This window comes from Hylobates moloch, unplaced genomic scaffold, assembly GCF_009828535.3.
Source record: "Hylobates moloch isolate HMO894 unplaced genomic scaffold, HMol_V3 SCAFFOLD_7, whole genome shotgun sequence".
NCBI classification, from domain to species: domain Eukaryota; kingdom Metazoa; phylum Chordata; class Mammalia; order Primates; family Hylobatidae; genus Hylobates; species Hylobates moloch.
Window position 1 is genome coordinate 127,230,393 of NW_026652282.1, and position 72,089 is coordinate 127,302,481.

Here is a 72,089-nt window from a genome sequence, read left to right on the forward strand (position 1 = left end):
ACCTTGAAGGCATTTCAGAAATCTTCTAGGCAGCCTCTCCCATCACAGGCCCAGTGGACTAGGGGGAATGAACGGATTGGGGAGGCCAAGCCTGGGGCCCTGCTGCCCTATATAGTCTTTGGGCACTGCTCCCCACATCCCTCCTGCGTCAGCTCCAGTCATGGCTTAAAGGGCCTGAGGCACAGCTCAGGCTACTGCCTTAGAGGGCACAAGCTGTAAGCCTTGGTGGCTTCCCCATGGTGTAAAGTCTGCAGGAGCACAGAATGTAAGCGCAAAAGAGGCTTGGCAGCTTCCACTAGATTTCAGAGGATATGTTGGAAGGCCTGAGTGCCCAGGTAGAAGCCTGCTGCAGGGGCAGATCCCCTGCAGACAGACTTTTCTAGGATAGTGACCCAGGGAAATACGAGGTTGGAGCCCCTACATGGAGTCCCAACTGGGGCACTGCTGAGTAAAACTTTGGGAAGGGGGCTGATACTGGAAGAACCACCAGCATCTTGTTCCCTGAGACTGAAAAAGCCATGGGCACTCAACTCTAGCTCAGAGCAGCCATGGGGGCTGCCCCCAGCAAAGCCAAGGGGCAGAGATGACCAAGGCCTTGGCAGCCCACCCCTTGCACCAGTGTGCCCTGGATGCAGGACATGGAGTCAAAGGACATTATTTTGGAACTTTAATGATGGCCTTGCTGGGATTCAGACTTACCTGGGGCCTGTTGTCCCTTTATTTTGGCTGATTTCTCCCTTTTGGAATGAGAATATTTACCCAATGCCTGTATCACCATTGTATCCTGGAATTAAATAACTTGTTTTTGATCTTACAAGCTCATAGGCAGAAGGAAAATGCTTCGAGTCTCAGAAGAGATTTTGGAAGTTTGAGTAGATACTGAAATGAGATGAGACTTTTGAGGGACTATTGGGAAGGGATGATTGTGTTTTGCAGTGTGAGAAGAACATGAGATTTGGAGGGCTAGGGGCAAAATAATACAGTTTTGATGTTGTGTCCCCTCCAAATCTTATGTTAAAATGTGACCTCCAATGTTGGAGGTGGGCCTATTGCGAGGTGTTTGGGTCATGGGGGTGGGTCCCTCATGAATAGCTTGTTGCTGTCCTTACAGTAATGAGTGAGTTCTCACTGTCAGTTCACATGAGATCATGGTTTGGCCCTGTGTCCCCACCCAAATCTCACCTTGAATTGTAATCCTCATAATTCTCATGTGTCGAGGGTGGGACCAGGTGGAGGTAATGGCATCATGGTGGCAGTTTCCCCCATGCTGTTCTCATGATAGTGAGTGAGTCTCACAAGATCTGATGGTTTTATAAGCGTGTGGCATTTTCCCTGCTTGCACTCATTCTCTCTCTTGCTGCCCTGTGAAGAGAAGAGGTGACTTCTACCATGATTGTAGGTTTCATGAGGCCTCCCCAGCCATACAGAACTGTGAGCCAATTAAGCCTCTTTTCTTTATAAATTACACAGTCTCAGGTATTTCTTCAAAGCAGCTTGAGAATAGACTAATACAGTAATTTGATACCGTGGAGAGTGAGGTGCTGCTATAAAGATATCCAAAAATGTGGAAGCGACTTTGGAACTGGATAACAGGCAGAGATTGAAACAGTTTGGAGGGCTCAGAAGAAAATAGGAAGATCTGGGAAACTTTGGAACTTCCTAGACACTTGTTGAATGGCTTTGATCAAAATGCTGATAGTGATATGGACAATGAAGTTCAGGCTGAGGTGGTCTCAGATGGAGATAGGAACTTGTTGGGAACTGGAATAAAGTTGACTCTTGCTATGCTTTTACAAAGAGACTGATGGCATTTTGCCTCTGATCTAGAGATCTGTGTAACTTTGAACTTGGAAGAGATGATTTAGGATATCTGGTAGAAGACATTTCTAAGCATCAAAATGTTCAAGATGTAACTTGGTGCTCTTAAAAGCATTCAGTTTTCTGCATTCGCAAAGATATGGTTTGGAATTGGAATTTATGTTTGTTTATTTATTTTTTTAATTTATTATTATTTTTTTTTGAGACGGAGTCTCACTCTTTCGCCCAGGCTGGACTGCAGTGGCGCTATCTCAGCTCACTACAAGCTCCGCCTTCTGGGTTCACGCCATTCTCCTGCCTCAGCCTCTTGAGTAGCTGGGATTACAGGCACCTGCCATTGCGCCGGCTAATTTTTTGTATTTTTAGTAGAGATGGGGTTTCACCGTGTTAGCCAGGATGGTCTCGATCTCCTGACCTTGTGATATGCCCGCCTCGGCCTCCCAAAGTGTTGGGATTACAGGCATGAGCCACCACACCTGGCCTGGAATTGGGACTTATGTTTAAAAGGGAAGCAGAGCATAAAAGTTTGGAAAATTTGCAGCCTGACGATGCATTAGGAAAGAAAAACCCATTTTATTAGAAGAAATTCAAGTCGGCTGCAGAAATTTGCATAAGTAAAGAGGAGCCAAATGTTAATCACCAGGACAATGGGGAAAATGTCTCCAGGGCATGTCAGAGGTCTTTATGGCAGCCCCTCTCATTAAAGGCCTGGAGGCCTAAAAGGAAAAATGGTTCCATGGGCCAGGCCCAAGGCCTTGCAGTCTTTAGACTTGGTACCCTGCATCCCAGCTGTGGCTAAAAGGGACCAAGGTACAGCTCAGGCCATTGCTTCAGAGGTTGCAAGCCCCAAGGCTTGGCAGATTCCATGTGGTGTTGGTCCTGCAGGTGCACAGATGACAAGAATTGAGGTTTGGGAACCTCCACCTAGATTTCAGAGGATATATGGAAACGTCTGGATGTCCAGGCAGAGATGTGGTGCAGGGGTGGAGCCCTCATGGAATACCTCTGCTAGGTCAGTGAGGAAGAGAAATGTGGGATTGGAGCCCTCACAAAGTCCCCACTGAGGCACTGCCTAGTGGAGCTATGAGGAGAGGGCCACCATCCTCCAGACCCCAGAATGGTAGATCCATTGACAGCTTGCACTGTGCACCTAGAAAAGCTGCAAACACTCAACGCCAGCCTGGGAAAGCAGCTGGGAGGGGTACTGTACTCTTCAAAGCTACAGAGGGAGGAGCTGCCCAAGACTGTGGGAGCCCACCGCTTGCATCAGCATGACCTGGATGTGAGACATAGAGTCAAAGGAGATCATTTCAGAGCTTTAAGATTTAATGACTGCCCTGTTGGATTTTGGAATTGCAGGGTCCTGTAGCCCCTTATTTTGGCCAATTTCTCCCTTTTGGAATGGGAGCATTTACCCAATGCCTGTACGTCCATTGTATTTTGGAAGTAACTAACTTGTGTTTGATTTTACAGCCTCATAGGTGGAAGGGACTTGGCATGTCTCAGATGAGACTTTGGACTTGGACTTTTGAGTTAATGCTGAAATTAGTTAAGACTTTGGGGGATAGTTGGGAAGGCATGATTGGTTTTGAAATGTGAGGACATGAGATTTGGGAGGGGCCAGGGGCAGAATGATGTGGTTAGGCTTTGTGTCCTCACCCAAATCTCATCTTGAATTGTAATCCTCATAATCCCCACATGTCAAGGGAGAGACCCAGTGGAGGTAATTAAATCATGGGGGCAGTTTCCCCCATGCTGTTCTCGTGATACTGAGTTCTCACAAGATATGAGGGTTTTATAAGGGGCTCTTCCCCCTTTACTCAGCACTTCTCCTTCCTGCCACCTTGTGAAGAAGATGCCTTGCTTCCCCTTCACCTTCCACCATGATTGTAAATTTCCATAGGCCTCCCCAGCCATGCTGAACTTTGAATCAATTAAACCTCTTTTCCTTATAAATTACCCAGTCTCAGGCAGTTCTTTATAGCAGTATGAAGACAGACTAATACGTGGTTATTTAAAAGAGCCTGGAAACTCCTCCCTTTCTTTCTTGCTTGCTCTCTCACCATGATACACTGTCTCCCCCTTTGCCTTCTGCCATAATTGGAAGCTTCCTGAGCCCTCACAAGAAGCAGATTGTGACACTATGCTTCCCGTACAGCCTGCAGAACCATAAGCCAAAATAAACTTATTTTAATGACAAATTACCCAGCCTCAGGTATTCTTTTATAGTAACAGGAAACTGATGAACATCATTTCAAAGTTACTTTCCATCTAGGATTAAAGCAGAGAGAACTTCCTTATTATGCTGACTTAGGTTAAATGGAATCTTTTTGAAAATTGGCCTACTTGAAAGTTCAGTATGATTATGTACACTCAGCACAAGTGACCCCATTCTAGTTTGGTGTGGTTGGCTGGGGCTTAGTGAAGGATGCTAGTTCATAGCAATGGCCTCCCTTGAACATTGTTTCACAGAGGCTCTTGGGTTAATGAGCCTTTCTAAAGGAGGCTGTGCTAGCTTTGGTTATCAGCCGTCTTTTCTCCCTTGCTGTAGACAGGGACAACTGGATGCTCATGATTTCTACTGGTTTTCTTTTATTTTTTTATTATTATACTTTAAGTTCTGGGATACATGTGCAGAACGTGCAGGTTTGTTATATAGGTATACACGTGCCATGGTGGTTAGCTGCACCCGTCAACCTGTCATCTACATTAGGTATTTCTCCTAATGCTATCCGTCCCCTAGTCCCCCACCCCCTGAAAGGCCCCAGGTGTGTGATGTTCCCCTCCCTCTGTCCATTCCACTGGTTTTCTTTTCTATAGTATGTTAAAATCCTTTTGTAGGAAAGTTGGTCTATAAGGAATTGTGTTAACATTTTTCTGAATCAATATCTATTTAGTGCTTGTGTGCTTGCCCGCTCATGCTCTCTCTCTCTCTCTCTCTCTGTAGGGTTGTGTGTGTGTGTGTGTGTCTGTGTTAAACTTTTCTGTTTTTTTGAGACAGACTCTCGCTCTGTCACCCAGGCTGGAGTGCAGTGGCTTGATCTCGGCTCACTGTAACCTCTGCCTCCTGGGTTCAAGCAGTTCTCCTTCCTCAGCCTCCCGAGTAGCTGGGAATACAGGCATACGCTACCATGCCTAGCTAATTTTTGTATTTTTAGTAGAGATGGGGTTTCACCATGTTGCCCAGGCTGGTCTTGAACTCCTGACCTCGTGATCCACCTGCCTCGGCCTCCCAAAGTGTTGGGATTACAGGCGTGAGCCACTGCGCCCTGCAAACTTTTCAAGCATGGAAACTAGAAAATGTTTCAGGTGATAATTCTCACCTACTAGATCCCTGGAAAAAAGGAAATCCACATGGAAAAGCGAGGCATTCTCCAGGTGGAGATAACATCTTCAGAGATTTTAAAAGCACTTTTCAGGTGTTCTAAATGGATCAGAGATTACCTGCGTATATAACCCCTAGGCTGGAGGAAAGCCTTGCCTGTTGTTTGTACTTGGTATGTTGCTGTCAAAGGGCTTTGCAGCATGTCAGCTTTCCTGCAGCACTGTTGACGTTTCTCTGTTGCTTTTCTCCACCACACTGAGACCTGTTGGTTCCAAAGCCCACCAACACAAAACTCAGATTTTCACACATCCGACTTGTTTTCAACATAGCTCAGCCAAGCAGATTGTTAGGCATTGAAAGCCATCTTAGCTTCCATACCCTGATAAAACTTACCCCAAATCTACTAACCACAGATAAGGTAGAGCCTTGTGGTTAGGAGATTCCCAAGCCACTCTGCCTAGTTGCTAAGCAACATCCCCTAGACCCATAAGCCCCTTCTCCAACTCCCATCTCACCCAGTAGTTCTGTGCTTTCCTCCCATTCTGATGGTGACCCCAGACCCATAAACTCTGGATAGATTTCTGCTCCGAGGATATGCGCTCTCCTCCAACCTTGTCCAAGCACAACTCAATAAAGCTCCTTGTGTGATACTGCCACTGGTGGTCATACTGTTTTCCTTGATTAGCCCCCTAATCCCAAACAGTTTGCAGTGAGCTCTTGTGAACTCGGACGTTTGACCCTTAGAGGCTGAGGATTGAGCTGAGGTGCATGATTTGAGTGGGTCTGTTTGAGCTGTAAGACTGAGAAGGCCAAAAAGCCTTAGGAAAGCACACCAGGTGGGCTTCTCAAGGGGTCCTGGAATGCTGCTGCTGTCTGGTCTAGCAGGCATTTCAGCTTTCCTGTGGCTACAGAAAACTCTCTGACTCTTTTGGAATCTTGAATTCACAAGTCTCAATAGGCTGATCTAGACTCTGCTGAAACTCGAAACTATCCCCTCTGGGCTGTTTCAGACTCACCACAAGCTGTGCTGAATAGAAAGCAGTCATAGGGGCTGGGCACAGTGGCTTACACCTGTAATCCCAGCACTTTGGGCGCCTGAGGCAGGTGGATTGCCTGAGCTCAGGAGTTCGAGACCAGCCTGGGCAACATGGTGAAACCCCGTCTCTACTAAAATACAAAAGATTAGCCGAGCATGCCGGCATGCGCCTGTGATCCCAGCTAGCTACTCAGGAGGCTGAGGCAGGAGAATTGCTGGAACCTGAGAGGCGGAGGTTGCAGTGACCCGAGATTGCGCCACTGCACTCCAGCCTGGGTGACAACAGTGAGACTCTGTCTCAAAAAAAAAAAAAAAGAAAAAAGAAAAAGAAAAATGAAAGCAGTCATAGGTCAATGCACTGAACGGGTCTTTGACTCTGGGACTTTGGTAGGTTTTGGACAACCCTCTTCAGGGGTTCAAAACTATCACATTCTGGATGATGCCCTGGACCATCTGCATCTGTCTCAGATGCCCATGATGAAGGGCTTGTTCTCGGATGGGGCAAGCTGGAGTTGAGCTGCTCGTGGGCACTGCATTTCTGATGCAGACAGGTTGCACTTCTAACTGGTGATGTCTGGCGAAAGCTGCACATCGGGAGAGGGCACCCCACAGGGACTGTGATACGTCCAGCCACTCATGACATATCAGTCTTAGACCCCCTCTCTGGGATATCCACTGGTGGTGACTTGTGTCCAACAATCCACACCAGTTGCAGTTTGGGACAGTGACAGCCTGACTCTACTACTTGTCCTTCCTCTCCCTCCTGGTCCACACTCCAGGCAGTGGGATTATCAAATGCAGCTGGGCCCAGGAAGAGATGGATTTTTAAAAATTGTTGTCGTTCTCCACTGTTCACTGCATAAATGAGCAGGATGCAAAGGGGTATATAAAACCCATTTTGGAATCTCTTGGAATTGTAGGATTTTGTCCTGACTGCTTCCTAAACATGATGGGTCTCTCCATTCACATCTTGTTTTATGACTGCATTTTTCCATGAAAATGTTTTTGTCCCTGTGACATACAGCCCTGCCAGGTGAGAAGGCCTGGGGGAGGGTAGGGGATGATTGAAGCAATGTAAAGCTTTTATTACTGAGTGGGCCATGCTGATTTTATAAGGATGGAAGAAAAATATAACATTTTGGGAGGTGTGGGGGAGGGCATTGTGATCTTGATGTTGCAGAACTGTTCCTGGAAGCTTTCTCCTCTTGCTGAAGGAAAACTCTCCATGCCTCCTTTGCAAGCTGCTGCAAGTTCTGTGACTCCAAACTGATGGCTGCGCCCACGACAACATCTGACCCTGCTGAGTAGGGGACAGAGGGAGAGGCCCTGGCTCCTCCATGTTCCCCCAGAGCACCTGTAGGTGTCCTCTGCACTGGTCTTGGACAAGCCAAACTGTCTGCAACTGAAACTATGGTTGGAACTGGATTATTTGTCCTGTACTGGAAACCCTGTGACTGGCAGAAGGTGCCACAGTGGGAGGCCATGGTGAGGCCTTGTTAACGTGTGTTGACTGACTTCAGTACACCCTCTTGGGGTGCTAAAACTGTGGCACACTTGGTGTTTGAAAGGGGACCATGTGTGCCCTCTGGCATTGTACATCCTGTGTGTCCCTTGCCCGTCATGACACTGCCTCAGCTTTGGATGGCTTTCAGGTCAGCTCCAACTTGCTGGCCAGAGCTGTGTTTTACCTGAATTGATGCCCTCAGCCCGGTAAAAAGAACAGATTAGTACTGAAATTTAAGACGTTCCACGTGGCTGTCTAAGATAGACCTGTGTGGTTAATGGAGTTGATAATTTTTTCAGTCCAGGACCCCTAACAGGCATAAGTGACATCTGTGTGCAGCTCAGTGTCACCCTACTGTGTCAGGTCCTACTGATAATATCCTATAATATCCCTTGGCTAATGGGGTGCACTGTGCAGAAAAGAGCTCACACAGCAGGCCTTATTGCTCTCCTTAGAAAGCCTGCGTCTTTCAATGTTGTCCATTGGCTGGATTCTGAGACTTGGATTTGGGAGGGATTCCACTTTCCTCGGAACTGACAAGAGTGGCTCATTATACCTAAACTGTATATGCAAACAAAAAGCTGCACACTGCTTTCCTTCTGGGAGTCTGGAATTTTGGTTCATGCCAGGAAGAACTACTTGTGTGACCAGCCCAAGTTCAACTCATGGGTGATGAGGTTTTACTGAGCTCCACTGGTTGGCAACATTTTACATGTGTGGTCACACCTTGCTGTGAGGGAATTAAGTGCGTTCTGTGTGACCCTACTGGGAGATGAGATGATTCTGGAAACCTGTGTCTGGTCTCCTGCACTTCTCCCTGTGCACCCTTTCCCTTTGCTGATTGTGCTTGGTATCCTTTCGCTGTATTAAGTTGTCGTCGTGGGTAGGACTATATCATGAGTCCTATGAGTTCTCCTAGTGAGTTATTAGACCTGATTCAGTGGTTTGGGATCCCCCATTTGGTCCATTTCTGGGACCCTGACACACCCATCCAGCCCCTCCATCTCCCACTCCAGGAGGTTGCAGATCAGGACACTGCTGGGAAGAATCATAATGGACAAGCTTGCTTGAATATTTCTTAGGTCTCAAGGCCTGTTCTCAATGCTTTTTAAACATCTGCTTTAATCCTCACCACTCCCCTTTGAGATAGATTCTGTTGTTCCACCCATTTTGTGAAGGAAACCCTCAGTCCTATCTATACAGCTTTTCTCTAAATCCAACTCTGTTCTAAAACAAAAAGTTTAGATTTCTAAAAGGTAAATGGTAACAAGAACATTGGGGAAAGAAACCAGAATTTGCAGTAAGATCAGTGTGGTGGTGAAATTCCTGTACCATGTTTTCCTCCTCTATCTCCAAGCCTAGAGCCAAAGGCAGCCCAAATATGAGAATTGCACATGAGGTGTGGACAGGAAGAGATCTACGAGAAAGATTTTTCTTTACTGACCAAGAGCTAGGAAGACGGGCCTTTACAGCATACAGATAATGAGGGACAGAACCTTTTTATCTTGCTTGCTCTGCCTCCAGGCCAGCCTCTGTCCTGAATCTGTAACCTGTGGCGGCAGCATCAACCACAGCTGGGCAGGCACATAAACACTCAAGGCAGTGATTCCTACTCTCTGATAAGAAATTTCGTCCAAAAACCCTGGAAGGATTGCAAGGAGGAAACAAAAAGCACTTGTGCAGGTCACAGCAAGGGGCACAGGCTAACAAAAAGACGGAGCCTACTCATAGGTGTGTAGACCACTTCCTCTCCTCCACGCCTTACCACTACGTCAGAGGGCTCCTGTGTAATAGCAGGAGAATGGCACTGAAACAACTGTGCATCTCAAACTTCATTTAAAAAGTCTCTGGGGAAACCCAAGATGACAGGGGCAGACCAAAAAAAAGGAAACCAGAAGGAAGTTCAAGCTCTGACGCCTCTAGCTCCACAAAACAGTAAACACAGTCTAACTCCTAGTCAAATAAAAATAAACTATCACTGTAAAGGCCTATTTTCCTCAATTCCATTTACCCAGTACGTTGTATGTTTTTTAAAAATAATAGAAATGTTTCTTTATGGAGGTAATGTTTTGTGTCTTGATATTTTTTATTGAACAAATAATATTAAAAAAATGGTAACGGAACACACATAATCCCACAACCTTTACACATATACCATTGCATTGTGTAACAGCAGTAGTAGTAGTAGCTAGCATTTATTGTACATTTACTGTGTGCAAGGCACAAGCTAAAAACTTTAGGAGCATTGTTTCCTTTAATTCCCATGACGATTATGTAAGATAGTTATTTTACTATCTCATTTTACAGATGAAGAATTTGCAAAACAGAGATAATAATAGGTATTGTACACACTTATAACCAGAGCATGAAGTCAACTTTGCATTAAGCTTCTTTCACTTAGTACAATGATGTATTTTCCATATTGAATAGACCATTCCGGTATATTCACATATCAGTTTTCTTCTCATTAGACATTTAGATCATCCCATTTTTCACAATTATATTTAACATTGTAGTGATCAATTTCATTTAGTGCTTGTCTTGAATTATTTTTCTTAGGATGGGATCTCAAAAGTGATCTTCCTCAATCCGAAGGTAAAATCACCTAGCTTTGATAATAACATACTAAAACAAAAAACTTTTTTAAGAAAGCCCACATTTTATCAATGTTCATAAAATCAAATCATTCTCTTGATAGGTTTAGATAGTCATACATTTAAAATAATGGTACTGTAATTTTAAAATTATGAAGGTATTTTTATATAATTCAATCTCATTGCAAAATCACTCCAGTGGAGGCTATCTTCCAGGCAGCTAGGCGCTTCAAGAAAATTTCCAGATTTATGAAGGCAAGATGTTTCTGCCTTCTTCTACTGAATTCACCCCCAAACCACAAGAGAATGAGAACCAGAATCACAACTCAATTTTGGATAACACCAGAAGACATTTGTAACTCAGAACTCTGTTGTATGAGCAGAGGACAGTGGCAGGAAAGGTCAAACCAAGTGTCTAAAGAAAGGCTCAGGAACCCAAGGCACCAGCTACTGCAGAAGGTGAGCAAGAAGTGCAGGCTGAAAACAAGGGAGTTATGTGAGTCTGCGTAAGGGACAGAGTCCCCCAATTTTCAGTCCTATTAGCAAGAAGCAGGATGGCATCCTTCAGAGAAACTGAAAAGAGAGCCTCTGGATGTAGAGGCACAAGGCACAGAGTGGGGCATGGTGCACCAGACCAGACCCAGGGGACAGGATGAAGTCTGCATCTTGAATGGAGAGACCTCCAGATGTCTGGTTTTCAACAACAACAAAATTACAAGGCATAGTAAAAGAAAAATAACATAGTTTGGAAAGAATGAGTATCAGAAACAGACTCAGCATATGGCAGAGCTGTTCTGTGAAGCTAGAGGCGTTGGAGGTTGAACTTTCTTCTGGTTTCCTTTTTTTTGGTCTGCCCCTGTCATCTTGGGTTTCCCTGGAGACTTCTTAAATGAAGTTTGAGATGCACTGTTGTTTCAAATTGACAATTTTTCATTTATTTTTTATGGACACATAGTACCCATAGTAGGTGTATATATTTATGGATTACATGAGATATTTTGATACAGGCATGCAACATATAATAATCACATCAGGGTAAATGGAATATTCACCACCTCAAGCATTTACTGTTTGTGTTATAAATAATCCAATTATACTCTTAGTTATTTTAAAATGTACAATTAAATCATGTTTTACTATAGTCACTCTGTTGTGCTATCAAATACTAGATCTTATTCTTTCTAACTATTTCTTGTATCCACTAATCATGCTCACTTCCCCCTTCCACCCCCAACTACCCTTCCCAGCCTCTGGTAACCATCCTGCTACTGTCTGTCTCTATGAGTTCAATTGTTTTTATTTTTACCTCCCACAAATAAGTTAGAACATGCAAAGTTTGTCTTTCTGTACCTGGCTTATTTCACTAAACATAATGTCCTCCAGTTCCATCCATGTTGTAGCAAATGACAGGGTCTCATTAGTTTTTAGGGCTGCATAGTACTCCATTGTGTATATGTGCCACATTTTCTTTTTTTTATTATACTTTAAGTTCTGGGGTACATGTGCAGAATGTGCAGGTTTGTTACATAGATATGCACGTGCCATGGTGGTTTACTGCACCCATCAACCTGTCACCTACATTAGGAATTTCTCCTAATGCTATCCCTCCCCTAGCCCCCCACCCCCTGACGGGCCCCAGTGTGTGATGTTCCCCTCCCTGTGTCTATGAGTTCTCATCGTTCAGCTCCCACTTATGAGTGAGAACATGTGGTGTTTGGTTTTCTGTTCTTGTGTTAGTTTGCTGAGAATGATGGTTTCCAGCTTCATCCATGTCCCTGCAAAGGACATGAAGTCACCCTTTTTTATGGCTGCATAGTATTCCATAGTGTATATGTACCACATTTTCTTAATCCAGTCTATCATTGATGGACATTTAGGTTGCTTCCAAATCTTATCTATTGGGAATAGTGCTACAATAAACATGGAAGTGCAGATATCTCTTCAATATAATGATTTCTTCCTTTTGGGTATATACCAACAAATGAGATTGCTGGATCATATGATAGCTCTATTTTTAGTTTTTTGCAGAACCTCCAAACTTTCCCATAGTGGTTGTGCTAATTTACATTCCCACCAACAGTGTTCCATTTTCTCCACATCCTCACCAGCATTTGGATAAATGTCATTTTGACTGGCATGAGATGATATCTCATTGTAGTTTTGATTTGTATTTCTCTGATAATCAGTGATGTTGGCCACCTTTTCATATACTATTAGCAACTTGTATGTCTTCTTTTGAGAAACATCTATTCAAACTTTAGATCTTTTACTCATTTTGAATTGGATTATTACACTTTTTCCTATAGAGTTGTTTGAGCTCTATATATATTCTGGTTATTAATCCCTTATGAGATGAATAGTTTACAAATATATTCTGTGGGTTGTCTCTTTACTTTGTTGATTTTTATCCTTTGCTGTGAAGAACATTTTTTACTTGATGTGATCCCATTTATCCATTTTTTCTTAGGTTGCCCGTGCCTGTGCTTGCAAAGATTACTCAAAAAATCTTTGCCCAGATTGATGTGCTGGAGAGTTTCCCCCAATGTTTTTAGTCTTTTCATAGTTTGAGGTCTTAGATTTAAGTTTTTAATTCATTTTGATTTGATTTTTATATGTGGCAAGAAATAGAGGTCCAGTTTCATTTTTCTGCATACGGATATCCAGTTTTCCCAGCAGACATTTATTGAAAAGACTGTTTTCTCCAATGTATCTTCTTGCCACCTTTGTCAAAAATGAGTTGACTGTAGATGTATGGATTTAGTTCTAGGTTTTGTTTTCTGTTACATTCATCTATGTGTCTGTTTTTATGCCAGTGCCACGCCATTTAGGTTACTGTAGCTCTATAGTATAATTTGAAATCGGGTAATGTGATTAATCCAGTTTTGTTCTTTATTAGTAGGATAGTTTTGGCTATTCTGGGTCTTTTGTGATTCTATATAAATTTTAGGATTGTTTTCTATATTTATGTGAAGAATATTATTGGTATGTTGATTGAGATTGCATTTAATCTATAGATAGCTTTGAATAGTATGGACATTTAACAATATTGATTCCTCCAATCCATAAACATAGAATATCTTCCCATTTTTTGGTGTCCTCTTCAATTTCTTACATCAGTGTTTTATAGTTTTCATTGTAGAAATCTCACTTCTTTGGTTAAGTGAATTTCTAGCTATTTTATTTTATTCGTAGCTCTTGTAATCAAGGATTATGTTCTTGATTTCTTTTTCAGATTATTTACTGTTGTCATATAAAAATGCTACTAAGTTTTGTATGTTGATTTAGTATCCTGCAACTTTACTGAATTTATCAATTCTAATAGTTTTTTGGTGGAGTCTTTCGATTTTTCCAAATATAAGTTTGTATCATGTGCAAACAAGGATAATTTGACTTCTTCTTTTACAACTTAGATGTCTTTTATTTCTTCTTGTCTGATTGCTCTAGCTAGAACTTCCAGTGATATGCTGAATAACACTGGTGAAAGTGGGCATCCTTGTCATACTGCAGATCTTAGAGGAAAAGCTTTCAGTTTTTCTCCATTTAGTATGATACCAGCTGTGAGTCTGTCATACATGGCTTTTATTGTGTTGAGGCATGTTTCTTCTATATCCAGATTTTTGAGTTGTTGTTGTTGTTGTTTTTTTTTTTTTTTTTTGAGTCTTGCTCTGTCGCCAGGCTGGAGTGCAGTGGTGCGATCTTGGCTCACTGCAACCTCTGCCTTTTGAGGGGTGTTTTTTAAAATCATGACGGGATGTTGAATTTTGTGAAATAGTTTTTCAGCAGCAATTGAAATGATTATATGGTTTTTGTCTTTCATTCTGTTGTTATAATGTATCACATTGATTTATTTGTATATGCTAAACTATTTCTTGCAACCCTGGGATAAATCTCACTTGGTCATAATGAATGACCTTTTTAATGTGTTGTTGAATTTGGCTTACTAATATTTTGTTGAGGATTTTTGCATCTATATTCTTCAGTGAGATTTGCCTGTAGTTTTCTTATTTTGGTGTGTCTTTGGTTTTGGTATCAGGGTAATACTGGCTGTAGAATGAGTTTGGAAGTATTCCTTCCACCCCTACTTTTTGATTTGAAATAGTTTGACCAGGATTGGTACTAGGTCTTCTTTATTTTTTATATGTATATATATATTTAGAGACAGAGTTTTGCCCTTTGTTGCCGAGGCTGGACTGCAGTGGTGGGATCTTGGCTCACTGCTACCTCTGCCTCCCAGTTTCAAGCGATTCTCCTGCCTCAGCCTCTTCAGTAGCTGGGACTACAGGCCTGCACCACCACACCTGGCTAATTTTTGTATTTTAATAGAGACAGGGTTTTGCCATGTTGGCAAGGCTGGTCTCAAACTCCTGCTAGGTCTCCTTTAAATGTTTGGTAGAAATCAGCAATGAAGCCAGTGGGTTCTGGGCTATTTTTACTGGGAGACTTTTTAAGTAATTAGCTGAGGTCGTATTTTCCTGGATGATCTTGATGCTCATTGATGTTTGCCTGTGTTTAGACATCGAAGAGTTAGGTACTGTATTCTTCACAGTCTGGGCTTATTTATACCCCTCCTTCTTGGGAAGGCTTTCTCAAACTGCAGGATATATATATGTACACACACACACACACACACACACACACACACACACACACGATGATATTATTTAGCCTTAAAAGGGTAGGTAACTGTGGCATAGAATACAACACGCATGACCCTTGAGGACATTAGGCTAAATGAAAAAAGTCAGTCACAAAAAAGTACTGTATGATTCCACTTACATGAGGTACTTAGAGTGGTCAAATTCATAAAGACAGAAAGTAGAAAGGTAGTTGCCAGAGGTTGTGGGTAAGAGGGAATGGGGAGGTAATACTTAACAGGTAGAGTGTTTCAGTTTTGCCAGAGGAAAACAGTTCCTGAGATGAATGGCGGTCATTATTGCATAACAATATGAATGTACTTATTACCACTGAACTGTATACTTAAAATTGTTAGGAGGATAAATTTTGTGTGTATTTTACCACAATAAAAATATTTTATTAGAAAAATAAAAAAATCCATGGTAACAAAAATGAAGAATGCCTTATTTAACTCCTCAGTAGATAGGACATGGCTGAGGAAACAAGGAAAAAGCCTGAAGAAATGAAAGCAGAAACTTTCAAAACTGGAATTCAAAGTGAAAAAAGGAAGGAAAAAGATGGAACAGAATATTCAAGAAATGTGGGACAACTACACGTGGTGTAACTGTGCATAATTGGAATACCAGAAGAACAAGAAAAGGAGAAAGGAACGAAATAAATACTTGCAGTGGTAAACGGTGTAATTTCCCCCAAATAAATGACAGACATGAAAACACATATTCAGGAATCTCAAAACATCAAGCAAGATAAATGCTGAAAGTATACATCTATGCATATCATATTCCAACTGTAGAAAACCAAAGGAAAAAAACATGAAAGAAGCTGCAAGAAAAAACTAGTGTGAGAGGAATCCCTTCTGTTATTTTCCTCTCTCTATTCTCCTGCCACTTGGCTACCTAGCCAGACCCTTTCAAGGGAAATGCACAGCTGTGTGAGGAGATGAAAGATCCATGTTTTAGCTGGAGGATCAGAGGGAGTCACCTGGGACCAAGTGAGCATGGAGGAGATCACTAAGAATAGCAAATGTAAGAAAAGGAACACATTAAATTGAGTAGAATTTCCCGGTCTCAACCTAAGGTGCCATGTAGAAATTTTTATATTTACCAAGGACTGGAGAACTGAATTAAGGATAGATCATCATTCAGCTCTCAGCCTTGGCCCAGGGTGACTCACAAACACTATGGATAGAAATATCATGGTACCAACAACATCTGAATATGCGTTTTTTAAAGCACACATGGAAAACTCACCAAGGTAGATCATTTCCTCAGTCATAGAACAAACAACAACTTTTTAAAAATTCAAATCACCAAAAGTACATTCTTTGAACTTTATGGCATCAAATTAGAAAACAACCAATAATATAAATACAACAGAAAATTCTCAAACCACAGGATAATTAAACAACAAAATCTTCAACAATCCAAGGGTCAAACATAGTCTCAAGGAAATTAAAAAATCCATAGAACTAAATTAAAATGGAAAAGTAACATATCATAACTTGTAGGTTGCAGCTAAAACAGTTTTTTTAAGCCTTTGATTTATGGTGAAGGTATAAAATTACATAATAGAAATCAATACATTATAAACAAAAACCCATAGTAATGTAAAATAAAAACATGTTTATGAAGACCAAAGTGCCCCAGGTTAACTAAATATTAGTCAAGATTAAATGATCAGATAGCCTTTCTGATTCATGCACCATTTTTAAGAAAGCAATTTTTATGAAAAATGTAGAGAAACTGAAAAAATCATAAACTACAATTTAAATTTATGAAGTATAAATAAACAAAATGTTTAAATTATTTGAGAACTACCAAAACACCTCCTGAGCCCTCCACAGATGACCTCAGAGCACACTCAGAACTGGCTCTTTTGCTTCTCAGAGCATTTTTAGAGTCAGCTTTTCCATGTGCCTGTGTACCACAACTGCCTAAGTAGCTTTTTTAAAAACATGCATTTCCACATCTAACTTTTTTTTCTTGTATTATACTTTAAGTTCTAGTGTACATGTGCACAACATGTAGGTTTGATACATAGGTATACATGTGCCATGTTGGTTTGCTGCACCTATCAACTCGTCATTTACATTAGGTATTTCTCCTAATGCTATCCCTCCCCCAGCCCCCGACGCCCCAAAAGGCCCGGTATGTGATGTTCCCCGCCCTGTGTCCAAGTGATTTCATTGTTCAATTCTCACCTATGAGCGAGAACATGCAGTGTTTGGTTTTCTGTCGTTGTGGTAGTTTGCTGAGAATGATGGTTTCCAGCTTCATCCATGTCCCTGCAAAGGACATGAACTCATCCTTTTTTATGGCTGGTTGCAGCTAAAACAGTTTTTAAAGAGAAAACTATACCACATAATACTTATATTAAGATAAACAAAGATCTCAAATAAATAATCCAGGCTTGTACCTTAACAGAAAAAGAAGTAAACAGATTTATCCAAAGCAAGCAGAAAGAAAGAAAACAGGAAACAGAAATCATTGACATTGAAATCAGAAAAGAGATAGAAAAAATCTGGGCAACCAGAACTTGTTTTTTTGAAAGGACCAAGACAATGGATGGAACTCAAGTCAGCCAGACAAAGTAAAGAGAGAAGACACAAGTTATTAAGGTTATGATGGAAACAGGAAATGTCATGACAGAAACTGCAGACATGAGAAGGATAAAAATTAAATACCAAGAACAAATCTATGCAGAAAAATTCAAGAACTGAGATGAAACTTAGGATGAAATGAAATTCCCCCCAAACTCAAAATATCAGAACTCACCTTAGGTGAAATGGATAATCTGAATAGTATCCTAGCTATTAAAGTAATTGATTTCATAGTAAAAATCTTTCTGAGAAAGAAATCTGTAGATCCAGATAGGTTCACTGGAGATTTCTTACAAATATTTAAAGAAAAAGCAACACTAATTTTTATACCCTCTTACATAAAATAGATGAAAAATGAATGTTTCCAGAATCATCAGGTTAACATCATCGTAATATCACCAGGCTGACAGTATAAGCAAACAAACTAGGAAATACAAAGAAATGAATACACTCGAGGCCAATACGCTTCATAAACATCAATGCAAAATCTCAAAGAAAATATTAGCAAGTAGAATTCAGCCATATCCAAACAGTGAGTTTTATCTGGGGAATGCAAGTTTTGTTCAATATTTGATAATTTATCAGTGCCATCCACCATATAAATAGACTATAACATTTATGATAATCTTGAAGCAGAAAACAGCATTTGAGAAAGTACAATATAGTCTTAATAAAAACTCTGAGAAAGCTAGAAGTTTAAAGGAACCTATTCAGCAATGCAGTGGGATTCTTATCAGTGGAATAAATCAAGAAAAATAATTAAGAGGCATTCAGAATGCAATGGATTATGTAACATTGCAGCCTCACAAGACATGACTGTCTATGAAGAAAATCCCAAGGCAACTGCACAAAAACTCCTAGAACTAATAAGTGAGTGCAAGCAAGGTCGCAAGATAGATATAATGGCACTAGAAATGGAAAGTTGCTCTTGCGTTTCCTCAGGCTCACTGATTGTGTCCTTGGCTCTGTCCAGTCTACCAATGAACCGGTGAAAAGTATTCTTCATTTCCGTTACATTGTTTTTATTTTTAGCATTTCCTTTTGACTCTTTCTTAACGAGTTTCCATCTTTCTGCTAATGTTACTTATTTGTTCTTGCATATTATCCACTGTTTCCTTAGAGCACACAGCATATTCCTCATGGTTTTAAATTCCTGGTCAAATCATTCCAAAATCTCTACCATATCTGAGCCTGTTTCTGATGCCTGCTCTGTATCTTCACACTATGGTTGTGTTTTTGTTTTTTTTTTTTGGTCTATTACTATACTTTGAAATTTTTTGTTACAAACTTGACATGATATAGTGGGTGAAAAGAATGGAGTTAAATAGGTCTTTAGTGTGAGGTTTACCTTCATCTGGCTGTGTTTACTGTTTGCTGTAGCTGTAGGTGTCAGAGGCTAAACCTCCCTGTGATGTCCTTCATTTTTCCTCCTTGGTTGTGTTTGGTTTTCTTTGGGAACCTGTTCAGTATGGTCTAGCATGCACAGTTCTTTCCGTTTTTTTCCCCCAGTTGATGTGGTAGTAAGCTGTGGAGAGAGGAGAAACCATCTATCCTCCTGTGATAGAAGGCTTGAGTCAGTGTGCCCTGAGCTGTAGCTTTCACTAGTGCTTCTCAGTTTTGTTTTCTTTTCCCCTTAGAGATACAAGAAGGCTGGAGAGTGTTGTAATTGGATATTTCCCTTACTCTGGGTGGATTCGAGTCTGAAAAAACTCAATAGGTTAAACTGTAGAAAAAGAGTTTCTCTTGAGATCAGGTCTAGTTAAGAAGAACAGAACACTCTGGGCATATTTGCAAATGACTCCTTTCCACTCCCCCTACAGGAAGTAGGGAGGGATTTGTCTCCGGTCTTTACTGGGAGAACCTGATAGGGCTCCTGGAGATAAAACTCCCAAAAATGTGTTAGCCCCATTAAGATTGCGCCCCCAGGAGTTGTTAGCTATCAAATTTACCTATGCTGAGCCTCCAGCCATTCATCTTGTCCAGAGGAGGTTTGCCTATCCTAGTACTTGTTCCTGGGTATTTAGTTCCTGGTCCAAGGTTGTGACTGTATCTGTATGTCTCTTGAACTTTGGGGCAGCAGTTTGCCCTATGGTCTCAGTTCTCTGAGGGATGAAAGAAAAGTTGTTTTTCACTTTATTCAGCTTTTCTCTTGTTTGTGTCAATAGCAGAGAGACTTCAAGCTCCTTACATGCCCAACTGAAAACAAGAATGGACAATAAAAATGGGAAAAAAAAAACATTTAGAAAAATATCAGTTTTTTTTTTTTTTTTTGAATTACAAAGCTACTTTTAATACTTTGGGGTGAGCCCCACAGGAATAAAAAACACTGGGAAGGGGTAACCCCCTCACCCCCGGGAGTGGCCGAGGGGGAGAGAGGCTATCTGAGGGGAAGGAAGCACAAAAGGGACCCACTGCAGACTCAGGGCAAAGGGAATGCCATCGGTGCTGGGACCTGTGAGCACTACAGGAGGAAACGCGAGCGTGGTCGAACTGGCTCCAGGCACACAGGCGAAGGGCAAGAGGGTTGGACACGAAGCCACAAAGCTACTTGGGTTCCTCCTTCTTCTCGTTTGCCTTTTTCTACTTCTGCTGCATGATCTCCGAGTCCCTCTGCTTACGGGCGGCAGCAGAAAGCCCGTCATCTCGGCGCTTTCCCTTAACCGAGTCGCTCTGCTTTTTCATATTCTTCTGGCGGGCGAGCTCACGCTGGTTACCGCGGGTCATGGCGACGGCAGCGGCAAAATACCAGTTTTAAGAGAATTAAAAAATGAAATGCTTTGGTACATATCTAACAAAATATGTACATTATCGGGATGTTGAAACTACAAAATGCTGATGAAAAAATTTCAAAGAAGGCCCAAATAATAAATGGACATACTGTGTTCATGGACTAGAAGACTCAGTGAAGATTTATCATCTGTACAAAAGTGATCTATAGGTTCAGAGTAACTGTGGTCAAAGCAGCAGCAGGACTTTTTTCTAGATGTAGACAAGCTGATTTAACAAGTGTGTGGAAATGCAGTGGAGCTGGAATAGGTAAAACAATTTTGAAAACACAGAGAAATAGGGAAATCATACTACCCAATTTTAAAATCTGATATAAGCCTATGGTAATCAAGACAGTATGGAATTGGCTAATGGATACACACACATGCATTTATATAAATATGGAATAGAATGCAGAGTCATTCAATAGACCCACACAAATTAGCCAGTAGAGTTTTTAGAAAGGAGTGAAGGCAATTCATTAGAAAAATGTGTTTTCAGGCTGGGTGCAGTGGCTCACGCCTGTAATCCCAGCACTTTGGGAGGCCAAGGCAGGTGGATCACTTGAAGTCAGGAGTTTGAGACCAGCCTGGCCAATATGGTGAAACCCTGTCTCTACTAAGTATACAAAAATTATGCAGGCATGTTGGCTCACACCTATAGTCCCAGCTACTTGGGAGGCTGAGGCAGGATAATCACTTGAACCCGGGAGGCGGAGGTTGCAGTGAGCTGAGATTGAGCCACTGAACTCCAGCCTGAGTGACAGAGCAAGACTCCATCTCAAAAAAGAAAAAGTTAGCATTTTCAATCAGTTGTATTGGAACAATTAACATCCAACTATTTAAAAAAAAACTTTCACCAAAACCTCATACATTATACAAAAATTAACTCAAAGTTGATCATAAATCTAAATGTTATGTGTAATACTTTAAAACCTTTAAGGAAAACATGGGAGGAAATATTAATGTTCTGAAGTTAGGCAAAGAGGTCTTAAACATGACACTAATAGCATAATTCATAAAGGAAAATACGATAAATTGGGCCTCCTCATAATTAAAACTTTTGCTCTGTGAAAAACTCTGATGAGAGCATGTAAAGTCAACCAAGAGATTGGACAAATATTTGCAAATCATATGGTCTTTTATGAAGATTATATAAAGAGTCCTAATATCTCAAAAATTAGAAAATACGTGTCACAAGACAAAATTACACTATATTTAGCTCAATTATCTAATTGGCTTTTATTTGTGATTCTAGAATGTGCAACTTCTAATTCTATCAAATAGAGTGAGTGTTCTGATGAGCTAAGCAGAAGAGGTTGACTTTATATGCAGGAAAGGGCTGAAGAAAAGTAGAAACAAGGGACAAAAAGTTGACTGGCCATTTTGAAGTTGATTTCCTTATATGATAAAAGTGGAGAAAACTTTCTTTACATGCCTGCTCGAGCACACTGGGCTCTTTGTCATTGGATGCTGTGACTCTCCTGTTTCTTTTTAATTTTTGGAAAACTGGCCCGTTTCAAAGTTCATTTTGATTATATGGCAATTAGGATGAGTGATTCCATTCTGGCTTCGTCTGTTCTGCTGTTGCCTATCAATGGATATCCTCCCCATGTAAATGAACCACACATATTTACTGATCTATGTTTTAAAAAAATTCTTGAAGAAAATTAGAAAATATTTTCAAATAAATGAAAACGGAAATATGTTTTAAATTTTGTGGAATTCAGCTAAGCAAGTGGCTAGAAGAAACACTGTCATTAAAAGTTTACATTAGAAAGTAACAAAGGACTAAAATAAAAAATCTAAACTTTGATCTTACATAATTAGAAAAAGAAAAGTAAAGCCAAACGCAAACAAAAATATGTGGATGATATAAATAAGGAGAGAACAATTAATGAAATAGAAATTTCCAAAAAACAGTAAATGATGTTGATGGAACCAAAAATTATTTCTTTAAATAGATCAGACAAGCTGAAATGTCTGATGTCAATCTGAGAAAAATTTTTAGAAAGTGGTAGAGAAGTAATGGCTTTCAACACAACTAGAAGTAAAGGACACTATATGGAAACTATTTTTTTTTTTATGACGACAGCACTCCATTTTTAAAGAAACTTGTGAGAAAACCAGATTTGCCTTAAAATTGTCTGAATTTTTAAGTGCCTACTATGTGACAGATGCTATCAAATGCATTAATCCATCAAATTTGAAGAGTATCCTGTAAGGTCAGCGTGGAGAGTTCACCTTCTTCACTCCATAGCATTTTCTGCACTTCCCTTTGCAACACCATCTATCATCTCGGGAAGCTGAGGATTTCCTCCTTCCATTTGATGCAAGGGCAAAATCTTACCCATCATCTCTGCTACCCTCCATATGACTGTTCTTACCTGAACACATGTACAGGTGCCACTAGTCACACCGAAAGCCGGCATGTTCCTAGGGGCAGATGCCAGACAGGAGGCAGTGGAAGGCTGGTTAATTATTCTTTCCAAATTCTAGTTGGTATGTCCACCAAATAACCATTTTTTTCACCTCTGGGAGAAGCCCAGGTTTTGTAAGAATTCAGCTTTAGGAGATGGCTGCTTCTCTTCTACTTCTTATGAGGGGGTGGATGTTCTGAGCACCACCCATCTCTTTGTCTGTTCAGTCTCCACCTTTGGATAAGAACCTCATTAAAATCCTACTGCAAATATCCATGTGGCTTCAAAAACGCACTCTCTACTTTCAGAGCTGAATCTCAGGAACCAGGAAATTGTGGGCCAAATCAGACTACTGAAAGCCTGTTGAGAAAACAAAGAGTGTTTTGAGGACTGCCAGCGAGAGATGACCAAGTATCTAAAGTCACAGTACAGAGTGACTGTGGCTGTGGGAAAGGACCAAGAGTGAGCCATGGGAGAGCCAGGGGGCTTCTGCAGGAGCTAGTAATACACCATGTCCTGGGGAGGGCAGGTCATTCTGAACAAACACCAGAGGAGGAAGCAGGGAACAGTGGGATGCAGGCCAGGTCCCAGAGTTGGAATAGAGGGCATATGAGGGTGACCAGGGGAAGGGTGCTGTGATGTGGGAAAGTGTTGAGGCCAGACAGAAATGCTGGGAGTGTACTGATCTCATGTGCCCAGGAAGGAGAAGAATGCAAGATGTGGATGAGCACTTGTAGTTTCTCTTACAATCTGTTACATAGTGGGTGCTCAATAAAAAGCACCTAGCAGAGTAATCTCTTAAGGAACCCAGCACGCACTAGCCCCAAGTGGTATTTGATTTTCATTGTCACCTTCTCCAGGCCTGTTTTAAATACATTGGCTGCAGGGTCTTTTTTGTCACCTGAAGACATGGTGCAGTGCTGAGAAGAGAAATGAAGTACCAGTCAGGAGGTCAGCCTCGGGGTGGGAGGAGTGGGAACTGCATGGGCTCTAAAGGAATTCAGACCAGGGGTCTGGTTCCAGCCCTGTTCCTTACTAGCCACTTGATCCTGGGAAATGCCCAAGCCCTGTGAGCCTTGGGTCCTTCATATGTGAAGCAGGTGTGATAAACTCTGTCTACTAGGATGGTTGGAGTGTGTGCAATGTAAGTGATGCACCTGGCTTAGGGCCTCCTTAAATTAGTAGTTTAACAAATGGCATTGGCTGTTATTTCTAATATTATTTGAGCCCAGACTCTACCACTCTGGGATTTTGCTGTTACTGTTCTCCAGTACTTATTAGAGAGTATACAGCTTAATAGGACATGGAATAATTAGCCAAAACAGGAAGTTTCATCAATAAAATTCAGTAAGTGTTGCATCTTAGAGAATATACTTCAAAATTTGGGTGTGCTGGAGACTTCTGCAGCCAGATGAAGCTCAAAGCTCCTAGAATCTGAAGCAAGGACCAACTCCTTCCCTCTCTCCCAGCTACTTTTCCATCCAAACCACTATTTTGATTCATTTTTTCACCACCCAAAATCTTACTCTTGCTTATATTTGGCCAAATGACCCTTGAGATAACCTTAGAATGTCTTTTTATTAGAGTCAGCTCTGGTTCTCTCAGCCACACAGAAAAGTACCTGGCCAGTGGCTTCTGCGCCACACTTCCTGGGAGAGTCACACTTATCTCTCAGGAAACCCTTGCAGATAATGGATATCCATCACGTAGCTCTCGGGCTGTGTTCAACCGCACTGGGACAAGAGCCAAGGACACCTTCTATTCCTGCCCCAGGTGGAGATGCCTCTTTGTTCATCCACCATCCAAAAAGAACTGCTCAGAACAGTTTTCCATTTCAGGCTTTTCTCTCACCATCTGAGAATCTGGCTCTAGATCCACCCAACTTCGTTAGAATCAGCTCTTCCAGAAGGACCTGCAGTTTCCCAAAGCCCAAAACGCCCCAGCTTAGGGCATTTACATGACCACTCTCACCTGGATCCAACATCCTCACCCCTCTCTTTCTTTTCCTGTAGGTCTTAGAGGATATTTAGCCACCTTAATTATATAATAGCAGCTCTATGGGTGCTGCCATCATGTAATTAGGTAGACATCCCTTATAGGTCTGTATATGTCTGGTTTACCGTAGCATCTCCACTACTAACCCAGGGCCTTCCAAAGAGCAGATGCTTAATGAATATTTGGGAAAGAAATGAGCCAGTGAACTGGGGGAATTATTTATGCAGATTTAATTTATCCTACATTCCAAATAAGCCAAGCAAATTCAGGTATACATGTATATTTTTAAATTTTATGGGGTAGACTAAGAGGTATAAGAAAAAGTAATTATTAACTATCATTTAATTTCTTTGTTTATCTCATCTGTTATACTGCTGAGTGCCTCCACATTTTCAAATACTTATTCCTCTGCTAGCTTATCTTGTCTCAGTTCAAAAAATAACAGGAATTTCTCAATTCAAATAAAAATAAAGACTCTTAAACTCCTAAAGCACATAAACAGTAATATGTTTGACTACTGTCATTCATAAATGTGGATGCTGAAATTTATTAAATGGAATATTTGAACAATTCCAAAAGAAAACAAAGATAAATCTCCAAGCCACCTAATAGAACAGGAATACACAGATAGTAAACACAGTGTGTTATTTGCACCCACTGTGGCACTCCAATACTGTGCTGACAGCTGAGGCTGCCTGTGTTCTTCAAACACAGAGTGAAGAATGGGCCTCATGTCACAAGCTGCTGGATGTGGCCCTGGGATGTGCACTGGTGCACAAACCCCTACCCTGACACTGGCCCTGGCTTCGACTCCTGATGACTCCCTCCTCCTCTATCAAAGCTCCTTTATATAGGGATGGGTAGGAAATGTGATCTCTTGCATTGATCTTGACCACATGCTCCAGGACTTTCATATAGGCAGTTTCAGCATGGTACCTTGGACCCCACAGGAGCTGGTAGCACTCAGGATCACTGCTGGGAACCTGCCGGTACTCCACGTAGTTTTTCCTGCACCCAATCTTGAGTGAGCAGCTTCCTGGTCTCCCCATAGATACTGTGCTCCCTCCTAACATACACCTCCATCACACCAAACTCTTCCCAGATTGCCTCCCCAGGGGACAGTTGTCCTCCATGAAAATCATGCCCAGGACAATTAAAAGGAGATTGATCTTGGGCATGCTCTGATCATCACCCAGCAGGCCATTGCACCAGAAACCCAGGCAGTGACAAGGACATAGGAATGGCCAGTATAATCAATTAAAATAATAATTTTTGGAAGGCCAGTCCTCTCCCACTAAGTTCGTTTCAGGTGATGATTGACAAAACCCTGGAGCCATAGCTTCTCAATAAACCCATTATTTCCTGGTGTCCTGATGTTACCCCAGGGCTGATGGCATCGTGGTTTCAGGCACTGGGTCAGATTGTGCAAGATGTGGGGTGGATTTTGAAAATCTTTCCTCCTATCTATCCTGTAACCTGCCATCTATGCAGGCTATAGATCTCCTTAATTTCCCTGCCGCTTCCCCCACCCAATATACAATTACCAGTGTAACACAGTCTTTAATCTTCCCCAGGGCTTTTCCTGTTTTGTCTTTTAGATTTTTTTTTTTTGGTAGATGGCTGTTATTTCTAATATTATTTGACCCCAGACCCTACCACAATGGGATTTTGTTGTTATTTTTGTTGTTCAGGATTTATCAGAGAATATACAGCTCAATAGGACATGGAATAATTAGTCAAAAAAAGAAGTTTCATCAATAAAATTCAGTAAGGGCCGGGCGCAGTGGCTCACGCTTGTAATCCCAGCACTTTGGGAGGCCGAGGCGGGCGGATCACGAGGTCAGGAGATCGAGACCACGGTGAAACCCCGTCTCTACTAAAAATACAAAAAAATTAGCCGGGCGTGGTGGCGGGCGCCTGTAGTCCCAGCTACTCGGAGAGGCTGAGGCAGGAGAATGGCGTGAACCCGGGAGGCGGAGCTTGCAGTGAGCCGATATTGCGCCACTGCACTCCAGCCTGGGCGACAGAGCGAGACTCCGTCTCAAAAAAAAAAAAAAAAATTAAATTCAGTAAGTACTGCCTCTTAGAAAATGTACTTCAAAATTTGGGTGGGCTGGAGAATTCCACAGCCAGATGTAGTTCAAAGCTCCTAGAATTTGAGGAAAGGACCAACTCCTCTCTCTCCCAGCTGCTTTCCCATCTGAACCATATTTTCATTCATTTCATCACCACCCAAAATCTAGGCCTTGCTTATAATTGGCCAAATGACACATGAAATGACCTAATTAGCAGCAGCTCGCATTCTCCCAGTCAGGCAAAAAAAAAAAAAAAGTGGTTTCTGGGCCTCACTTCCTAGAAGATTTAGCCTTATCTCTCAGGAAACCTTTGCAGATAATGGGTATCAATCACCAAGCTCTTGTGCTGTGTTCATTTGCGCTGGCATGAGAGTGCAGCACACTTTCCATTCCTGCCCCAGCAGGAGATGCCTCTCTGTTTTATCCACCATCCAAAAGGAACTGCTGAGCAGGTTTCCCTTCCAAGCTTTTCTCTCATTCTCTGAGAATCTGGCTCTGGCAACACCCAGTTTCATTAGAATCAGCTCGCCCAAAAGCTACTGCAGTTTCCCAAAGCCCAAAAGGCCTTGGCTCAGGGCATGTACACTCCACCACTCTCACCTGTTGCCCCACACCCTCATCCCTCTCTTATTTTTCCTGTAGATGTTAGAGGACATCTGTTCACCTTAGTTATATGACTGCAGATCCTAGACTCTACAACCCTAAGGTTAGGGGTGGGTCTAGCTTACCTTAGCATCTCCACTACTAACCCAGGGCCTTCCAAGTAGAGATACTGTATTAGTCCATTTTCACACTGCTGATAAAGACATACCCGAGACTGGGCAATTTACAAAAGAAACAGGTTTAATGGACTCACAGTTCTATGTGGCTGGGGAGGCCTCACAATCATGGCAGAAGGTGAAAGGCACGTCTCACATGGCAGCAGACAAGAGAAGAAAGCTTGTGCAGGGAAACTCCTTTTTATAAAATCATCAGATCTCCTGACACTTATTCACTATCATGAGAATAGCACAGGAAAGACCTGCCCACATGATTCAATTACCTCCCACCAAGTCCTTCCCACAACACGTGGGAATTGTGGGAGCTACAATTCAAGATGAAATTTGAGTGAGGACACAGCCAAACCGTATCAGATGCTCAATGAATGTTTCATGAATAAATGAGCCAGTGAGCAGGGGGACTTATTTATTCATATTTAATTCTATTACATTCTCAAAGAAGTCAAGTAAATCCAGGTACACACACACACACATTAACTATACAGGGTAGAATAAGAGGTACAAGGCAGAAATAATTATTGTTTAATTTCTTTATCTTACCTATTTTACTGCTATGTTCTTTCACATTTCTAAAAAAATACTTAATCCCTGCTATGTTATATTGTCCAAATTAAAGAGCTAACATGGGTTTCCCAATATAAATGAAAAGCAAGTCTCTTACTCCTAAACTATGTAAAAAGCAATAATTCTGCCTACTGTCATACATAAAATAAATGTTGAAGTTCATTACACCAACCATTAAAAGTAACATTTGAACAATTTCAAAAGGAAACAAAGATAAATCTCCACATCACCAAATAGAACAGGAACCCAGAGATGATACACACTGTGTTCCCTTACACCCAATATGCCCTCCGCCACTGAGAATGGTGACTTTTCTCTTCAAATACAGCGTGAAGAATGAGCCTCATGTCACAAGGACAGAGAAGTTGGTGCATGTGGCCCAAGCCCTCCCCCAACCTGCCCCAATGGCTCTGGTTGCAATTCCTGCTCAGACTCCTTCTTCCTCTGTCAAAGCCTCTTCATGCAGGGATGGGGCAGAAGTTTAATCTGTAACACTGACCTTGACAACATACTCCAGGACTTTCACACAGCTGGTTTCAGCAAGGGATCTTGGACCCCACAAGAACTAATAGTGTGCAGGATCACTGTGGGGCACCTGGCAGTACTCCAGGTAGTTCTCCTGCACCCAATCTTGGGTGAGCAGCTTCCTGGGCTTTCCATAGATATTGTGCTCCCACCCAATATACACCTCCATCACACTCAATGCTTCCCAGATTGCCTGTTCAGGGGCACAGTTTCCCCCCATTAAGATCATGCCCAAGGACTATTATCCCCCGTCTTGGGCATGCTCTGATTATCACCCAGCAGGCCATCATAGGAGAGGCTCAGGCAGGTGACAAGGATGTAGGAGTGGCCAGTGGGGCCCACTTCCCTCATGTCAATGCCAAAGACCAGCTGCATGCACTCTGAGGCTTTGCTGAAGATCACAGGAAAATAGTGGTTGTAATTTTTCATGACACTCTCCAGCATTTCTGCCTTTGTGACCAGCTCCTTGACTTGATACTTGTGGAGCAGGGAATGAACCAACTCAGCCATTTCTCATAAAGTGCTTCTCAGAACAAGGATTCCATGTCTGCTGGGTTTGGTGAAGTGCTTGGCCCCTTCTCTTCTTGGCTGCTGGAGTCCTCATCAGGTTTGCTCCATAAAGTGTAGTTGATGGTAGTAGGGGTGGAAGAGCTACACTGAGGACTCTGGGGAGGACTCAGTGACTGAGCAGCAGGCACCTCATCCAGGGCCTGCTATCAGAGTAGAGAAGCAGGAGGTGACCTCCTATAACTTAGCCAAGGGAACCTGCTTATCCACCAAGCCAGGTGTCTCTCCTTGGGCCTGAAGGCCTTCCTCAGGCTTGCAGTGCTACCTCCTCTGCCCACGAGGCATGATGACTCAGGTCAGGGCAGCAGGCAGGAGTAAGGGCAGAAGCTGGTCGCTGGGGACTTACAGGCCTGGTAGAGAGAGGGAGCTTGTGGGCCTTCTCAGCTGAAAACCACATCCTGAGGACTCTAACAAAGGCCGACTTACAGGTCTTCTCCTTCTGTGATGCTCCGGGGCCTCCTGGGGTTCTTGTCCTCCTGCTAATCATGTCCCCTGAGAACCTGAAGAAGGAAGTGAGAGGGCTCTTCAGAGTGCTACCAGATAGCAGAGGCCAAGGCTCTAGGACTGACAGTAGGGAAGGTGAGGACAGGCACTGTAGGGTCCCCTCTGTTCTAGCACATGTGGGGCTCTTGGTGCACATTCAGGGTGAACACCTCACCTTGACTGATGACACTGTCCGGGCCTCTGCTCTGTGACCTGAGGACACTGCCTCAGACCAAGTCCTCACTACCTGATTTCTGGAGCTCCTGGAAGAGAAATCAAAGGGTCCTCAGGCTGCAGACTGCAAGCACACCTCAGCTCCCCAGTGATGTCAGGAGGGTAGGCTGGAATCTGTGAGGTCAAACCAATTCAAAACTGGGGAAAGTATTTGATTAGAAATTTCTGCTTAAATGCTATGCAAGTGGGCAGTGGGCATATGAAAAGATACTTAATGAAACCAATTATTAGGGAAATACAACTCAAAATCATAGTGAGATAGGATCCCACACTCACTAAGATGGCTACAATGTTTTAAAAAAATGAAACAGCAAGCCAGGAAATAACATGTGTTGGCAAAGATATGGTGATATTAGAACATTTGTGTCTTCTGGAATGTAAAATGATACAACTGTTGTGCATCACCCTATGTGATCTCTCAAAAAAATTCAAAGTAGAATTACCATATAATTCAACAATTTAATTTCTGAGTATGTATCCAAAATAAATGAATGCACAGACTTAGATTTTTGTGTACCAAAAAATATAGTATCATTACTCACAATAGCTAAAATGTAGAAGCAACCCAAGTGTCCATTGCTAAATGAATACAGAAGCAAAATGTGGTATATGCATACAATGGAAACTTATTCAGCCTTATAAAGGAAGGACATTCTAGCATACATTACAACATGCATGAACCTTGAAGATATTATGCTGAATGAAATAAATCAGTCGCAAAAAGACACACCATATGATTCCACTTACACAAGATACTTAGAGTGGTCAAATTCATAGAGACAGAAACTAGAAAGGTAGTTGCTATGGGATATGGGAAAAGGGAAAGGGAGCTACTGTTTAATGGGTATAGTGTTTGTTGTGCCAGAGGATAACAGTTCTTGAGATGAGTGGTTTTGATGGTTGCATAATAATATGAATGTACTTAAATATCACTGCCCTGTAAACAAAAACTGGTTGGGAAGGTCAATTTCATGTTATGTATGTTTTACCACAACAAAATGTTTTATTAAAAAAAGAAAGAAAGAAACCCCTACTGTAACAAAAATGAATAATGCCTTTGACTGGCTCATCAAGAGACAGGACATGGCTGAGAAAATAAGCAAAAGCCTGATGAAATGCCAACATAAGCTTTCAAACCTGAAGTGCAAAGAGAGAAAAGAAAGGAAAAAGACAGAACAGAATATTCAAGAACTGTGTGACAACTATACAAGGCATAACTATGTATAATTGGAATACAAGAAGGAAAAGAAAGAAAGGAACAGGAGAAATATTTGAACTGGTAATGGCTGAGAATGCCCCCAAATTAATGACAGACATGTATTCACAGGTCTAGGAATCTCATAAAACACCAAGTAGGATAAATACTAAAAAGTATGCATCTATACAAATCATATACAAACTGTAGAAAATAAAAGAGAAAAATAATATTGAAAGAAGCTGGAGGAAAAACAAGTGTCAGAGGAATTCCTATTGTTATTTTTCTCTATCTTCCTACTTCCTGGCCTCCTAGCCAGGCCCTTTAAAGGGAAATGCACAGCAGTATGAGTAGTCAAAAGAGCCACCTCCTAGTGAGAAAGTAAGAGGGAGTTCCCTGGGACCTAGTGGGCATGGTGAAGATCACTGAGAATAGTTGATATGGCTTGAATTTGTGTCCCCACCCAAATCTCATGTCAAATTGTGATTCTCCAGTGTTGGACGGGGGACCTGGTGGGAGATGACTGGTTCATGGAGGCAGATTTGCCCCTTGCTGTTCTCATGATAGTGAGTGAGCTCTCACGAGATCTGGTTGTTTGAAAGTGTATGGCACCTCCTCCTGCTCTTCCTACTTCTCTGACCATGTAAGACATGCCTGCTTCCCCTTCGCCTTCCACCATACATGGCCTCCCCAGCCATGCTTCTTGTACAGCCTATGGAACTGAGTCAATTAAAACTATTTTAAAAGAATAAATTACCCAGTCTCAGGTAGCTCTTTATAACAATGCAAGAACGGACTAATACAATAGTAAATGTAAGAAAGACAACACATTAAATTTGGTAGAATTTCCTGCATCAACCCAAGATGCCCATGTAGGAATCTTTCTATTAATCTAGGACTAGAGAATTAAATGAGAGAAAGATCATCACCCATTTCTCAGCCTAGGCATAAGATGACTCACACACACTATGGATTCAAATATCAGGGCAGCAGCAAAAGCAGAATATATAATACATTTTTTTCCAGCACACGTGCAACACTCACCAAGCTACATCATCTTCTGAGTCATGGAACATGCAACAGATTTTTAAAAATTGAAATAACCAAGAGTATGGTCTCTGACCTTTCATGGCATCAAATTAGAAATCAAACAATAACATTAATACAACAGGAAAATCTCAAACAACTTGGAAACTAAACAATACAATTGTTAATAATTCAAGGATCACACTGAGTCTTGACAAACAAAAAATCCATAAAACTAAGTTAAAATGAAAAGGCAACATATCACAACTTGTTAGATGCAGCTAAAGCAGTGTTTAGAGACAATTATAGCAGTTAAAGCTTAGATTAAGGTAATAGAAAGGTCTCAAATAGATAAGCTTCTACTTTCACTAACTAGAAAAAAAGGAAAACAAATTAATTCAAAGCAAGCAGAAAGAAGTAGAAAGTCAATAGAAATAATTGACTTTGAAAAGAGAAAAAAATAGGAAAAAAAATTGAGAAACCAAAATCTAGTCCTTTGAAAAGATCAAGAGAATGGATGGGACTCTAGTCAGCCAGACAAATTAAAAAGAGAGAGGACACAAATTATTAAAATCAGGAAGGAAACAGGAGCTATCATTACAGAACCTGCAGACATTAGAAAGATAAAAAATGAAATACTGAAAACAAATATATGCAGAAAAATTCAAGAACTGAGATGGAATTGATAATGAAATTAAATGGATTTCCCCCAAACTCAGAAACTGCCAGAACTCACCTTAGCTGAAATGGATTACCTGAGTAGGAGTCTAGCCAATAAAATAATTGATTTCATAGTAAAAAATCTTTCTGGGAATTAACTACATAGACCCAGATATGTTCACTGGAGATATCTTACAAACATTTAAAGAAAAAGTCACACTCATGTGGACACTCTCATACAGAAAATAAAAGAGAATGGAATGCTTCCTGAATCTTTTTATCAGGTTAACATTACTGTGATATTACCAGGCCAGCAATACAAACAAACAAACAAACAAACAAAAAAAGGAAATACAAAAGAAAACATTAGAGACCAATATGTTTTATAAACATGGATGCAAAAATCTCCATCAAAACCTTTTTTAATAGAGTACAGCAACATCTAAAAAGTGGGATTTATCTGGGAAATGCAAGGTTGGTTCATATCTGATAATTAATCAATATAATTTACCATGTCAACAGACTAATGAAATTTATGATGGTCTGAACTGAAGCAGAGAAGAACATTTGAGAAAATACAACATATTCATAATCAAAAGTCTCAGAAAACTGGAAGTAGAAAGAAACTTACCTGACAGAGCACATATACCAAAAAACCTAGAGCAAATATCAAAGTTTGCAGTGAAAGACTGATTGCCTTCTCCTAAGAACAGAAACAAGAAAAGGGTTTCCCCTGTCACTACTCCTATTTAGCATTGTAGTAGGATTCTTACCAGTGAAATCAAACAAGAAATATAAATGAGGGACCCAGAATGGAACATATTATACAACATTGTTTCTAACCTTGGAAGACATGCCTGTCTATGCAGAAAATCCCAAGGAAACTGCACAAAAACTTCTCAAATAAGTGAACGCAGCAGTATATTGAGATAGAAGCTCAATATACAATAATAATATTTCCATGTGATGGCAATACAAGTGGGAAGTTGCTCTTGCCATTTCTGCAGATTCACTGAGTGTGTCCTTTGCTCTGTCCATTCTACTGTTCAGCTCATCAAAGTCATTCTTCATTCTAGCTGTGATATTTTTCATTTTTAGCATTTCCTTTTGACTCTTACAGTTTCCATCCTTTTGCTGATGTTACTTATCTGTTCTTGTACATTATCTTCTGTTTCCTTATAGCCCTCAGCACATTCCTCACAGTTGTTTCAAATTCCCAGTCAGATCATTCCAATATCTCTACCATATATGAGTCTGTTTCTAATGACTGCTCTTTCTCTTCACACTGTGTTTCTTGTGTATTATGGTTTGAAATTTTTTGTTGCAAACTTGATGTAACGGAATAGATAAAAAGAATGGAGTTAAGTAGGCATTTAGTGCAAGGCTTTGTGTTCATCTGGCTGTGTTTACTGTTTGCTGCAGCTGTAGGTGTCAGAAGCTAAACCTCCCTTTTGTGTCCTTCATTTTTCCTCCTTGGTTGCATTTGGTTTTCCTTGGATGCTTGTTCATTATGGTCTGACATATACTGTTCTTTCAGTTTCATTCCCCTATTGATGTGGCAGTGAGCTGTGGAGGGAGGGAAAATGTTCTGTCCTCCTATGACTAGGTGTCAGGCTTGAATCAGTGTGCCTGGGCTGTAGCTTTCACTGGAGCTTCTCAGTTTTGTTTTCCCCTTGAAGACACAAAAGGCTGGATGGTGTTGTAATTGGGTATTTCCCTTCCCACAGATTGGTTAAAGTCTAGAAAAAACCCAGCAAGTTAGACTCTGGAAAAATAGTTTCTCTTGGTAAGAAGAACAGAACACTCTGGGCATATTTTCTAATTAATTCTTTCCAAACTCCTTACAGGAAGTAGGAAGAGATTTTTCCCTGGTCTTCACTGAGAAAACCTGACGGGGCTCCTAGAGAAAAGACATTGGAAACGGTGGTAGTCCCCTTAACACAGTTCCCCCAACAGCTCTCAAACTTGCCAATACTGAGCCTCCAGCCATTCATCTTGTAGAGATGAGGTTTTCCCATCTTGATAGTTGTTCTTGGGTATTCAGCTCCTGGACTTCTTATCTCCAAGGTGTGACTGTATTTTGGCTGTTTCTTTGGCTTTGGTCTGGTAGTTTGCCCTGTGGTCTCAGTTCTCTAAGCAAATCTGAGAAAAGTTTTTTTTTTTTCAATTTATTCAGCTTTTTACTTGTTTGTGTCAATGGAAGAGACACTTCAAGTTTCTTATAGGCTGAACTGGAAAAAAGAATGGACAATAAAAATTGGAAAACATATTTTAAAATATCAGTTTTAATAGATTAAAAAATAAAATGCTTTGCTATATAACTAATAAAATAAGTCCCTATCTGTGTGGAGAAATGACAAAATGCTAATGAAGACAATTCAAAGAGGTCCAAGTAAATATATGAACGTATTATCTTCATGGACTGCAAGACTCAGTGGAGATGTGTGACCTATACCAAAGCTATCTGTAGATTCAAAGTCAATGCTGTCAAACTACTAGCAGGAATTTTTGTACATGTAGACAAGCTGACTTGAAAAGTGTAAGGAAAGGCAAAGGATCTGGAATAGTTAAAACAATTTTGAAAAAAAAACCAGAAAATCATGGTGGAATCATACTGCTCAATTTTAAGATGTAGCATAAGCCTACAGTAATCAAAACAGTATGGAATTGGCTAGTGGATACACATATAGATTAATGGAATAGAATGGAGAGTCCTTGAATAGACCCACACAAATATGGCCAATGGAGATTTTTAGAAAGGAGTAAAGACAATTCATTAGAAAAATGTTAGGCTTTTCAATCAGTGGTATTGGAACAATTGAATATCCATATGTTATTAACAAAAAAACACCAAAATTTCACACTTTAGACAAAAATTAACTCACAGTGGATCATAGATTCAAATGTTATACAAAAAACTATGACGCTTTTAAAGAAAATATAGGAGGAAATACTGATGACCTGAAATCAGGCAAAGAGGTCTTAAACATGACACCAAAAGCATGATTCATAAAGGAAAAAGTGATAAATTGGATTCCTCAAAATTAAAACTTTTACTTTGGGAAATACATGGATCAGAGAATAAAAAGTCAAATGTGGAGTTACACAAATATACGCAAATTGTATGCCAAACAACAGTCTTTTATGCAGAATATATAAAGAGCCCTAAAGTTTCAGAAATGAGAAAACGTGTCAAAAGACAAAATTACACCAAATTTGGTTCAAAAATCGAATTAGCTTTCATTTGCAATTCTATAGTGAACAACTTCTCATTCTATTTAAATAGAATAGGTGCTCCAATGAGCTGAACATAACATGTTGGCTTTACATACAGAGCAGGGCTGAGAATTGTACAAACAAGTCTTCAGCCTGGGCCCCATTCCTAGGTAAGTAGCTGAATTGGGGTTTTGCCTTGGAAATTTTCCGTAATGGCTAAAAGTTAAGATTAGCAAGTAGCTGGTCTTAATTTCTCCTTACCAGTAGAGTACTCGGTAATCCTGTGCTATCTTTTGTTTTGCTTAACTGCCTTTCTGTTTTTTAGTTTGTTGTTTTTTTTACTGTTGTTTTTGTTGTTTTAGTCTTTTTCCCAATGAATTTGGCCAACTCTACTGGACTTGGTCAAATCCAAAGGAAAGCTCCAAATTATGGGGAACAAAGTCTCTGAATTGGCTAAAATCATGCAGCTGAAAAAAAAGAAAGAATTTGATTACCTTAGGTGCATTATTTACATAACAAGGCCACCTTTTAGTAGCCAAGCCAAATTGAAAGAGCAATGGCTGTAGTTCAGTAGCTAAGATTCTGCTGTTTTTTTCACATGACAGCCTGGGTTTGGTTCCTAAATCAAGTCCTTTCTGGTTTGATATTTTTGTTACATTTGAACTATCAGTAGTTTATCCCAGCCAAAATATGGTAATGAGATTTAAATAATTTTTTAAGAGCACAATTATTATGTCAGCTTAATTAAAAGCTAAGATCCAAGATGTATATGTGTGTGTGTGCCTCTGTGTGTGTGTGTGTATATGTTCAGAACAGGGATCTCTGAGAAAAACAGAAACAAAAATTTGAAAAGGTAAATATATATGTATACACATACACCTACATATATAATATATATGTGTGTGTGTGTGTGTATATATATATGTATATATTGAAAAGGCCTTTATGCTTTCTTTCTCTCCTAGAATATTATTTTTTGAGAAAAAGCGTTTTTTACCATTCTCAGTCAACAGAATTCTGTTTTCTCCATTTACTTCTGCCAGTCTCTTTCTTCTTGCCACTGTCTGCTGCATGAGGGGCCTTAAATAATTTCAGGGTCTGTGAAATTAGATTTTTTTCTAATTTCAGAAGAGCTCATTAGAGCTCTTTAGATTTAATTTTTAAATATTTAATTATATATTTTATATATTGATTTATAATCTATATAATTTAATTTATATATGTAATTGGCTTACAGACAAAAAAATCACTTAAATCAAATACTTTATCAGAAAAATAGGAGCCCAAATGCTTTTATAAGTTTACTTAAGTAAATCCTTAATAAATAAGTTGGTTTTAAAATTATTGGTAAAATAAAATTAGAAATTTCTTCAGAATGGTCAACATACATTATTGTTGGATTCATTGGTCTAGTAGTTTAATATTTAATCTCTGTTAGGTGTTATAAGTTGTCAAAATTTCACAAGAGAATTGTGAAGCTTGCAGCCCACAAGAGAATTATTTTTGTATAGTTTTTTATAAATAAGGCACTGAATATTGTTGAGTTTAATGGGAACAGCTAAATCTTGAATATTGGCAAAATATAACTTTTTTTAACTTTAAGATTCTTACTGAGGTAAATACCTGAAATGCACATGCTATAAAATGGTTAATAGGGATATAACTTTAAATGATGACTATCACAATTTTCATAAGCAATCTAGTTAAACTATTGAAAAATACAATTAATTAATTGATTAGGAAAATGTAATGAAACAAATGCTTGCAAATAAACTTCTCACATAGTTTAGAATCTAAAGTTATATTGAGTTAAATAATAGATATTCATTAAATGGATCATTTCCAATTTCTTTAAAAAAATTATAGGGAAACATTTTTCATTAAAAATGTGTTCTTATTTAAAGGGAAATAAGTTTAGTCTAAATTTAAATGTTATTTAATGGTTATTTTTGAAACAAGGTAAAAGGAACCAGTAAATAAGAGAGATGTAAAGAAAGTTATAGATAAGATATTTTGGTAAGAAAGGCTAAAAGGAGAATAATTTTATATAAAGTGAATCTTGCATGGTAAATTTTTTTGCCCTAAAATAAAATGACTGGTTATTTAAGAAAAGGGTTGTTTAGGATACAACAGGAGGCCCAAGAATGTTGTAAACGGTTTCTGTAAGCCATAATAAAGTTTGTAAAAAGAGCATTCATAAGAGAGAATCTTTATGTGATCAAGTTGGCTATAACTAAAAAGAAATTATTTATAATTGTCTTTCTAGAGATTGGGTATTGATAAGGAAAAAACACTAAAACACTAAGGAATTGGTTAGAACAACAACATTTTTAAGGTATCAATTTATTATTAATAAAATTACAGGGATTTTATTTTTTTAACTCAAAAGTTCAACAGTTATTGCATCTCACTGTTTTCAGCTTTCTCTCCCCTTTGAAAAGGGCTGAGATAATAACTGTCTCCTTTAACTTTTTCATCAGCTCCTGTAACCTTTTTCCTCAGGTTTTAACTGTTGTTGTGGCCTGATGCTGAAAGTGTTTCATTTTAAAGGTCTAAAGGAAATGTTTTCTTCCAGTATAATATTTTGTGCTCTTGGCTTTAAATTCTATGAAACTAAAAATTTTCACTTATGACCCAGGACACACTCTACCTATTTCTAAGTACTATTTTCATTAGTTCTGACTTGCAGGTTATCTAAAAGGACTCCCCATAGGAAAAGCATTCACACTGCAGAAGGTGGTTTTGTTTTTTTTTAACTTTTGGTAAGTGGCCTAACAAACAAATTTTACATTTTATCAAAATAATTCCTATGTCATTGTTACTACATTTTGATTTCCTCAGGAAAACTGAGATAAAAAATTAAGATTATTACATCCATGTAAGTTTCTGTATTTCTTTCTTTTTTTTTTTTTTTGAGGTGGGGTCTTGTTCTATCGCCAGGCTGGAGTGCAGTGGCGATCTTGGCTCACTGCAACCTCCGACTCCAGGGTTCAAGCGATTCTCCTGCCTCAGCCTCCCAAGTAGCTGGGATTACAGTTGCCTGCCACCACGCCCGGCTAATTTTTTTTGTATTTTTAGTAGAGACGGACTTTCACCGTGTTAGCCAGGATGGTCTCAATCTCCTGACCTTGTGATCCGCCTGCCTCAGCCTCCCAAAGTGCTGGGATTACAGGCGTGAGCCACCGTGCCTGGCCAGTTTCTATATTTCTTTTAAAGTCCTAGTGCTATTAAGTTACAGGGCTTTGATTCCTGGGACTAAAAAGGATGCCAAGTCCTGCTAAGTCTTAAACACCGACAGCAGTTAAAGCCTCATCTTCAGGCCTGGTAGAAGATGACAATCAAAAGAAACTGTTCATGAGACACAGGGGCAGAAATTAAAACTATTCAATCCCTCTAGGCCTTGGGAGTATTGTGGCAGAGGTGGGCACATCAGATTGTAAGGGCTGATTTTGAGAGATAAAATTAGTTCAGAGTTTCTCTAAATTAAACATTAATATCAAAGGCACATTAATGCAAGCCCAGCATCTGGGCCCCTATCTCAGATTAACAAGGTTTTCTTGGAGCATTAACCCACTTTAAAAAAAATTTTAAAGATTATAAAAAGGTTTATAAAAATTATATCTTATGGTCAAGATGATGAAAATTTAATAGATTTGTTTGTAAAATTTGAGAGACAGATTTAATTGGCCTCATGCAGTCTTTATAAAGGCTTACTGTTTGGAAAATTGTCTCCTCTCCCAAAGAATAAAGGGTCTTGCTTCTTTTTGAAATCTTTGAGTTATCACTTTGGCTGAATTAATAATGACTTTGTAAAACAATGACCTATAATCCTATCTTGTGATAGCGAGTGTTTTAACCTTTTTATATATGAAAAACTTTCCAAAATTAAATGCTAAATTGAGTCCTTTTGACCTCATTAGTTTTTTGATATTAGGTCTTCTGAAGTCCAAGAGAGACATATTCAGCTTACTTTATATAATAAAATAATACAGGAAGCATTGTCAAATATGGTATCTATCCTTCTTTGGATTATATTTATATAAATGTGTTATTAACATATGTTCCAAAATTGTATGAGATTCCTGTGATTATGATATGTTTTGTTATATGTTATCAGTATTACTTATGATTATTATGTAAAATTATTGTATGCCACAGAAGTAATCCAGTTTCCCTGTCAGTTTTGTCTTTAACCATGGCTGTTCTATGTCTTTTGTCATCTGTAATTGTTGTTTTACCTTGATTATTTTACAGAGTGGTTTATAATCAGTTATAGAACACTGAGGAGTACTTTAAATACAGGTTTCTGATAACTTTAGAGATTGTGCCATTGGAATAGAGAGAAAAACTTCCAGGACTCCTATAGAGAGCTGACATATTCATAAGAATTGGTGATCCAATATCAAGCAGATGGAAGTCAATTGCATGGATTGAACTAACAGAAGATTGAAGTAATCTTTTATGACTTTTTGTTGGAAACACTTGATGATTCTGTTTGGTTTGTTTTTCAGAGTCAAGAAAACTCCCACTGCCCTCGGCTAATTTTTTGTATTTTTTAAGACGGGGTTCACCTGGTCTCGACTCTGACCCTGATCCCCCCCGGCCTGCGTGAGCCACCGCGCCCGGCCAACTTTCTCTTCTTTTAAGCTATTTACAGCGTTTAACAATTGAATAAAGTATACTGTTATAAGCAAAATTTAAAACCTAATTCCTTTCTCTCAACTTAATTTCTCCAAGTTTTGGAAACTATTTTGTGAGTATTCTTAATCTATGACAATATAGTTATTTGCATAAGTTGAATATGAATATTTTCTTTTATAACATGGCATAATTGAAGACACTAGTTATTCTACCAAGGCTTTGACTGGCATGACATTTTTTAGATTGCCTTGAGAAAATAAGGCTGAATTATAGAGCAAATAGAAGCCCCTTGGAAAAACTGGCCCTATGCCTTTTCCTTTACAGGATCTTAACCTGTGGTAAGTAAAGAATGTTACTTTCTGATAGGCTGGGAACCTCAAGTTTTCTTGAGACCTCAAAAAGAGAGGAATTCACTTAATTCACACAAGTACCCGGAGGCACAGATAAATCCTTGGCTGGACTTGAGGCTTTTAAAAAGTTCTAATCTTAGATTCCTTATGAAAAAGTTTCCAGCAAAGCCAATTTAAAAAAAGAGAGAAAGCGAATATGGCAAATGATTATTCTTGCTGCACTTTATGCAAATAATCAAGCCAAGTGTAGTAGGACTAAAATTTATTTACAAATAAATTGGTTCTACTATGATTTTGTCTTTAATAAAATTGAGGAATTGAAGAGAAAAATTATGTTACAAAATAAACTATACTGTACCTGTTATTAGATTATAGTCTTGCTTAATGTTTTTCAATTTTTATTATTTTCTGCAATTTGGATTGAATTCTAAATTTTTTCCTGCATATAAATCTCCAAAATAAAGTTTTCAATTTTTTTATTTCTTTTTCCCCTTTTTCCTATTTTTATTGATTTGAAATTACTAAAAGTTAAACTGTGTTTTCCTTAATCCCCTGCAAACTGGAGCTAGACAACTTAAACTTAAGAAGAAAATAACAGCAACCTATTTATATACATAAACCAATTTCATTCCTACCTACTAATATATGGACTTCAGAGTAATATGGCCTATATCAGTTTTCCAGGGTTGTTCTCCATTTTGTTTTTTTTTTTGTTGTTTTCTTTCTCTCTTCCTCTCCCTATTTTTCCTTCATAAGGTGTGTGTCTTCACAACCTGCTAAAAATGAGCTTTCCTAACAATGTGGGACCTATTTTTCTAGGAATAAGCCATTGTAGCCATGAGTGATCAGATAAAAACCCAAAACCAGAAGCACATTTTCTTCTGAAATGCTGATATGGTTTGACTCTGTGTCACCACCCAAATCTCATCTCAAATTGTAATCCCCACATGATTAAGAAGGGACCGGGTGGGAGGTGATTCGATCACAGGGGTGGTTTCCCCAATGCTGTTCTCGTGATACTGAGTGAGTCTCATGAGATCTGATGGTTTAAAAGTGTTTGGCAGTTCCCTCCTTGTGCTCTTTCTCTCCTGCCACCATGTAAGATGTGCCTTGCTTTCCCTTCACCTTCCACCATGAATGTAAGTTTCCTGAGGCCTCTCCAGCTATGCAGAACTGTGAGTCAATTAAACCTTTTTTGTTTATAAATTACCCAGTCTCGGGAAGTTACTTATAGCAGTGTGAAAATGGACTAATACAAATGCTTTGTCTGAAAGATTTTCAAAAGAAAAGAGGGAGAAATGTGAAAGAAACATAAAAATGTGGGACCCCAATTCACCATGCCAAAAGAAGAAAATGAGGCTGAAAGCTGAGTCATGTAAGAAGCTGCCTTTCCTTTTGTTCCTAAGCAGATAGCTACAGATGAAAGGTTAAATATATCCACAGGTAGCTACTCTGCATTCACTTGATCTTACATAAAGTGCTGATTTACTTAGAGAGAGAGGAATGCATAACTGATTATTCCCCTACTCGCTCCTATTTCTCTAGCAACATGTGCATTCAGTAATGTGACCATGCCCACCCTCTATCTCCTCCAGCTTGCATTTACCCTCTAAAAATTGAAGCCCTCAAAATCATCTTTGAAGAAAGGCACAGACCTATCTCCTGGGCATGTCTTTAACATTGGCAAAATAAACTTCCAAACTGATTGAAACCTGTCTCAGATACTTTTTAGTTTTCAGACGAAATTCAGGGGAACAAACTAACAAATCCCCAAGATACATGTATTTTCATGAACATACCTCTACCAGTCAACAGGGTATCTACCAAAAGAAATACGAAAATGAAAAAATAAACTGAGGGCTCTTTTCTCACCATCATAAAGAATCTGAAGTTTCTTTTTTTTTTATTAGACTAGTGAAGAGAAGGGAAGAATCAGGAATAACTTTTAACTCCCCTTTTCATTTTTTTTTAATTTCTTTTGGTTCAGCTTATGCAATATTTTGTATCCATGTAAGAATCTAAGTTTATTGAATAAAGAGCATTGCTAATGATTTAAATCAATTAAAGCAAAATAAATTGCTAAAGGGGTATCATTTATTGAGTTAAATAATACAGGTTTTTCTGTATTAGTAATGGATATTCATTTGATTTTTAAAAAGACACCGTTTGAATTAGGTCATCACAAAGCAGATTTACATAGAACTGTTAATTGGAGAAAAACAAGAAAGTTTTTTATGTGATACAAACAGAGGAACTCTCCTTGATCATAAGAAAATGCAGTAGTTTTAGAAGGTAAAGCTGTTAAGTTTACCGAAGTACAAAACAACCAAACACTTTAAGGAAAAACTCTTTATTTTTCAGAAAAAGATATGATTTCTCATTTTTTATTCTTGACATAAATTTTAATTATTTCCAGTGGAACCTAAACCTCCTGAATGCCTTTCAGTTTCATCCAGAGCTTGAACTTCTATTTATGGATAAAAAATCTGTTCACACAATGAGAACACTTGGACACAGGGCGGGGAACATCACACACCGGGGCCTGTAGTGGGGTGGGGGGCTAGGGGAGGGATAGCATTAGGAGAAATACCTAACGTAAACGACGAGTTAATGGGTGCAGCACACCAACATGGCACACGTATACCTATGTAACAAACCTGCACGTTGTGCACATGTACCCTAGAACTTAAAGTATAAAAAAAAAATCTGTTCACAAAAATGTTGTGAAATTTGATCACCTTTTTTGACTTCAAACCTTTCTTTACAAAAATTAAGCACTACAACGCCAACATTTCCTGTATAATCTTCGTCTATGACACCAGCTCCTGTATCTATAAAGTGTTTTGCAGCCAGGCCAGACCAGAGCCACTCCTCCATAACATCCAGAAGGAAGAGCTATCTGAATGTTCGTTTTCATAAGAGCTTACTCCATAGATAGTATTGTATATTCATAGGAACTGTACATAATCCATGATCAGTCAGCACTCGTGGGTCAGAGCCATGGCATGCTTGGAGAGCAGGCAAAGCACAGCTGCATGCTGCCCTCCTCAGCAGGCCAGGCCTGCTTACTGGGAAAGAAATGGAAGCCGCTCTTCGGAGCAGGGCATGGCAGAGCAAAAGATGAGCAGAGGAAGGAGCCCAGGGAACGAGAGCACAGGATGAACCCAAGTTCACTTTGATTATGTGGCAGTTAGCACCAGTGTTTCCATTCTGTTTTGGTCTGTTTTTCTGGGACCTGGGGACAGACCTTAGTCCAAAACAATGCCTCTTATGAATTCATTTAACACAAACAACCAAATTTTGTAAATGGGCAAAAAATATCAACAGACACTTCCCCTAAGTGGACATACACATGACAAGCACATGAAAAAGTACTGTCCATCTCATCTATTAGAGAAATGAGAATTAAACCATGGTGAGATAGCATAACACATATTTTAAAATGATTAATTTTTTTTTTTTTTGAGACGGAGTCTTGCTCTTGTCACCCAGGCTGGAGTGCAGTGGCGCAATCTCAGCTCACTGCAACCTACACCTCCCAGATTCAAGCTTCCCCTGCCTCAGCCTCCTGAAGCTGGGATTACAGGCACCTGCCACAACGCCCGGCTAATTTTTGTACTTTTGGTAGAGACGGGGTTTCACCATGTTGCCCAGGCTGGTCTTAAACTCCTGACCTCAGGTGATCTGCCTGCTTCGGCCTCCCAAACTGCTGGGATTACAGGTGTGAGCCACCGCGCCTGGCTGAAAATGACTGAATTAAAAAAAAAAAAGATATTACTAACTGCTAGCAAGGATGAAGAAAATCTTTTATGTTGCTAGTGGGAATTATGAAATGGTACAACCACTGTGGAAAATGATTTGGTAATTTCTTTTTTTTTCTAGTTTTGCAGTTTGTACTGCATTTATTTTTAAAAAACCTTTTATTTAATTATTTTTTGTTTCTTCCCAACTTTTATTTTTGCTTTATGGGTACATGTTCATGTTCATTACATGGGTAAATTGCATGTCATGGGGGTTTGGTTCATCGATTTTATATCACTCAGATAATAAGCATAGTACCAGATAGATAGTTTTCTTTGTTTGTTTTTGAGACAGAGTCTCACTCTCTCACCCAGGCTGCAGTGCAGTGACATGATCTCGGCTTATTGCAACCTCTGGGTTCAAGCAATTCTCGTGCCTCAGCCTCTCGAGTAGCTGGGATTACAGGCATGCATCACCACGCCCGGCTAATTTTTGTATTTTTAGTAGAGATGGGATTTCACCATGCTGGCCAGGCTGGTCTCGAGCTCCTGACCTCAAGTGATCCACCCACCTTAGCCTCCCAAAGTGCTGGGATTACAGGCGTAAGCCACTGTGCCAGGCCAAGAAAGGTAGGTACTCCCATCTCTACCCTTAAGTAGGCCCCAGTGTTTCTTTCTCCCTCCTTTGTGTCCATGTATACTCAATGTTTAGTTTCTACTTACAAGTGAAGACATGTGGTATTTGGTTTTCTGTTCTGCATTAATTTGCTTAGGATAATGGCTTCCAGTTGTATCATTGTTGCTGCAGAGGGCATTATTTCTTTCTTTTAATGATGCATAATAGTCCATGGTGTATGTATACCACATTTTCTTTATCCAGTCTACCATTGACAGGGATCAAGGTTGATTCCATGCCTTTGTTATTGTGGATAGCGCTGTGATGAACATTTGTGTGCATGTGTCTTTATGGTAGAACAATTTGTATTCCTTTGGGTACATACCCAGTAATGGGATTGCTGAGTGAATTAGTAGTTCTGGTTTAAGTTCTTGGAGAAATTTCCAAACTACTTTCCATAATGGCTGAAGTAATTTACATTCCCACCAGCAGTGCATAAATGTTCCCTTTCCTCACAACCTTAGCAGCATCTGTTATTTTTTGACTTTTTAATAGTAGCCATTTTGACTGTTGTATAATGGTATCTCATTGTGGTTTTGATTTGCATTTCTCTAATATTAGCAATGTTGGACACTTCTTCATATGCTTGTTGGCCACTTGTATGTCTTCTTTTGAGAAATGCCTACTCTTGTCCTTTGCCCAATTTCAATGGGGTTGTTTGTTTTTTGCTTGTTAACTTGTTAATCTTCCTTAGAGATTGTGGATATTAGACTTTTGTTGGATGCATAGTTTGCAAATATTTTCTCCCATTCTGTAGCTTGTCTGTTTACTCAGTTGATAGTTTCTTTTGATATGCAAATTAGGTCTCATTTGTCAATTTTTGTTTTTGTTGCAATTGCTTTTGGAATCTGCATCATGAAATCTTTGCCAAGGCCTAGTTCCAGAATGGTTATTTCCTAGGTTTCCTTCTAGGATTTTTATAGTTTTAGGTTTTTGAATTAAATCTTCAATCTAGTTTTAGTTGACAAATAAAAGATTAATCCATCTTGAGTTGAAACTGGAAGGGGTCCAATTTAAATCTTCTGTCTATGGCTAGCCACTTATTCCAGCACCATTTATTAAATAGGGAGTCATTTCCTCATTGCTTGTTTTTATCAATTTTGTTGAATGTCAGATGGTTGTATGTGTGTGGCTTTATTTCTGGGTTCTCTAACCTGTTTCATTGGTCTATGTCTGTTTTTCTACCAATATCCTGCTGTTTTGGTTAGCGTAGCTTTATAATACAGTTTAGAGTTGACTAGTGTGATGCCTGTGGCTGTGCTCTTTTTCCTTAGGATTGCTGTGGCTATTTACATTCTTTTTTTGGTTCTGTATGAACTGTAGAATTTTTTTTTCTAATTATATGAAAGATGTCATTGGTAGTTTGATAGAAATAGCATTAAATCAGTGACACATATACACCATGGAATACTATGCAGCCATAAAAAAGATGAGTTCATGTCCTTTGTAGGGACATGGATGAAGCTGGAAACCATCATTCTGAGCAAACTATTGCAAGGACAGAAAACCAAACACCACATGTTCTCACTCATAGGTGGGAACTGAACAATGAGAACACTTGGATACAGGGTGGGGAACATCACACACCGGGGCCTGTCGTGGGGTGGGGGGAGGGGGGAGGGATAGCATTAGGAGATATACCTAATGTAAATGATGAGTTAACGGGTGCAGCACACCAACATGACACACGTATACATATGTAACAAACCTGCACATTGTGCACATGTACCCTCAACTTAAATAAAATAATAATAATAATAAATAAATAATAGAAAGAAATTATAAAAATAAAAAAATTTTAGAAATCAGTAAATTGCTTTAGGCAGTATGGCCATTTTAACAATATTGAGTCTTCCTATCCATGAGCATGGAGTATTTTTCCATTAGTCTGTGTTAACTCCAATTTCTTTTAGCAGTGTTTTGTAATTCTTATTGTAGAGATCTTTCACTTCCCTGATTAGTTGTATTCCTAGGTATTTTATAATTTCATGGCTGTTTTGAGTGGGATTTTGTTTTTTATTTGGCTCTCTTTGTGAATGTGGTTGACGTATAGAAATACTACTGATTTTTGTACATTGATTTTGTATCTTGAAACTTTGCTGATTTTATTTATCTGATCTGGGAGCTTCTGGGCACAGACTATGAGGTTTTGTTGGCATAAAACCATATCATCTGCTAAGAGAGATAATTTGACTTCCTCTCTTCCTATTTGGATGCCTTTTGTATCTTTTTGTTGCCTGATTGCTCTGACTAGGAATTCCAGTACCATGTGGAGTAGCAGTGGTGGGAGTGTGGATCTTTGTCTTGCTCCAGTTCTCATGGGGAATGCTTCCAGCTTTTGGCCATTCAATATGATGTTGGCTGTGCGTTTTTCATAGATGGTTCATATTATTTTGAGGTATGTTCTTTCCATGCCTAGTTGGTTGAAGGCATTTTCCAATGTGGACATATACATGACAAATAAGCACATGAAAAATTATTCTACATCACAGCTATTAGAGAAATGCATATTAAACCATAATGAGATATGGTAACATATATTTGAAAAAGATATTTAAAAGACATGGCCTGGCACTGTGACTCAATGCCTGTAATTCCAGCACTTTGGGAGGCTGAGGAGGGCAGATCACTTGAGGCCAGTAGATCGAGACCAGCCTGGCCAACATGGTGAAACTCCATCTCTACTAAAAATAATAATAAAAAAAAATTAGCCAGGCGTGGTGGTGCACACCTGTAATTTCAGCTACTCGGGTGGCTAAGGCAGGAGACTCACTTGAACCCAGGAGGCAGAGGCTGCAGTGAGCTGAGATCACACCACTGCACTCCAGCCTGGGCAATAGAGTGAGACTCTCTCTCAAAAAAAAAAAAAAAAAAAACGACAATGACAACAAAAACAAAAAACCATTACTAAGTGCTACCAAAGATGAAGAACAATTTTAAATCTGATATGTTGCTAGTGGGAATTATGAAATGGTACAACCATTGTGGAAAATGATTTGATGGTGGTGGCTCCCTAAATCTACACATGGGCTAAGGCCACAGAACAGGACACATAAAGAAAACAAAATTACCATTAATTTAAATAATGAAATTAAAAATTAAAAAAAGAAAGTTGGAGTGATTACACTGAGTAAACTTTTAAAAACTTTATAGGAAGGAAAATTACCATGGATAAATAGGGACATTATGCAATGATAAAAGAGTTAATTAAGAAAGAAGACATAATAATCCTGTTAATTCACCTAAAAGCATTATTTCAAAATACACGAAACAACTTCTGATAGAACTGAAAGGATAAATAGTCAAATCTACACTTGCATTTGGAGATTGCAAAACTCTTCTCAGTAAATGACTGAAGTAGACAAACTCTGCAAGGTTATAGAAGAAACTGACAACACAAAGAACCAACTTGATCTAATTGGCCTTTACTGGACACTCCACAGAATAAGAGCAGAATGTATAATATTTTCAAGTGTATGTGGAATTTTTACCAAGCTAGACCATTAAACAGCCCATAAAAAATTTAAAACAACCAAAGTTGTACAAAGTATATTTTAAAAATCTATAATGGAATAAAATGTAAATATAACAAAGGACATACCTGTAAAGTCCCCAAGTATTTTTAAATAAACAACACATTGTTACTACTCTATATTTAAAAAAATTCTTGAGGAAAACTAGAAAATATTTTCTGATAAATAAAAATGGAAATATGATGTTTTAAAATTTGTGGAATTCAGTTAAGGTAGTGCCTATGGAAACATTTATGTCCTTAAATGCTTACATTAGAAAGTAACAAAGGGCTCAAATAAAACATCTAAAATTTGCTCTTAAATAACCAGTAGAGGAAAAGTACATTAAAACTAAGGGGAAGAAAGAGATGGGGTGGTATAGATAGGAAGAGAAAAATTAATGAAATTAAAATTTCAGAAATTTCAGAGAAACAATAAATGAACTTTATAAAACCAATAGTTAGCTCTTTTGATAGATCAGACAAGTCCTAATGTCTGATGTCAATCTGAGAAATTTAAAAAAATATTGTTGTTGAGAAGCATTGGCTTTGAACACAGCTAGAAATAAAGCCAACTATATACAAACTATAATTTGTCATGATAACTACACCCTTAATTTCTTAGAGAAGTTTCTGAGAAGATCAGCTTTTCTTTGAATTTCTCTTAATTTGTAAGGGACTGCGATGTGTCAGATGCTTTCAAATGCATTAGCCCATCTAATTTGAAGATAATCCTGTAAGGTCAGCTGGGTGAGTTCACCTTCTACACTCCATAGCATTTTCTGCACTTGCTTTTGCAACACCATCTGTCATCTCAGTAGGCTGAGGATTTCCTCTTTCCATCTGATGCAGGGATAGAATCTTACCCACCTTCTCTGCTACCCTCCACATGATTTGTTCTTGTCTGAACACCTGTATAGGCGCCACTAGTCACACTGAAAGCCAGTATGTTCCTGGGGGCAGATGCCAGACAGAAGGCAGTGGAAGGCTGGTTCTTTTCAAATTCCAGCTGGCATGTCCACCAAGGAACAGTTTCTCTGTCCTAGGAGGAGCCCAGGATTTGTAAGAACTCAGCTTCAGGAGATGGCTGCTCTTCTTCTACCTTTTATGAAGGAATGGGATTCCTGAGCACCATCCATTTGCCTGTTGAGTCCCCAGCTTCAGATAAGAAGCTCATTAAAATCCTTCTGCAAATATGCTAGTGGCTTAGACAAACTACTGTCTACCTTCAGTGCTGTATCCGAAGAATCAAGAGATTATGGGCAAAGCAGACTCCACTCACACCCCATTGGGAAAACAAAGAGTATTTAGAGGACTTCCAGGGAGAAAGGACCAGGTGTCTAAAGTCACAGTCCAGAATGGCTGTGGCTGTGGGACAGGACTGAGGGTGAGTGGTGGAAAAGTCAGGGAACTTTTGCAGGGATAGGAATGTTCCATGTCCTGGGGAGGGCAGGTGATTCTGTGCCACCTCCAGAGGTAGCAGGGAAGAGCAAGCAGCAGGCTAAGTTCCCAGAGGTGGAAGAGAGGGTACATGAGGGGGACCAGATGAAGGGTGTTGTAACTCAGGAAAGTGTTGGAGCCAGACAGAAATTCTGGCTAGGAGTGTACTTGTCCCATGGGCTGAAGGAGAGAATCTAATATGTGGATGAGCGCTTGTAGGCTCTCCCATAACATGTTTCATAGTAGGTGCTCAACAGAAAGCACCCAACAGTCAGCTCCCAGGGGAACCACCATGCCCCTAATGCTGTTTGATTCTCGTTGTCACCTTCTTTTGGCCTGCTTTTAGTACCCTGGCCTCAGGTTCCTTCTTTTTGTCACCTCAGAGACATGATGCAGTGCTGAGAAATGAACTACTTACTATTCAGGAGGTGGGCCTCAGGCTGGCAGGAATGGGAAGAGCATGGGCTCCAGAGGAATCACACTAGAGATCTGGTTCTAGCCCTATTACTAGCCATGTGATCCTGGGAAATGTCCAGGCCCTGTGAGCCTTGGGTTCTTCATCTGTGAAGCAGGTGTGATAAGCTCTGTTCAACAGCACTGTTGGAGTGTATCCAATGTAAATGATGCACCTGGCTCAGGGCCTGGTGTAATTTAGAAGTTTAAAGAATGGCAGATGACTATATTTCTACTATTTGACCCCAGGCCCTAGCACTCTGAGATTTTGTTCTTGTTGATTTCTCTAGGACTTATCAGAAAGTATGCAGCTTATTAGGACCTGGAAGAATTACTTAGCCAAAAAAAGAAGTTTTGTCAATGAATTTCAGTAAGTTTACCCACTCAGAGGGTATACTTCAAAATTTCAGTGTGCAGGAGTCTTCCTCAACTGGAATGCAACTCAGAGCTCCTAGAATATGAGTCAAGAATAAACTCCTTCCCTCTCAGCTTCTTTTCCACCTAAACCACTATTTTCATTCATTATATCACCACCCCAAATCTTTTCCCTTGTTTTAACTGGCCAAATTGTGCTTCAGATAAGCTAATCAGAATGCCTTTTTAATACAGTCAGCTCTGGCTCTCATAACCAGGAAAAAAAGCACCTGGCCAGTGGCATCTGGGCCTCACATCCCAGCAGATTCATGCTTCTCTCTTAGGAAACCCATGTGGATGATGGGTATCCATCACCAACTTCGTGTGCTGTGTTCAACCGCACTGAGACAAGAGTGCAGGACACCTCCCATTCCTGCCCCAGGAGGAGATGCCTCTCTGTTTCATCCACCATCCAAAAGGAACTGCCGAACAGGTTTCCCTTCCAGGCTTTTCTCTCATCCTCTGAGAATCTGGCTCTGGCCCCACCCCGCTTCATTAGAATCAGCTCGCCCAAAAGGTACTGCAGTTTCCCAAAGCCCAAAAGGCCTTAACTCAGGGCATGTACACTCCACCACTTCCTGTTGCTCCACACGCTCATCCCTCTCTTATTTTTCCTTTAGATCTTAGAGGATAGCTGGCCACCTTAGTTATGTGACTGCAGATACTAGACTCTACAACCCTAAGGTCAGGGGTGGGCCTGGCTTACCTTAGCATCTCCAATACTAATCCAGGGCCTTCCAAATAGCGGAAGCTCAATGAGTGTTTTGGGAAAAAGTGAGCCAGTGAGCAGGGGGACTTATTTATTTATATTTAATTCAATTTCGTTCTCAAAGAAGCCAAGCAAATCCAGGTACATAGGGTACACTAAGAGGTACAAGTAAGGCAAGAATTAACTATTGTTTAATTTCTTTATGTCTCTATCTCATGTATTTTACTGCTATGTTGTTTCATATTTCTAAAAAAAACCTTAATCCTCTGCTCTTGTAGTGTCTGAATTCAAGAAATAACATGGGTTTCCCAGTATAAATGAAAAGCAAGACTCCTACTCCTAAACTATATTAAAAGCAGTAAGTCTGTCTACTGTCATACATAGAAATGAATGTTGAAGTTCATTACACCATCCATTAAAAGGAACATTGGAACAATTCCAAAAGGAAACAAAGATAAATCTCCAAATCGTCCAATAGAACAGGAACCGAGAGATGGTCCACACTGTGTTCCCTCACACCCAACATGCTCCCCACTACTGAGAACGGTGACTGCTCTCTTCAAACACAGAGTGAAGAATGGGCCTCATGTAACAGGACAGGGAAAGTGGTGGATGTGGCCCTGGAACGTGCACTGGCCCAGGCCCTCCCCCAACCTGCCCCACTGGCCCTAGCTGCAACTCCTGCTCAAACTCCTTTCTCCTCTCCCAAAGCCTCTTCGTGCAGGGATGGGTAGGAAATGCGAACTCTTGCATTGACCCTGACCACATGCTCTAGGACTTTCACATAGCTGGTTTCAGCCAGAGCCCTTGGACCCCACAGGAACTCGTAGCGCACAGGATCACTGCCGGGCGCCTGGCGGTACTCCAAGTAGTTCTCCTGCACCCACTCTTGGGTGAGCAGCTTCCTGAGCTCCCAATAGACACTGTGCTCCCTCCCATCATACAGCCCCATCACACTCAACGCTTCCCAGATTGCCTCCTCCGGGGCGCGGCTGCCCTCCATTAAGATCATGCCCAGTACGATTATCAGGAGGCCAGTCTTGGGCGTACTCTGATCATCACCCAGCAGGCCATCATAGGAGAGGCCCAGGGAGGTGACAAGGATGTAGGAGTGGCCGGCAGGGTCCACTTCCTTCATGTCAATGCCAAAGATCACCTGCATGCACTCAGAGGCTTTGCTGAAGATATCAGGAAAGTGGTTCTTGTAATTTTTGATGACACTCTCCAGCATTTCTGCCTTTGTGACAGGCTCCTTAATTTGATATTTGCGGAGCAGGAAACGAACTAACTCAGCCACTTTCTCATCAAGTGCTTCCCGGAACAGGGACTCCAGGTGAGCTGGGTCGGGGGAGGTGCTTGGCCCCTCCTCTTCACTGCTGCTGGAACCCTCATTGGATTGGCTCCATAGAGTGCTGTCGGTGACAGTCATGGAAGAGGAGGCACCCTCAGGACTCTGGGGAGGACTCGGTGACCCAGAATCAGGCACCTCCTCCAGGGTTCCCATGATCAGAGTAGAGGAGGAGGATGCAGCCTTCTGCTCCTCAGCTGTGGGAATCTGCACATCCATAAGCCCTGGTGCCTCTCCTTGGGCCTGAAGGCCTTCCTCAGCCTTGTAGGGCTGACTCTTCTGCCCAGGAAGCATGATGACTCAGGTCAAGGCAGCAGGAGATTGTGGGCCGGAGCTGGGCAATTGAGACCCACAGGCCTGGGGAGAGAGGAAGCATGTGAGAGGCCTCAGCTAGGTACCACACCCTGGATGCCCTAACAAAGGCCTACTTACAGGTCTTCAGTGCTTCTCTGGGGCCTCCTGACCTCCTGGCTGGCCTGTTCTCTGCGAACCTGAAGGATAAATTGAGAGAGCATCTCAGGGTGCAGCCTCCTGGCAAAGGCCAAGGCTCCGGGACTGACAGAAGGGCTGGTAGAGCCAGGAACCGTGGAGTTCCTGCTGTTCTGATGCCAGAGGGGCCTCTGGTATACATACAGGGGAAACACCACCTCAGCTTGACTGCTACTACTGCCTGGGCCTCTTATGCTCTGTGATTGAAGATACCGCCTCAGACCAAGACCTCACAGCCTGGTTCCTGGAGCTCCTAGAAGATAAATCGAGGGGAACTCAGGCTGCAGACTGCAAGCACAGCCCCAGCACCCCAGTGCTGTCAGGAGGGTGAGCCTGACTCTGTGAGCTCCCCACTATTTTGTGTGGATGGTCCTTGCTGTGCTCATTCAGGGCCCTCATCTTTCTCCTGGCCGGGCCCGGATCTGGCCCTTTTGCTGGCCTGAGAAACTTTCAGATCAAGAGTTCACATCCCTGATATGGGAGACAAGGACATGAAGGGACCCACATCTGGCCCCACATGCCCAAGGCCTCCTGGGAAAAAAGCAATAGCTACACAAAATACATTGGGAACCATGTGTCCTGGGCTGACCTGAGGCCACTTCCTTAATCCAAGGACCTATCTCCAGGAGACACTGGAAGAGCAAATGAGGGGATTCCATCCACCCACCTTTCCCTGCACTTCCCATGGCTGACAGAAGGTGCAGGGTGGGGTTCGGTCCTGTGTGTTTGGTGAGTGGTGTCCTTTGAGTCCCTGACTCCTGGCAGAGCCTTGGACCCTCCCTCTGCTGACCTGAATGCAGCCCCCTCAGACCGAGGCCTTCTTCTCCCTGAGACCAATGAGTCTGGTATAACACAGGGGCCTCAGCTGATAGTCCTGCTCATGCTCAACAGAGGCCGGGCAGATTTCTGTTGGGCCCCCATCTGTTTTTTGCCTGCTAGGAGAACCATTGAGGGTACCCTCAATCTTCCCTCAGTGTTGTCACCTAGACTCTTGGTAGATTCTTGGACCACTGAGTCTGTTGCCCACATGGGGGTCCCTGTTTTGTCCTGAGTTGCCCTCTGAGAACAAGGTCCTCACTTCCCTGAGATCTCAAGAGAGAAATGAGGAGCCACCACATCTGATGACCACTGGGTGGGGTGTCCAGGGATGACACTAGGATCTGTCCCTACTTGTTCTTGAGTGGTGGGTTCTAAGGTCTTCAGGGGGTTATTCATCTTTCCCCTGATGGAGCCTGCTCTTCTTCAACCCACAACACCCTGATATGAGCAGACATCTCCCCTTACCACCAAGACCTTATCATCCTGGGTTTCCCCAACTTCCTGCCCACAGTACAGGTGAGATTGCCACTTAGGGCCACCCTTGATCGGGTTCCCCCAGAGATAATAACCAAAGTTAGCCAGACTTTGTGGGGTCCCTTCTTTCCAGGCCAGGAGTACCCCCAGTCATCACAAAGTGAGCACACCTTGGGTCCTGCAGATCCTGTGACCCCGTCCCTCTGTTGAACAGGTGTGGCTCCCTCTGCTGAGCTGAGGACGCCCTTCAGACCGAGGTTGCTACCTCCCTGAGACCCAGGAGGCAGAAGTAAGGAGGCACTACATGAACAACCCTGCATGGGATTCCCACGGCTGACAGAAGTAGTAGGTTTCATGGGGTCTTTCTCTGTCTGGGTGTCATCTAGGTATTCATATTTACTCCACGACAAGGCATGGCCCTTTCCTTCCTGCTGAACCATGGATGTGTCTTGCATGCCAAGGCCACCATCTCCTTGAGGCCCCCTACCAGAATGTGGGGGGGGCACTTCCCTTCCCCACAGTCCTGCCTTGGGTGCCCAGACCTGAGAGCGGGAGCAGGTTTCCTAGGTCCATGATGGGAGGTCTGCTGAGTCCTCCTTAAGGGCTCTGGGGCACCTCTCTCCAGTGACCTGAGACTCCACTCCTCAGACCACAGCCCTCTCCTTTCTGACACCCTGAAAATGCAGCAAGGATGCACTACATGCAGCCACAGATCCTGGGACCTCCCAAGGCTGAGATCTCCACTGATCTGGAGCCCAAGGACCCCTGAGTCCTCCCTCTTCTTCTTCTCCTTGACTCCTGGCAGGCCTGTTCACCACCCCTCTGCTGACTTGAGTTTCAGTCCCTCGGATTCCTGAGGCCAAATGTGGAGGCCCCTCAGTCTCAGACAGGTAGGGTGGGCCCCCTGTCCTGGGGTCCTGGGTCCCCTCGGGCCTCCCTCATCTCCCAGCATGGCCTGGGCCCTCCCTCTGCTCCTCTGAGTCCGTGCTCATGAAGCCCCTTCGCTGCATCAGCCCCGGATGCGGACGTCAGAATCAGCGAGCCCGGCCGCCATGCCTGGCAGCCATGCCCAGCCGCCATGCCTAGGGCTTCCCAGGGCTGACAGTAGGGGCAGAGATGTGCTCTGTGGGGCCTCAGCCCTCCCTCAGGGTCCTTCCCTTGATGCCTGGCAGAACCTGGGCCCCGCCCTCTGCTAACCAGCCCTGCTCTGGTCACACCAAGCTCTCACTCCAGATTCCCCTGGGGCTTAAGCGCAGGGCTGGCGAGGGGTGGCCCGGCCAGACAAGTCTGCCCCCTGGTGGTCCAGGGCTGGCAGCAGGGGCGGCGCTAGATTATTTCGGGTCCTATATGAGGAGTGGGGTCCTCCTCAGTCCTCCCTCAGGGTCTCACCTTGCCTCCTCACAGAGCCTGGGCCCGCTTCCCTCAGCTGATCTCAAGCCGACCCCTCAGAACCAGGCCCTCGCTTCTCTCTGATCCCCGCGGCCACGTCAGTGGCGTCACATCCGTCCACCCAGGGCTCACCTGCGTGGACAGCAGGGGCGGAACCGGATTCTAGTGGGGAGGGGGATGAGGGAGGAGCGGTTCAATCATCCCTCAAGGTTCTCACCTTGAGATCTGGCAGAGCCTGGAGCCCCGTACTCTGCTGATGGTGTCTGCTTCCCTCAGACCAAGGTTCTGATTCCGAGTCCCCTGAGGTGGCAGTGGGGGGAAGGGTGTGGTGGGGGGACAAGGCTGCTGGGGTCTTTCAGGGCTGACATGAGGGTCTGAGCTGAATTATGTGGCCCCTCTATGTGGTGTGGGTGGACCCTCAGTCCTCACTCAGGAGGGTCCTCTTCCTGACTCTTGGCTCTTTTAGGAGATGCTCTGTTTCTGTCACCTCTGAGCATTTGCACAGCTGCACCCCTTGCAGAGAATGGCTGCGGGTCCCAGGCCAGATTCTCCCTGTGGGGTTGCAGCACCTACGATTGTAGTGACCTCCGGGAGAAGAGGCACACCTTCCCACAGGGGCTCTTCCCCAGCTGGAAGAGGATTTTGCAAACCTTTTGTACTAAATGATTTATTTTTACACTGAAGAAGCTAAATAGCTGCAATAAATTTGTGGAGGTCCTGAGTTTTGAAGTTACCTAACAATTCCTAGTCCACTTCAGTGATTTTCATAATTTAATTCTCATTCATATAGTAAGAAACAAATTTTAAATCGATGCCAATTGTATATGTGCATTATATTTATGTTTATATGCATAAACACATATATATGTATATGTTTATATTATATATGTATAATTATATGTATGTGTATATATCTTTACATATATTTATACATATATGTATGTCGACTATACTTACTTATTTTATCAAACAATATCTACTCATACAATGTGTAATTCACTCATACTATTCTATTTCTAGTTCATTATATATATTTGATTAAAAATAGTATTTTGGAAGGTCAGTCCTAACCTACTCTTTGTTTCTAGTTGTTATTAGCACAATTCTGGAGCCATAGTGTCTCAATCAATCCAATTTTCCTGGTGTCCTGATATTACCCCTGGGCTACTGGCCTCGTGTTTTGAAGTGCAGACTCGGATCCTGCATTGATGTGGGGTGGTCCTTTAAAACTCTTCCTGCAACTCACTCTGTCATCTGCAGTGGCTGCAGACCTCCTCAACCTCCCTGCCTCTCCACCTGCCCAGAACACAAGTACCAGTTCAACACAGTCTTCAATTTTCCCCAGGGTTTTCTCTGTTTTGTTGTTTAGACTTTGTTGCTGATGTTGTTGTTTTGTTTCTCTTTTTCCCTTCTATATTTTTCCACAGTTGATTTTGGGAGTAGAGCACAGCAGCCTGGGCTTGATTGTCACTTTGGCAGCTACAGGTAGGCATTAACTCTTTATTTAATTTAAGTAAGATTTACACCTTTGCCATATTCTATTCCTCATCAGTGAACATCATATACTACTCCATTTATTTGGGAATTTTTTCTCTGAATCTGTCAGCAAACTTGTACAGTTGCTTCTGTAAATGTCTTGCATATTTTGGTTAGGCTTCTTCTTTGTATTTTGGATTTAAATGCTGTTGGGGATGGTATATTTTTCATTTTATGTTCTAAGTTGCTCATCCGTGACAAGTCTCTTGTATTCGCTGCAGTGGTCTTTGTATGCTGTCTTCTGAAGTCTCTTATTCATCTGAACGTTCCATGTGTCTCTTCCTTTGAATTTTCTTGATGGTCATATTGTGAAAAATATGATCTATTCCTTTTCAATCTTCATACCTCTTTTTCATCTTGATATCCATAGCTCTCTTTTTCAATATTCACTGCAGCTATGAACGGTAGCTGTTGATAAGGAAATTTGGTTATTTCTGTGACATACAACATTTTAACATAATGGCTGAAATGATGACTGATAACATATCAGTTTTCTAGGAATCTCATGCAACTTTTGTAGTGCACATTAATGACATCTATAAAAATAGAGTCAAAGAAGGTTAAATATCACTTTTTATTTGACAATGTGTCCCAATAACTTAACTTATCAAATAAGCCTAATTGGTTTAATATCTCCCTTCCTTTGAAGAGGTTTAGGAGCCCTTTGGAATGTTCTAACATTAATTTAGGATCAAGAAAGACTTAATTTAGGACATGACTTTGAGAAGTTTTTGAAAGACGTCACAAGGTTTAAAGCACTTCACTAAACAGTATCACCAATCATTATGAAACAAAGACAAATACAGATATGTTACATAGCTTTCAAAAGACTTAGGTCTCTGAAGATTTACAAGACTCAGTTTTTTTAAAACAATCAAAATACCTGATAAAAGACACATAAAAAGACAAAATACCTTATAAAAGACAACAAAAAAACTTGACGAAACACTGAATTTATTATTTTTTTGTTCCTTAGGTAGATCACTAAAAGGATATGAAAATCTTTCCTAGTCTTTTGTCAACACTCCAAGGAAATACCCATTTTCAAAAGCAAAGACCCGATTCTAGTTTTGCATCACGGTACTTTTGATATTAAAGCTCATTCAAAAAAACTTATAATAAATTTATTCCATTTTAGCATGCTTGACCCCACATGAAATTCCTTTCACAATCCTATTATGTTCTTGTATCTCTTTGGTCTTTCATATACTTTTTCACATTGTGGAACAATCAGTCATTCTATTTTAGGATAAAAATTATTCTCTTTTTCCCTTAAGGCAAACACGGCATCATACATATGCCTTTTTTAAAAATAAAATATGCCTTCCTTTCCTCACTTATAGAGTTGTTTTCCTTTATTATAGTTTTAGTTACCACATATTAGAATTTTCAAAATCCCTTATGATCTTAATTTTTATGTTAAACTATACAGTAAGCAATTCTGAACTGTCATATACTAACATTTTATAGATATGCTTTTCATATAACAATTTTTTTGTTTAACAACAGACTCAAATATATTAAGCTTCACTATACCTTATAAAAATAAGCTTCCAAAGTATCGATACTTTGTATTTATGTTCAGCAATCAATGTTCCAATAATTTAACTTACTTAGGAATGACTTAGACATTTTATGACTATTATTTCATTTAACATAACATAATATTAAAATGCCCAGTGATGAAACAAGATTTTTTTTTTTAAGTTTTATTTTACTTTCAGGGGTACATGTGCAGGTTTGTTATATAGGTAAACTTGTGTCATGGGGGCTTGTTTTACAGATTATTTCATCACCCAGGTATTAAACCTAGTACCATTAGTTATTTTTCCTGATCCTCTCCTTCCTCCCACCCTCTACCCTCCAATAGGCCCTAGTGTTGTTCCCCTCTTCTGTGGCCATGTGGAAAAGTATTTTTGAAACTATGAAAAGCTTACTTATAAAGTTTATTCCATTTATATTTACCTAATTTACTCATTCTTAACAATTCAATTGCTCATTAAGCAAAGGTAGCTATTGGAGGAGTTCATAAAATGCCAACCTACAATGCATTGCTTTGGTATACTAATCACTTTGAGCTTAAGGCTCTTGAAGAATAGCAAAATGTAAGGGCAAGGCTCTCTGAATTCCCCTTATCTACCTAAAGACAGATCCTTCAAAAGGAACTCAACTGTCATGAGTCCTCTGAAGATGATTCTTATCACATAATAGGAGGTCAGAAGTCAACACCACACCCAGACAGACCTCCTCACAAACCACCATCTGTTCTTCTAAGAGACCATTAATCTTCCCTCCAAATCAGTTACTCTGAGGATGTCTCTTCTTCATCCTCTGACCATTTTACCCACTCCAGTGAGGGGGTTGAATCAAGGGACCCTTGCCCTATTCTTGATCCACCTACCTGATTGTTGCCCTGAGCAATTCTTACCTTGTAATCTCTGCCTTGTGGTTTTTAAAATTTTAACAGAAAGGAAGAAACAGAGCAGACTTGTTTGGGGTACTGCAAAGTTGGGGAACTAGCAGAGAGTTTCTCTGGTCCATTCAACTATTAGTAGATTTAACCTTTTTTCTAACTCCATTACTGTCTTTTTAATTCATCCAATTTTTAAGAAAGAAAAATTATCCTAAATTTGCATCTCAAAAGGGATAGTTTTTAGGTAAATCAAAGTAGGAAACTTACATGTCAAAGGCACAGGACTTAGATTTCAGGACTGAGTTCCTTTACTTGCCAGACTGAAAAAGGAACAGTTAGGAAGTCCAGTAAAGACAAAATGTTAAAAGATGAGGCTTGTCTAAAGCAATACTTTCTCCCACTGCAAGAATTTCTGGTGATTTTCTAAATGCCAGAAAGTTGTATTTTGGAGACTGATTTAGTTCGATGTGTGGTATTTTCAACTCAGCTTCTGTTTCTCAACTAAATTACTGAGTTTAAGGCAATGTTCATTAAGGAATAGTGCAGGCAAAGCATTTTCTATAGCTGGAATCATCAGCATGGATAGTTCTGAAAAAGAACCAAGCCTGCTTGTCCTCGACTTAACTTACAAATGCCTTATCTAGCTTCCTTTCTATCTTTAGAGCAGGAAAGTAACTAAATGAAAATGTTGGCAGATTCCATTTTCCTGTTAATTACCTACTTAAACTTTGCATTTGTCTTCTATAAGGGATTTCTTAAAGAGGCAAGGCTTAAAAATATCTTTTTAGAAGTTTGTGCACATGAATAGTCATCCGTGTGGGGGTCTATTTCAGGAGGCCTAACTTTTTTTTGACAGGTAATTTGGATCTTTATTTCAGTAATTGTCCACACATTGTGGTAAACACTCTTGTTTTCAACAAAATCCGTATCTGCAGAAACATTGTTTGACACTTTGTTAGAAGCAAAGTGTCTTTTTCTAATATGATGGATACATATTATTCCATTGAAATCAACAATTGAGAGTCAGGTTTGATAATTGAAAGACCTTGTTGATTCTAATAGAATCTAAAATAACTGCTTTTTTCTAATGATCAGTGATACTGAGCGTTTTTTGTTCATATGATTGTTGGACTCATGCGTGTCTTCTTTTGAAAGTGTCTGTTCATATCTTTGCCCACTTTTTAACAGAATTGTTTTTTTCTTGTAAATTTGTTTAAGTTCCTTATAGATGCTGGATATTAGACCTTTGTCAGATACACAGTTTGCAAAAATGTTCTCCCATTGTAAAGATTTTCTGTTTAGTCTGTTGATAGTTTCTTTTGCTGTGTAGAAGCTCTTTAGTCTAATTAGATTTTATTTGTCAATTTTTGCTTTTGTTGTAATTGCTTTTGGCATCTTCATCATGAAATCTTTGTCCATGCCTATGTCCTGAATGGTATTGCCTAGGTTATCTTCCAGGGTTTTTAGTTCTGGGTTTTATGCGATATCATCTAATAGCAGTCAGAATGGCTATTAATAAAAAGTCACAAAACAACAGATGCTGGTGAGTTGGCAGAGAAAGAGAAACACTTATACACTGCTGGCAGGACTGTAAATTAGTTCAGCCATTGTGGAAGACAGCTTGGCAATTCCTCAGAGACCTAAAGACAAAACTACCATTTAACCCAGCAATCCCATTACTGGGTATTTACCCAAAGGAATATAAATCAGTCTATTATAAAGACATATGCATGTGTATGTTCATTACAGCAGTATTCACAATGGGAAAGATATGGAATCAACCTAAATGTCCATCAATGAGACTGGATAAAGAAATACACAATGGAATACTATGCAGCCATAAACAAGAATGGGACCATGTCCTTTGCAGGGACATGGATGGAGCTGGAGGAGGAGGCGGCCTAATTTTTAAACACATTTTTGGGATGAACAACCTTGTTCATCTGAAATGTTCACATGATGTCCATTGTAAGTCTAAATTATCCTTATTAAGATTGTGCCATATTTTAAAGGGCTTGCAGATTCTGCTGACTAATACTTATGCACATAAAAAGCAAGTATAGCCAGAAGGTGGAGGACACAGGTCTCTGGAAAGTAAAGATCTCAGTAAAAATTGTTTTTTCCATAGGTTATTGGGATGCAGGTGGTGTTTGGTTACGTGAGTAAGTTCTTTAGTGGTGATTTGTGAGATTTTGGTGTACCCACCTGAGCAGCATACACTGCACCATGTTTGTAGTCTTTTATCCTTCACCCCCTCCCACCCTTCCCCTACAAGTCCCCAAAGTCCATTGTATCATTCTTATGCCTTTGAGTCCTCATAGCTTAGCTCCCACATATCAGTGAGAACATACGATGTTTGGTTTTCCATTCCTGAGTTACTTCACTTAGAATGATAGTCTCCAATCTCATCCCAGTCGCTGTGAATGCTGTTAATGCATTCCTTTTTATGGCTGAGTAGTATTCCATCATATATATATATATATATATATATCACAGTTTCTTTATCCACTCGTTGATTGATGGGCATTTGGGTTGGTTCAACGACTTTGCAATTGCGAATTGTGCTGCTATAAACATGCGCATCCAAGTATCTTTTTTGTATAATGCCTTCTTTTCCTCTGGGTAGATACCCAGTAGTGGGATTGCTAAATCAAATGGTATTTCTACTTTTAGTTCTTTAAGGAATCTCCACACTGTTTTTCATAGTGGTTTTACTGGTTTACATTCCCACCAGCAGTGTAGAGGTGTCCCCTGATCACTGCATCCACAGCAACATCTACTGTTTTTTGATTTTTTGATCATGGCCATTCTTGCAGGAGTGAGGTGGTATCACCTTGTGGTTTTGATTTGCATAAGGACATGAATAGACGATTCTCAAAAGAAGATACACAAAGGGCCAAGGTCTCATTTTTATGTTGACTCTTGGGTCTTTCAGAGCTGACATCAAAGTCTAAGAAGGAAATGCCTTGGGATTGGGTCCTGGATTGCTTTCTAGTGAACCTTCCTGCATGGATGCTGTCTTGAAGTTGGTGGGTGACATGGTATTAAACTTACTTGTTTCATGACCAGCTGATCCTAACATGGATGTCTTATTTACAGGTGGTGAGTGCTCTAATCGCTCCTAAGTGCATAAACCATGCCCACCAGTCAGGTCATGGCTGTGACTCTGAGGTCCCCTTGACTAATGTAGCCAATGAATCTCTCATACTGTGCACACACACCAAAAGGAACTGGAGGAACCAAATCTCTGCAAATTTGCAAAAGCCAGAGTCACACACTGCATGTGGTAAGCTTCTCCCACCATCAGTTACCTTTAAAACTGCAAGTCTTGTCAGTGACTTGTCAGCCCCCACAAACCCCCAAGAAACTCATGTGCTCTCTCACTGGGCACATGAATCCTGGAATCAAGAGCCAAAAGTATCAGGGGAATCAATGCAAAAATGTGACCCTAGAGGAACTCACAACCCTTGTGTCTCTGTGAGAGTGAAAGGGGCCTCAAAAGCTGTCAGCGGCATCTCCCCTGCATTTGTCAAGGGGTCTCCAGAGTCATCAGCAGTGCCTTTTGGGTCTTATCATGGGTTGCCAGAAACTGCCAAAAGAACAAATAACAGCAAATCAATTTAAAAATCAAACTGACTTTTATTTGCAATACTAGAATTGGGCAACAGCACATTCTATAAAATAGAATGAGTGTGCCAATCAACCGAGAGAAGGAGGTTGGCTTTGAAGGCAGAAAAGGGCTAAAAGAAGCAGAAACAGAAAAAAAAAAAGAAAGCAGGTTAGTCATTTTGAATTTACATTCCATTTAGGGTTAAAGAAGATATTCCGCTGACTCACGGACTCAGGTTAATGGGAAGATTCTGTTGTGTGTTTTTTTTTTTTTTTCCCCATTGGAAAGTTCAGGATCATTACATAACACTCAGCACAAGTGACCCCATTCTGGTTGGGTGTGGTCAGCTGGGGCTTAGGACAGGAGGCTAGTTCACAGCAGTGGCCTCTTGTGTAGGTTGTTTCACTCAAGCCCCTGAGTTAATGGAACTTTCTAAAGGAGGCTGTGCTAGCTTTCCTAAACAGCCAGCTTTCCTCCCCCTCTGTAGACGGGAACATCTGGATGCTAGTGGTTTACACTGGTTTTCTTTTCTACAGTATCTTAAAAGATTTTCATAGAAAAGTTTGTCTGTGAGGAATTGTAGTATTAAAATTCTCAATCGATATTTAGTGCTTGGATTTGCCTTCTCTCTCTCTCTCTCTGTCTCTCTGTATGTGTGTGTGTGTGCTAAGCTTTTCAAATATGGAAACCAGAACATGTCTCTGTAGGTGATAATTCTTGCCTCTTGGGGTCCCTGGAGAAAGGAAGTCCACATGGAAAACAGAGGCAATCTTCAGGTGGAGATACATCCTCAGAGATTTAAAAGCAGTTTTCAGCCTGTGTTATATACACGTACCAAAGATGACCTATGTGTCATCCCTAGGCTGGATGAAGGCCTTGGTTGTCGTTTAGACATGGGATGTTGCTGTCGATTGGCCTTGAGGCTTCTCGGCTATCCTGCAGTACCGCTCGTGTTTCTCTACTGTTTTTCTTCACAAGACTGAGACCTGTTGGCTCCGAAGCCCACCAGCACAAAACTCAATTTTTCACGTTTGATCATTTGAAACATGGCACTGCCAAGCAGCTGGTTAGGCATTCAGAGCCTACCTGGCTTCCATACCCTGCTAAACTTCATCCCACATCTGCTAACCATAGATAAGATAGAACCTTGTGGTTAGGAGACCTCAAAGCCACTTTGTCCAGCTACTGATACACATCAGCTAGACCTGTAAGGCCCTTGTCCAATTCCCACCTCCTCCAGCAGTTCTCCTGCCTTCCTCCATGTCTGATGGTGACCCCTGAACCATAAACTCTGGACAGCCCTCTGCTCTGAGGATATCCCCTCCCCAGCACCCTATCCAATCACCACCCAATAAAGCTGCTTTGTGTGGTACAGCCTCTGTTGGTCCTATCATTTTCCTTGATCAACCCCCCAGGCCCACACAGTGTGAAATGAGCTCTTATGAACTCAGATATCTGACCCTTAGAGGCTGATGATTGAGCTGAGTGGCATGATTTGAGGGGGTCTGTTTGGACAAGGCCAAAAGGCCTTAGGAAAGCACACCAGGCAGGCGTCTCATGGCGACATAGATTGCTGCTGTTGTCTGGCCTTGCAGCATCTCGGCTTTCTTGTGCTGGAGAAACCCACCTGACTGTTTTGGATTCTGAATTCACAGATCTCAATAGGCTGGGCTTGACTCTAAACTAAAACCCAAAGTGTCAACTCTGAGCTGTTTCAGACGCACCACAAGTTGGGCTGAACAGAAAGCAGGCATAGCTCAACACAATGAAGCAGTCTTTGACTGGGGAACTCTGGTTGTTTTGGACACCCCTCTTTGGGGTTTGAAACTGTCACAGCATGGATGCAGCCCTGGACCTTCTGCATCACTTGTAGATGCCCAGGGTTAAGGGCTTGTTCTCAGGTGGGGCCAACTGGAGTGGAGCTACTCCTGGACACTGCATTTCTAGTGCAGAAGAGTTTGCACTTCTAACTGGTGATGCCTGGTGAAAGCTGCACATTGAGAGAAGGCACCCAACATGGACTGTGATCCTTCCTTCCAATTGTGACGAATCAGACTCAGACCCCCTCTCTGGGATGTCCAATGTGGGTGATGTGTCCAGCGATCCACATCAGTTGCAGTTTGAGATAGTGGATGGACAGCCTGACTACTTCCTCTCCTTCCTCTTGGTCCACAAGCCAGGCAGTGGGATTATCAAATGCAGCTGGGCCCAGGAAGGGATGGTGTTTTTTTTTTTTTTTTTAAATTGTTGTTTTCCTCTGTTCACTGCATAAATGAGCAGGATGAAAAGTGGTATGTAAACCCATTTTGAAATCTTTTGGAAACACAGGATTTTTCCTGACTGCTTCCTAAACATGATGGGTCTTTCTGTTCACATCTGGTTTTATGACAGTGTTTTTCTGTGAAAATGTTTTTGTCCCTGTGACATACAGCCCTGCCAGGTGAGATGCCTGGGGGAGGGTAAGGGGTGATTGAAGCAATGTAAAGCTATTTCACTTGGTGGGCCACACTCATTTTGTAAAGATAGAGCAAAAATCTTTCTCCTCTTGCTGAAGAAAAACACCCCATACTCCCTTTGCAAGCTGCTGCAAGTTCTGTGATTCCAAACTGATGGCAGTGCCCAGGGCAACATCTGACCCCGTTGACTAGGGGACAGGGGGGCAGGCCCCAGCTCCTCCATGTTCCCCACAGAGCACCTGTAGGCATCCTCTGCACTGGTCATGGAAAAGCCAGTCTACAAGTGAAAACAGGGACCTAACTGGATTATGTGGCCTGTACCCTGTGGCTGACGGGAATTGCCACAATGGGAGGTCACATTGGGGTTCCGTTATCCTGTATTACCTGACTCAGTATGGCCATATTGTGGTCCCCACACTGTGGTACAGTGTGTGTTTGCAGGGGGACTGCGTGTGCCCTCGGGGTTGTAAGTCTTATGTGCGCCCTGCCTTTGTGACATTGCTTCAGCCCTGGATGGCTTTCAGATCAGCTCCAACTTACTGTCTAGAGCTGTTTTCTACCTGAATTGATGCCCCAATTGATTACATTGATCAGGTATAAAGAAAAAGTTAATACTGAAATTTAAGAGGAAAGCCTCGTGGCTGTCTAAGATATACCTCAATGTGGCGTTTGTGTTCATTCCAGGACCCCTAACAGCATAAGTGACAACTATGTGCAGTTCGGTTTCACCCTGCTGTGTCTGGTCCTACTGATGATTTCCTGAAAAGATGCTGTGTAGAAAAGGAACATTGAGTAAATAAACCAAAAGTTGACATAAGATCAGCATGGTGGTGAAATCCCTGTGCTATTTTTCCCTCTTGTATCTCCAAGCATGTACTCAGAGGCAGGCTAAATTTGAGAATTGCACTTGAGGTGTAGACAGAAAAACTTGTATGTATAAAGATCTCTCTTTAAGGTCCAAGAGCTAGGAAGGTAGACCCTACAGGATACAGGTAATGAGGCAAAAAAAAACCTTTTGATCCTGCTGGACCTGCTTCCATGCCAGTCCTGGTCCTGAATCTGTAACCTGTAGTTGCAGCATCAACCACAGCTGGACAGGCACCTGACTCTCAGGTTGGTGAATCCAGCGCCCTGACAAGAAATTTGTTTCAAAAAGTATGAGCTGATTGAGGGGAGAAATGAAACGCACTTGTGCAGGTCACAGCCCAGAGACACAGGCTAACAACAAGACTGAGGTCTACTCATAGGTGTGTAGAACACTTCCTAACCCCCACATCTTGTCACTATGTCAGTAGGGCTCCTGTGTAATAGCAGGAGAATACCACTGAAACACATACATATCTTAGACTTAATTTTAAAAGAGTCTCATGCCGGGCACAGTGGGTCGCGTCTTTAATCTCAACATTTTGGGAGGCCAAAGCAAGAGGAACACTTGAAGCCAGAAGTTTCAGACAAGGCTGGGCAACACTGAGTGACACCGTGTCTGAAAGAACCAAACAAACAAAAAGAAGAAGAAGAAGGAGAAGGAGAAGAAGAAAAAAGGCTCTAGGGAAATCCAAGACATGAGAGAAGAACAAAACAAGGACACCTGAGTAAAGTTTAACCTCTGACACCTATAGCTCCAGCAAACAGTAAACACACTCTAACGCACAGTCAGATAAAAATAAACTGTCACCTGAAAGGCCCATTTTATTTCATTCCATTTCCCAGTACATTATGTTTGGCTTTCACCAAAAATGTTACAAGGGATACTAAGAGGGAAAAAAAAATCACAGCTTGAAGGATCAGGTACGGACTCAGGTATGGCAGACATGTTGGAATTATCAGATTGAGAATTAATACAACTATGATGAATAGGCTAAGGGCTCTAATGGAAAAAGTGAACAACATGCAAGAACAGGTGGGTAATATAAGTAGGGAGATGGAAACTTTTAAAGAAGAATCACAAGAAAACACTAAAAATATAAAACACTGTAAACGGGCAATAAAAGAAAACAAACAAATTGGACTTTATGAAAATTAAAAACTTTCGTGCATCAAAAAACAGCATCATCAGAGTCAAATGCAACTCACAGACTGGGAGAAAATATTTGCAAATCACATATGTGATAAGGGATGCTTATCCAGAATATATAGAGAACTCCTAAAACTCGATGACAATAAAAAACAGCTTAATACAATAATAGAATAAGTATTTGAATAGATATTTCTCCTAACAAGATACGCAAGTGACCAGTGGGCACAAGAGAAGCTACTCAACATCACTAATCATTAGGGAAACACAAATCAAAAGCACAATGAGCCACTTCTTCACACTCACTACGATGGTTACCATTAAATGAAATAACAACAAGCCCTGAAATAACAAGTGTTGGCAAGGATTTGGAGATATTTTAACTTTTGTGTTTGTTGGAATGTAAAATGATGAGCTGTTGTGGATAACAGTATTTGATTTCTCACAAAATTAAAAAATACAATTACCATATGATCCAGCAATTCCACTTCTGACTATGTACCCAGAATAATCAAAAGCAGTGTATTAAAGAGATATTTGTATATATATGAATAATGGCATTATTTACAATAGCTAAAATTTGAAAGCAACCTAAGCGTCCATTGGTAAATAAATGGATGAGGAAAATGTGGTATATGCATATGATGGGATATTATTCAGCTTTCAAAAGGAAGGAAATTCTGGCATAAGGTACAGCATGGATGAACCTCGAGGACATTGTGCTACGTGAAATAAGTCAGTCTCCAAAAGTCAAATACTGTATGATTCTACTGACATGAAGTACTTAGAGTGGTCAAATTCATACAGACAGAAAGCAGAAAGATAGTTGCCAGGGTTTGGGGGATGAAAAGTGAGGAGTTGTTGTTTAATGGGTATAGTGTTTCAGTATAGTGCCAGAGGAAAAGAGTTCTTGATATAGGTGGTGGAGTGATGGAGATAGTTGTATAACATTATTAATGTGTTTAATGCCACTGAACTGTACACTTACAACGGTTAGGAGGGTCAATTTTATGTTATATGTATTTTGTCACAGTAAAAATATTTTATTAAAAAAAGAAACAGAAAAAATCCCTGAGTGTAATAGAAATGAAGAAGGTCTTTGATGAGCTCAATAGACAGGACATGGCTGAGGAAATAAGGTGTAAGCCTGAAGAAATGTCAATAGAAGATCCAAAACTGAAATACAAAGAGAAAAATGTAAGGAAAAGACAGAATATTCAAGACGTGTGGGACAATACAAAGGGCATAAATGTAAGTAATTGGAATACCAGACAGAGAAGAGAGAAAGGAACAAAAAAAAATATTTGAATTGCTAATAGCTGAGAATTCCTCCAAATTCACGACAGATAGCAAACTACTGATCTGGGAAGCTCAAAGAACGCCAAGCAGGATAAATACTGAAAAGTATACATGTATGCACATCATGTTGAAATTGTAGAAAACCAAAGGGAAAAAATATCTTGAAAGGAGCTGGAGGGCAAACAAATGTGAGTGGAATCCCTTCTTTTATTTTTCTCTTTCTATTCTCCTGCCATGTGGCCACCTAGCCAGACCCTTTCAAGGGAAATGCACAGCAATGTGAGGAGATGAAAGACCAACCTTCTAGCCAGAGGATCGGAGGGAGTTCCCTGTGACCCAGTGAGCATGGGGGAGATCACTGAGAATAGTAAATGTAAGAAAGGGAGCATATTAAAATGAGCAGAAACTCTTAGGCTCAACCCAAGATGCTCATGCAGAAATCTTCATACTTACCAAGGACTAGAGAAGGGGAGTAGGGGTAGATCATCACCGAGTTCTCAGCCTTGGGCCTGAGTGACTCACAAACGCCAAGGATACAAATATCATCGCAGCAACAACAGCAGAATGTGCATTTATTTTTCAAGCACACATAGAACACTCACCAAACTAGATTATCTCCTGAGTCACAGAAGAAACAAGATTTTTAAAAAATTCAAATCACCAAGGATACACTCTTTGCCCTTTATGGCATCAAATTGGAAATCAAACACTAACAGAAAAAAAAACAGGAAATTATCATACCATGTAGAAATTAAACAACACAACCTTTAATAACTCAAGGATCAAACAGCCTCAAGCAAATAAAAATTCCATAGAAATAAATTAAAATGGAAAAGCAAACATATCACAACTCATGGGATGCAGCTAAAACAGAATTTAGAGAGAAAAATATACCACTTAATACTGAGATTAAGATAAAACAAACATCTCAGATAAAGCTACCTTAACTAAACAGAAAAAGAAGAAAAAATATTTAAATTAAAAACCCTCCTGAGAAAGAAATCTGTAGACCCAGAGATTTCTTAAAAACATTTAGGAAAGTACCACTAATTTGCACACTCTCTCAGGCAAAATAGAAGAGAAGGGAATGTTTCCCAAATCATTTTATCAGGTTCACATTACAATGGTGTTACCAGGCTGGCAGTACAGACAAATGAGGAGACACAGCAAATAGAAATATTAGAGGCCAGTATGCTTCATAAACATACATGTAAAAATCCCCAACAAAATACTAGCAAATAGAATCTAGCAATATCTAAAAAGTGGGATTTTCCTGGGGACTGTAAGGCCAATTCAATATTTGATAATTAAGCAATTTATCATATCAACAGATTAAAGAAATTTATGATTATCTCAACTGAAGCAGAAAACAGCATTTAAGAAAGCACAACTTAATTGCATTGCAAACTCTCAGGAAACTAGAAATACAAAGGAACTTAACCTGACACAGGACATCTACCAAAAACCTAGAGCAAATATCAAACTTTATAGTGAAAGACTGAATGCCTTCCCCTAAGAGCAGAAGCAAGAAAAGGATATCCCCATCACCCCCCACACTCATATTCAGCAGTGTAGTGGTATTCTTACCAGAGGAATCAATCAGGGAATATAAATAAGAGGCATCCTGAATGGAACAGATTATGTAACACTGTTTCTAACCTCAGAATACACGACTGTCTATGCAGAGAATCCCGAGGAAACTGCACAAAAACTTGTAATAAGTGAGTGCAGCAAGGTCGCAAGACAGAAGCTCCACACTCAATAATCATATTTCCATACAGTGGCAATAAAAATGGGAAGTTGCTGCTGCATTTCCTCAGGCTCACTGTGTCCTTCACCCTGTCCAGTCTCCTGATGAGCCCATCAAAGGCATTCTTAATTTCTGTTACGGCATTTTCTTATTTTTAGCATTTCTCTTTGACTCTTTCTTAAAGGGTTTCCACCTGTTTGCTTCATTGCATATCTGTTCTTGCACATTATCGACTGTTTCCTTAGAGCCCTCAGCACGTTCCTCATAGTTTTTAATTCCTGGTCGGATCATTCCAAAATCTGTTTCTCATGCCTATTCTGTCTCTTCACACGGTGTTTCTTGTCTATTATGGTTTAAATTTTTTGTCGCAAACTTGATAAAATATGTCTATTATGCTTATTCTGTCTCTTCACACTGTTTCCTGTCTATTATGGTTTGACTTTTTGTTGTTGCAAACTTGATATAATGGAGTAGATAAAAGAAGGGAGTTAAATAGGCCTTTAGTGTGAGGTTTATGTTCCTCTGGCTGTGTTTGCTGTTTGC

General features: G+C 40.6%; 1 protein-coding gene, 1 long non-coding RNA gene and 1 pseudogene across 5 annotated transcripts; 1 reads left to right on the forward strand and 2 right to left on the reverse strand.

Annotated features, from left to right (window-relative positions):
* Positions 1–28,536: 28,536 nt before the first annotated feature.
* On the reverse strand, positions 28,537–29,688 carry LOC116811215 (melanoma-associated antigen 8-like; annotated as a pseudogene).
* A 6,345-nt stretch (positions 29,689–36,033) lies between these two features.
* Positions 36,034–57,953, forward strand: LOC131383905 (uncharacterized). Its single transcript, XR_009214305.1, has 3 exons — positions 36,034–36,185; positions 55,294–55,424; positions 57,896–57,953. It is a non-coding gene; the product is annotated as an uncharacterized LOC131383905 (long non-coding RNA).
* Positions 52,037–56,571, reverse strand: LOC116812124 (melanoma-associated antigen 8). 4 transcript variants are annotated; one of them, XM_032757801.2, is made up of 4 exons: positions 56,469–56,571; positions 54,454–54,721; positions 53,730–53,788; positions 52,037–53,654 (listed from the first exon to the last, which is right to left on the reverse strand). In XM_032757801.2, exon 4 carries the CDS (start codon positions 53,589–53,591, stop codon positions 52,635–52,637), a length of 957 nt encoding a protein of 318 aa, XP_032613692.1. In that variant the 5' UTR covers positions 53,592–53,654; positions 53,730–53,788; positions 54,454–54,721; positions 56,469–56,571; the 3' UTR covers positions 52,037–52,634. The 4 variants fall into 4 exon arrangements, with proteins under 4 accessions (XP_032613692.1, XP_032613691.1, XP_032613693.1 ...); XM_032757800.2 differs by lacking the exon at positions 54,454–54,721; XM_032757802.2 differs by lacking the exon at positions 54,454–54,721 and having other exon boundaries at positions 53,730–54,039.
* Positions 57,954–72,089: the final 14,136 nt, after the last annotated feature.

What these genes read in the sequence shown, in the direction of transcription:
- LOC116812124 (XM_032757800.2), bottom strand. Translation starts at nt 53,591, where the DNA reads ATGCTTCCTGGGCAGAAGAGTCAGCCCTACAAGGCTGAGGAAGGCCTT.